The sequence below is a fragment of the Elaeis guineensis genome, chromosome 13, assembly GCF_000442705.2.
Source record: "Elaeis guineensis isolate ETL-2024a chromosome 13, EG11, whole genome shotgun sequence".
Classification (NCBI taxonomy): Eukaryota; Viridiplantae; Streptophyta; class Magnoliopsida; order Arecales; family Arecaceae; genus Elaeis; species Elaeis guineensis.
Genome location: NC_026005.2, coordinates 71,653,693 through 71,725,781, shown reverse-complemented (window position 1 = coordinate 71,725,781; position 72,089 = coordinate 71,653,693). Strand labels below are relative to the sequence as shown.

Below are 72,089 nucleotides of genomic sequence, written 5' to 3'. Positions count from 1 at the left end.
TTAGCAAGAAACAAAATTCGGTGGCACTGTCTACGGCTGAGGCCGAATACATTGCAGCCGGAAGTTGTTGTGCTCAAATCTTGTGGACTAAGCAACAACTCGAAGATTTTGGAATCAAACTTAATGAAACACCAATAAAATGTGATAATACAAGTGCCATAAATCTATCTAAAAATCCAATACAACACTCAAGATCTAAACATATTGAAATAAGACATCATTTCATAAGAGAACATGTTCAAAACAAAAATATAATTCTTGAATATGTTTGCACTGAAAATCAATTAGCCGATATCTTTACAAAGGCCCTTAGTGAGGATAGATTCTGTGAAATTAGGAGAAATCTAGGAGTTCTAGATCCATTTGTCTGAAATTTCTCAATTTTCAAAGAATAAATGTCAAAAACTCTTAGAGCTCAATTTTCAACATCTATCCTGGTCCCAAAAGCTCAGATTTATCACTCTAAAAACTTATCTTTGAGCAAAATTCCTACTCCCAAAATTTCGAATTTTTCTAGAATTTATTTGTATTTTTCCTGAATTTCTGAACTTCATGAGTCGACCCCCATGAGTCGACTCAATAGCAAACTTGTAAATCCCACCAACTTCCATCGGGTTCATTGTCTTTAAACGGGAAACCCTGTTCGTGAGACGACTCATCTTCTCATCATCTTTCTTCCGAAAGCCGTCCTCTCCAACTCTTCTTGCTCCAAATCCAAGGATCAATTCTGAGGCAATTCTCCCTTCTTCTCTCCACCAAAAATCGCCTCCTTGAAAAGGATTTTTCTGTACTTTCTCACAGTGATTGGCACGGGTGGAACGTGCCCTAGAACTTCACCGTTCATTCAAAATTCACTTCTTTTCTCCTCCAAAATCTCTCTTTATTCTCTTGTGATCCCTCCTCCACTGAATTCAAGTCTCCTTGTCTGCTACTTTATTGGATATGGCTCCAAAGATGAAACTTCCCCAAAGAAGGAAATCAATCCGAGAGCCTGAGGAAATTGTCCGAAAGAAAAGGCATGCTCAGTCTTCCAGTGTTCCCGATCCAGTTTCAGTACCTGCTCAAGGTCCCTCTCAATCCTCCATAAGCCCCAGTGTAAATCCTCTTTCTGATAGAAAAGTAGAAACCAAAAAAAATATAGATTTTCGGTTCTTTGAGAAAGAAGGCTTTACTTTTGCTACCAAGATCAAAAATCAAGGATGGAAACTTTATTGCTCTCTTAAGGAAGTCACCTATGTTGATCTAGTCAGAGAGTTCTACCAGAACCTAAATTATGGAAACAGGTCAGTGACTTCAACAGTCAAGGGGATTGATATATGCTTGGATTCTAGAATATTGGGAGATATACTTCAGTTGCCTAGTGAAGGATACTCATATATGGAACTCCCAATTAAAGAAGAAGGGATCAGAATTATCTTAGGAGAAGCTTTTTCAGGAAGTTTAAACAGATTGGAAGCAAAGCTACTGTCCATTGAGATGAGGGTCCTGCATCAGATTGTAACAAAACTATTCTTTCCTAGGAGTGGTAGACATGACTTACTATCTGGCAGAGATGTATGTGTCATGTTTCATATCATCACTCAGACCCCCCTAAACCTCCCTGCACTTATGATAGAGGCCATGAGAGAAACTTTGAATAGATCCAAGGCACACTTGCCTTATGGTATGGCCCTTACTAGAGTTTTTAGGAGGTTTGGAGTTAGCTGTGAGGGGGAGACACCTACCAAGCTCTCACATGTGGACACTTTCAACCAACACAGCCTGCACCGAATGGGAATTTCATAGACTGTTGGTGGTTGGATCAAGGGCTCTGAAGAAAGAGCTGAGGAGAGAGCTGAGGAAAGAGCTGAAGACAGAACTGAAGGCAGAGTAGAAGAAGAAGGTCCATCTTCTCCTGTACATGACTTCAGGGCAGCATCACCAGATACACAGTTCATTCCTGATACAGAGGCTGGCCCTTCGGAGTTTACTAGGATGCCCACACCAGTGTATCAGTCAGAGAGCAGAGCACCTCCATCAGAGTTCAGACTGGCTGACGATCAGATCGAGCATATTTCACAGCGTGTGGCTTCTTTGCTGTCTAGCCAGTGGAGTAGTACTTCTTTTGCACCTGGAGCTACTTCTTCTGATCAGACCATTACTCCCCACATCTCCACTGTATTTCAGATGATTTCAGATCAGTCCGTCAGGATACAACAGCTTGAGGATACAGTCTGGAGACTTACTGGCAGAGTTCTTGACTTGCAGGGGCAAGTCCTTGCATTGGCCCATCCCCAGCCACAGGAGTCTACTATTGAGGTCACAGACCTCACTGCAGAGGCTGGCAGGCTCAGAGGAGCACTAGAAGGTGGATATGAGCTACTGAGGAAAGAGATCCGAGGATCGAGTGAGCATGCTACCACCCAGTTCACTGCTCTACTTCAATCTGTTTCCAGAGCACTGAACGTACTTGATTCTATTAGACTCATGGTATCAGCCCTAGCATCTCAGCATTCTCAGCCACCCAGTTCATCTCGCCCTCCTACTCATGGCAGAGGCAGATGGGGTAGAGGACGCACTTCTGATCCATCATCTCCTCACCCTATATCTGATGACTCCGATCATTGACTTATCTAGGTCCTAGGTGTTAGTGTCTTGTTCTAGGATCTATACCTTGGGGCCATGTATTGACATTTAGCCGGTTGAATTTTATGTATTGAAACAATTATGATATTAATGGAATCATATTTTACCTATATTTCTACCTCTTTGTAATGATCATATTTTGGTTATATATTTTTTCTTGTTGAAATATTGTCTTCTCCTTGTTGTTGTTTGCTGTTGATAATTGCTATATTAAGGGGGAGCAAACATCTGTGAAAAACTCTAAAGAAGAAGAAATTAAAGAATATTTCAGAAAAAGAAAAGAAAGAGTTAACTATGTTTGATGATGTCAAAAAGAGGGAGAAATTAAACAAAAACAAAAATTAAAATTAGACAAAAAGCAAAATCCTAAATTATGAGAAAAAGGGGGAGAAATTAAACAAAAACAAAGATTGGAGAAATTAAAACAAATATTGGAGAAATTAAAACAAATATTGAAGAAATTAAACAAATATTGGAGAAATTAAACAAAAATAAATATTGGAGAAATTAAAATAAATATTGAAGAAATTAAACAAATATTGGAGAAATTAAACAAAAACAAGGATTGAAAGATTAAACAAAACTTTGAGAAATTTTGATATCAAAATTTGGTATCAGACAGAACTTAAATAAAAAGTCATCCATCAAAAGCAAAATCATGAGTACAATGCAAATAAGTTTTTTTTATATGCTCTGATATATTTCAAAATTCAAACTTGCTTTTGAAATTTTACTCACCTTGATACATCTTAAGAAATTTGTTTTACTCTGATACATCCTACAATTTCTTTTAACTTGCTCTGATACATGATAAAATTTAATCCGATACAGTGTGAAGGTTTCTCTGATAAATTATAACATTTGATCCGATAAAGTGTGAGAAAGTTTCTCTTATATATTATAACATTTGTTCTGATATAGTGTGAAATTTTCTCTGAAATTTGTTCTGATACAAATTTACTCTGACATTTGCTCTAATACAGTGTGAAATTTTCTCTGAAATTTGTTCTGATACAATGAGAAATTTACTCTGACATTTGCTCTAATACAGTGTGAAATTTTCTCTGATATATTATAAAATTTTCTTGCTCTGATACATTGTAAAATCTTTTCTGATATAATTATTTTTCTTACTCTGATACATAGAAAAAGTTATTTATCTTCTCTTGCTCTGATATATCTTGAACTCAAAATGATCTAATACCCTTTTCAAATCTTTAAGAAAATGGACAAACTATTTTTGCATTTATATTACATGCCAAAAGAATCATACTCTTTTCAAGCATATACACCTATAATGGATTCTTTTGAAATTAATGCATTAACATAAGTATTTTTGTTCAAATATTTTGTCATCATCAAAAAGGGGGAGGTTGTTGCTCCTAGATTGATTTTGATGATCACAAAGCAGATTGAAGGGATACAAATAATTTTAAAATGAAAAAGTCCTTATGCTCTTCAAGGGCAAAATCATAATTTCACTAAAATCCTGATTTGATAGTATCATTTGGTAGAATAAATGATTTGAAATCTATTGATGAAAATTTCATTGTGTTTGGACTTATATTTTTGAAGTTATGAAGGTTTGAAGTGCATGAGTCGACTCATGAGTCAACTCATGGCACTGTGAGCTGATTGGCACGCAAAAATTCTCCTTGGCACGCTAGTTTTCTGGCTTGGCACGACCTGTGAGTCGACTCATGAGTCGACCCACAAGGCATGAGTCGACTCATGAGTCGACCTCTGCTAATTTGAGCCAAGAATTTTCAGAAACGCATTCTCTGATTTTTGCAACAGAGGTCGACTCATGAGTCGACCCCTGAAGCATGAGTCGACTCATGAGTCGACCCCTGCGACGGAAATTGTCAGCAACGGCTATTTTTTTGCCCGTTTTAATTGCCATTTATGCTTCCTAAAAATCCTCTAACGGCTCTTTATCTACCTAAATTGTTTTCTCTTGCTTCTAATGCTACAAAATGCTTTAAATGGTGAAAGAAATTGCAGATTAAATAGCGGATCAAACGTGAAATCAAAAAAAGACGAAAAAGAAGAGAAAAAGAGAAAGAGAGAAGAATAGAAGAAAGGATCCGAAATTTGTAAGAAAAAGCCTGAGATCAACGAAAAATCCAAAGAGAAAAAGAGAGAGGATCCACAATATACCAGAGAGATTGTTAAAGAGAAAAGCAAGATCTTTCAAGGAGAGAATTCTTCACGCCTATTGTTTCAACCTTGATCTAGAGATTGTTCAAAGCTTTCAAGAGATCTTCAATCAACAATCAACCTCTTCTCAAGCATTCAAGCGTTCATCCACTTTGAGAAAATCTGAAAAAGGGGTTCTTCATTTGAGTAAAGCTTTTATTGTTATATTTGCTCATTTAAGGAGCTGTTATTGTATTAATCTGTGCTCTAAATTTTCTAACTCTTTGTGAGTTTTTGTTCTTGTGTTTGGAGGATTTCCAAAACAAGGAAAGGTTGATCCGAACCTGAAATAGGAGTGTTTTGGATTTACTTGTACCCGGAAAATAAGTGATCTAGCTTGGGATAGCTAGTGTCGGAGTTTCCGACGTCTTGTGTTCTAGCTTGGGATAGCTAGTGTCGGAGTTTCCGACGTTTTGTATTCGGGTTGAATACAAAGGATAGTGGATTAAAATTTCCAAGTGGGATCTTGGGGAGTGGATGTAGGTGCAAGGTTAGCACCGAACCACTATAAATCCTTGTGTTTGTGGTGTGCTTTATCGCTTTATCTTATTTCTTTATTATATCCTTGCAATACTGCTTTAGGTAATTAATATTGATTTAAAGCCATTGTTTTATTCTTCATAAGTTATCTGTTGGGCTTAAAATTTTTAGAAATCCAATTCACCCCCCCCTCTTGGGTTGCATAGCTGGGCAACAATCCTGTCGAACTTGATGAAAATGATGAGGATCCGATCACCTACATGGATGCAATGCAGAGATCTGACTCTGAGAAATGGCTAGAGGCCATGAAATCCGAAATGGAGTCCATGAAGGTCAACGATGTGTGGACATTGGTTGACCCACCCGAAGGAGTAAAACCCATAGGGTGTAAGTGGGTCTTCAAAAGGAAGAGGGGTGCAGACGGAAAGATGGAGACCTATAAAGCCCGTCTGGTTGCCAAGGGATATCGTCAACATTATGGTATAGACTATGACGAGATATTTTCTCCTGTGGCAATGCTCAAATCCATTCGGATCATGCTTGCGATAGCTGCCCATCTGGACTATGAAATCTGGCAGATGGATGTGAAGACAGCTTTCCTAAACGGAGAGCTGGATGAAGAGGTGTATATGATACAACCTGAAGTGTTCACATCCACAGATGAGTCTAAGGTGTGCAAGCTACAGAGGTCCATTTATGGACTTAAGCAGGCATCTCAGAGTTGGAACATACGTTTTGATAGGACGATCAAAACGTATGGCTTCGTTAAGAACGGAGAAGAGCCCTGCATTTATAAGTGGGCTAATGGTCCAGTAGTAGTATTTCTTGTATTGTATGTGGATGACATTCTCTTAATCGAGAATGATGTCCCTGCATTACAGGAAATAAAGATTTGGCTATCGTCACAGTTCTCCATGAAAGATCTGGGAGAAGCTTCTTACATCCTAGGGATGAGGATCTATAGGGATAGATCCAAAAAGTTGCTTGGCTTATCCCAGTCCACGTACATTGATACTATGCTGAAAAGGTTCAGCATGGAAAATTTCAAGAAAGGCTATCTACCGATAGGCCATGGAATTTCTCTCTCGAAGAGAGATTGTCCGACAACACCTCAAGAGAGAGAGCGTATGGGTAGGATTCCATATGCTTCGACAGTGGGATCTATCATGTACGCCATGACATGTACACGACCAGATGTGGCATACTCACTAGGGGTAGTGAGTAGATACCAATCTAATCCAGGAGAGAATCACTGAAAGGTTGTTAAAACCATCCTGAAGTATTTAAGAAATACTAAGGACCAGTGGCTTATATATGGTGAATCGGACTTGAGACTTATAGGGTTTACAGACTCTAGTTTCCAGTCTGATCGCGATGATAGCAAGAGTGTGTCAGGATTTATTTTTACCCTTAATGGTGGGGCTGTCTGCTGGAAGAGTTCCAAGCAGCACACTGTGGCTGATTCAGTATGCGAGGCGGAGTATATTGCTGCATCAGATGCTGTCAAAGAAGCGGTGTGGCTGAGGAAATTCATCACCGAGCTCGAAGTAGCACCCTCCCTTGTTGGTCCAGTTCTGCTCTACTGCGACAGCTCTGGAGCCATTGCTCAGGCGAAGGAACCAAAGGCACACCAGCGGACGAAGCATATTCTGTGCCGCTACCATCTCATCCGGAAGATCGTGGATCGAGGTGACGTCGACCTTCAGAAGATCGACGGAAAGGAGAACCTGGCCGACCCATTCACTAAAGCCATTGCGGTGAAGGAGTTCAACGACTACAAGTCGAAGATGGGTATTAGATACTGCATCGATAGGCTTTAGGCTAAGTGGGAGATTGTTGAGAATAGTGTCCCAAAGCCAATCGTCAGTCTGTTGACGGTTGTGCTCCTTTTTGTATTAGTACATGAATTATAAATAAATAAAAGTTATTTTGGTATTTTTTCATCACAAATATTTCATCTTCTAATGAACTCCTATGTTGTGGTGAAGTCCTTAGGACTATTTAGACTCGACAAAGGAGGATTTGTCGCTTAGTCCTTAAACATGTTCGCGATCAAATGATACGTTGTTACCAAGGATGATAACATTTATCGAGCATAGGTCGTTGTGTGCCATATGGGTTGGTTGTCCTCATAACCAAAGAGTGTGGAGACACTGGTATGGCATACAGGTGAGATGTAATGGTACATCTGCACTGAACGTGACCAACTCCGGAGCTATTTCTGCTGTCAAGATTTGCTCCGATGGGATATGGGTATAAATGTCCCTCCGATCTGAGACCGCCACAGTGACTTGCAAGCAACTCACTGCACTTAGGCACTGGACTACCTGAATTTCTAATTCAGTGACGGAAGGTTGCTGGGTGTAGTCAAGTACTTGACTTGTCGGTGCGTGTCTCAAGATGGGATTGACCACTCCAGTTTAGGAGCTGTGTACAGTCGTGTTTCAATTTAGCAAAACTTTGGCCAGGGTAGTCCTAGTGAGGAGTCACAGGACTAATTGAATTGAGCACGATTCGGATGATATCATCAGGGTTGACAGTTTAACCCTGAGTCGTCCTAAACACAGGGGTCAAAAGGGATGAATTATACGGTAACCATATTCATGTAGGTTCTGAATATTGCGATTGCGATTATTCGACCTATCCGGTCGTCGGGTACCATTGCTAGATGGTCACTTCGATTAGTACAGAAATTGGTTCCTGTGCTGCCGGCTTAGGTTCGAACCTGCGGGGTCACACATATTAGAGGTTCCTTTCTGATCTGATGGCTGATTATGAGTCTTATCTATCTGGGACTCTATGATTGAGAATTAGGATTCTCTAATCATGAGTTCCACACATTTTGGGTACCGGGGTCAAAATTTTGAATTTTAAATTTTGAATTTGAAATTTGAACTCTTTGATCAGGGTTTCATATCGATGGTCTCTGATGCCTGATTGCCCATCGAATTTGGACTCAATATTTATGAGAGATTTAATTAATGATTTAATCACTAATTAACTCAATTTGATTGAGTAATTATTTTTGGATCAAGTCCAATTGAATTGGATTCAGTTTGGATTGATCCGATTAGGTTAAATGTTGACCTAATCGCTAAGGTGGTTTAGTCTCTGATTTGATCAGGGATTAGGTTTAGTTAATTCCTGATTTGATTAGGATTTTACTGAGCCTAATTAAGCTTAATTATGTTAGGTTTAATCTGGTCTAATTGTGCTTAACCTATTTTAAATTAGGTTGGCTCAATTTGAATCAAACCACCTTGTTTTAAATTCCCTGCGACACCCAACTTCCTTGCATCCATTTGAATTCACGAGAAGAAACTTCTCATGAAATTTTTCTCACGCAAAACCCTTCCCCACGCCCTCATTTGTGCGCCATATGGATAGATAAAATAATTAGTTAGCCATTCAAATTCAAAGCATGTTTGAATTTGAATGGATAACTTATCACTTGCCCTTTCATCCTTATCCATTTTGTGCGCCACATTACTTACATGAGAAAAGGTTTCTCATGAAACATTTTTCACGCACAAAGAGCCACGCCCCTTCTCTTCTCACGTCCAAAAGGATAGGGATAAGTTGATTTTCGTTTGAATTCAAATTTGATTTGAATTCAAATGTGTAACCTCTTGTCTTTATCCTCTCACGCGGATAAGACACGTTTGATGTTGTTTTAAAAAGAGGAGAAAGGTGGGACGTGCATAGAAATTTTAGGAGAGAAACTTTGGGGCGTGAGGAAGGCTTCTGCATAAGGTGAAGGTCCAAAACCTTCTGAGAGAAAAAGAAAGAAAAGAGAGAAAATTGGGCGCAGGGTTTTTGGTGTGTACCCTAGGGTTTCTACCTAGGGTTCGGGAAGTTAGATTGGTGTGCCACGAGTGTCGTGAGTCCACCAAATTTCAGGAAGAGATCCATCAGCCTCTCAAGCAATTGTGCAGACGATCTGGAGCATCCAAGAAGTCGACACATATCGATCGAAGGAGTTCGATCAACATCTGCCATCAAAAGGATGAAATCACGAACTAGCATTCGTGAGGAGCTGATCAGATGGGAGCTTCGTGTGGACGATCCGCAGAGGCCAGATATTTGTGTGGCTATGACGTGATGATCAGAGCCTCCCGACGGTGATCAGATTGCGATGATCGACTACCCGCAAAAGGTGATGTGTTCTGAACACAGTACTGTAAAATGTTTACTGATTCAAATTTGAATTTCAAATTTAAATGCATGCTGTTGTATCATATTTAGATCCTAGTGTAGGGTTAATTAGTATTAATTAATGAGATTAATTAATAATTTCACTGTAAAATAATAATTTTGAAAAAAATTTAAAATTACCATTTTGCCCCTGCACTAAATTTTTGCTAAAATGAATCAACACCAATCGTCACCAATATTTCGGAACTTGTTCTCTCTATCTCCCGCAGTATCCAAATCCGTTCGTCCTCATCAGTCGTAGATAAAGCACGACGAGCATCCAACACAAGATTCGACCTAGAATCAGTCTACAAAATAAAAATAAAACAGTCAGTATACTGTAAAATATAAAATAAAAATATAACACAAATAACATAAAGTAATTTTTGTAATCTTACCAAAAGACACACAATAGAACTCTCGCCCTCGTATTCGAAAACTGCATACCGAGGCTGTCCAATGACTCGCACCGTAATGCTAAAAAATCAAGCCATGTAGTCATCGGTATATGAACGACCTCTCAAAATAGGATCACCATGAACAATGTGATCTTGACGTGCATCCCAAATATCGATGTACTCTGCATGTCTGATACGTCAGTCAATACGAGCTCTCCCTCATCGACCAATACGATGAAGTCTCTGGCTGGTATCAAACTGCTCTGGGATATCCTGAATCTGACCAAACTGCCGCAGGATATGATCGAAAAGATGCCACTCTACCATATCAAAATAAATAAGTGGCACCCTAGCAGTCCATATGTCGTGTCCAACTATACACATCTGCGGCAATATAGCCAATATCTCATCTGTATATGGCTCCCACAAAAATTGATAGAGTTAAAATAAAAAAAATTAATAAGCTAAAATTTTAATAGATTATGAATACTATAAAATAATATTTATAAAAAATTTAAAATTTATCCGTCTATATATATCAACTAATGTATCCAACTGGCACCTATAAACCCGTGCCACTCTCGTCGATACCTGATGAACATTGAATGCAACGTTCCATCTGTTTCACAATCTACTCATGTTAAATAAATTTTATCGAATTTAAAACAGTAAGTTTGAAATAAAAAAAATAATATTTTGACATCTATATCCCAATGGTCCGTCTAGTCTGAATGGAACATCAGGATCCTGCTGCTCTGATGGCATCTCGAGCAACTGTCGTCGTAATGGACTGATAGTCAGCATATGCTCCCATACCCAAATCTGCAAATTTCAAAAAAATCATACATGATATACCCAATGTAAAATATAATTGAATATTAAAAATAAAAATTTTTAATTCACATACATGTAATAATACAAGATAACCACCAATCTCGCTCTGATCAGCATAAGAACCCGAACACATAGCTCTGTATAGGTAAGATAGTACTGCACTGCCCCAACTGAGTCTACGAGCGAAGTCTAAATCTTCTAATAATGGCAAAAATATTAACTTCATCTTATTCGATGAAGTATCGGATAACAGGACACCACTTAACAACCGCAGCACCTGACCCCTAACATACTGCTGCACCATCTCCTCTGGTGCATCATCCGCAATATGAAAATATCGATAATGATCATCCAAACACTCAATCCTGAGTCATGAATTATCGAAAAAGTGTGCGTCGGGCTCAAACCCTAGCAATCGCAAGCACAAAGCCTGCCACTCTGGAATGGTAAGCATGGGATCAACTCCAGTAACTGGATCGCCATCAACTGGTAGTCCAGTAAGAATACTGACATCCTGTAAAGTGATGGTCGCCTCTCCAAATGGAAGATAAAATGTGTGTGTCTCTGGACGCCATCTCTCAAGCAAAGCAGTAATAAGACCAACGTCCATCTATATACGACCAATCCGATATACTCCATAAAATCTAAGATATCGTAAATAATCTAGCACTCTATGTGGGATGTCTTCTGTCCTCCAAAAGTCAGCATCGGATCGTCGTAGACAAAAGTGTCTGGGCTTCTGTAATAAAATATAATAATTAGATAATATATATGACTTTTCCAAAAAAAATTTAAATAGTAAATAGAATTGGAATGCTTACGCCGCCATCTAAAATAGTCTATGATCGATGGTACTCCTGCAATGTAAGAATACTGCAGTCTCGAGGATCGGGATACCGCGAATCGTAAGCCATAATACACTAATGAATCTAAAATAACGATATTATCACAGGTGTATTAAAAAATAAGATGCAATATATTTTAAGAGAAATATATTTTAAACACAATATTATCACACAATACAACTTAAACACAAAATTCAATTCATCTCAGGATATTAAACACGTATATTCAAATACAATCTCACAGAAATACATAAAATAATGATGAAAATAAGTCTTCGAAGCTTTTAATTTCTTCCACTGCTTGAAGTTGAAGTATGTTGAAGTATCCTAGGATAGCGACGGCGGTCATGATCCTGTTCCCTACAAATGCCACAGTGGTTCTTACTTCTTATTTGCCTATCATCCATCTCATTTCGTAGTCTTGTTGACTTTGATCTACCTTTCTGCTTGGGTCTCAAACGATGATGATCAGAAATATATTTGAACATACGTGTATGCATCCAATAATCTTCGTGTGGTAATGGATTAAAGTCACTGCTCCAAGCATTCATATATGCTGTAATTATATATGCATCATCCACAAAACTACTAAAATATACAGTAATTTCTTGACACACAGCTAAAACATGTGAACATGGATATTTGTACATGCTCCACTTTCCACAAGAATATTTTTTTTCAGCTAAAGTAACAGTATGAAAATTTTCTCCACCTCGTAATCCCGTGCTTGCTCTCCTCGTAAGCACTTCATATATACCTCTTTGAAGGTTGAATGCTGTTACTCGGTGTTGGTTAGCTTTAACTTGATCTTCAGCAATCTTAATTACGACATGAGGAGTAAAAAGATTATTTGGATTCTCCTCTACATATCTCAAAGCTTGGGCATGCCTCGTATTGAAGTATTTCACAAGACGATAAAATGTCATTTGAACACAAGCTATAATTGGCACATTTCAGCTCCTCGTAAAACACTGTTAAAAATCTCCGATAAATTTATAGTTAAGACACCATAATGTAGGCCATCATCATGTGCCAACGTCCACTTCTCCTTTTCTATCTCAGACAACCAGCTCTAAGTCTCTTCATTCACTGTTCTGATCCTATCCATGATAAAGTTGAACTTGCAAATTTGATGAGCGCTTCCTGTTTGCCATACTGCTCTTTTCAACTACACATTTTTAAAATGAGTGTTGAAATTATCGCAGATATGTCTTAAACAGTATCGATGATAGGCACGTGGTGGACTCCATCCAATAGACTCATCTGTAATGGCATTTAATATACCTGTCAGAAATTAAGCATATTCCATTTCTATCTTTAACGATATGTGTTCTGAGCTAGAAAAGAAATCAACTCCAACTTGCAGTCGTCTCCTCATCCACAATTGCATATGCTAATGGAAATATCCCATTCTCTGCATCAATTCCTGTTGCAATTAACATCTTACCTTAAACTTTCCATACAAATACGTGCCATCAATGCTGATTACAGGACGGCAGTGCGTAAAACCCTGTACCGAGATTTGCATAAGACGGCTCAGAAAATATAATTTAAAACTCGGATATTGGAATTCATAGTTTAAAAAAAATTTCATAAAATAACTGTACCGAGATTTGCATGTTGAAGTACAGCCATATAATAGGGTAATTTAGCATAAGATGGCTCCCATTCTCCATAAATATCAACCAATGCCTTCTGCTTTCCACACCATGCTTTCCTGTATGACACTGTATATTGAAATTGATTATTAACGGTTGCTACAATAGCTTCAACTTTAACACTAGGATCTTTCTCAATAATATGTCAGACTAGTGTGCTAATCATCCTTCCACTGACATGTTTGTGGTCTCGACTCAATCCCATAAACAAACAAGTGTGAGGACCCTCATATTTTGTGATTTGAAAATATCTATGTTTTTTCAACAATGCAACACGAAGCCTCCATTTACAATTTTGAACATTATCTGATGATGTGCATCGTACGGACCATAATGTCGAATGCGACTGAACTACATTGTATGTCCGATGCTTCATAATGTGATAAAGATCAACAGTTCTTCTTGCATAATCTTTACTCTCAAACATTAGACCTTTAGAAAATTCAGTCATCGAGGAGTCCCAAAATTGATTGTCAGAGTTCAATCTTCGACCAGCACTAACACAACCACCATCATCTAAATTTATATCGTTAAAATATTATGGAGGTTCGTGCAAATGAGGTTGAGGTTCTTCCACGTTAATATTAGCCTGAACATCTTCATCATCATTCTCATCTTCACCATCATCATCATTACTGCTACTGTCCTCATCCATCCAACAGTCTTCATCTCCACTTTCATCTGACTCAAAGCCTAGACTATCAGAATTTATTCAACCGACTACCCAGTCATCGTTTCCTATATGAGTGTCGTCTCCCGCACTTACCACTACTTCTAGCAAAGTAGAAGTCACCATAGCAGAAGACATAGGAGAAGTCACTATAGGACTCTGAATAATTGGACAACTAGGACCGATAGTAGTGGAATATTGTTCTGCAAAAATAGCCTCAACACTATCGGTTTGCACCATAGGAGTTACGAAAGGTGAGAAAGGCCCAACATTATTGTCCGCTTGAGTTAAAAGCCGACTATGGTATCCGAAACTTGGTACATCTTCTTTTCAATATATAATTCTAAAAATCGACATTCTAAATATTTCAAAGGAAAGGTCAGCATTTCTTCGATATCTTCATCGTCATCAATTGAAACTAAGATATATTTGCTCTGCATTAACTGTCCGACAGATTAGGAGATTTCCATTTCAATTTTATTTTATATTTTTCTTTGTCTACAGGAATACTGCTGTATAAATGATCCAATAATTCTTGACGTGATAATGATGAAGATACTCTAATCATCCGATTTGCAGGGTGACTGTACTGCACACTAGTTTCATCATTCTGTATCATGCCATCATAATACAATAGTACACGAACTCGAGTACTGGCCATTTTCTCAGAGAAACCTATGATAAAATCAAAATCAAAATATTTAGTATTACTAATTATTTTATCGTTTCAAAAGATTTACATGACATATGCATCATATCATCAACAAATAGGTACAGATAGATCCTATCACATTCAAAAATTATATTAATTCTATAGATTAATTACATTAATCAAACGATACGCAAAAAGGATCGAAAAAAATTTCGGCAGTATTTTTCTTAGTTCTCCCCACACGACTCAAAATGTGCGAGGAGAACTAAAGAAAAATACTGTCCGAAATTTTCTCGAACCCTCCGCATATCATTCGAATAATGTAATTATCTATAGAATTAAATACAATTCTCAAACTGTCCAAACTGGACAATTGACCAATGTATATATTTTACGGTACCCGTATAAAAATATATATTCAAATATATATTTTATACGATATCGTAGAATATTCTACATTGGTCAATTGACGGATCTACGTTTTCATGAAATGCAATATATTTTAAAAATTTTAAATTATGATCGAATCGAATTTTAAAATATATCTGAATCTAATGAGATAAAAATAAAAATAAAAATAATAAAATAATAAAATAAAAATAAAAAATAAAAAAATTGAAATAGACGGCCCACCGTGGGGGCCATTGCGAGGCCACCGTCGGGGGCCGTCGCACAGCGACCGTCGGAGCCCGATGGGGCCCGCCGCCATCGCGGCCCATCGCCTGGGACCTGCCGTATCCCATTGCCGGACCCGCCGCCGGGGAAGGGGAGGGTCGGGGCCCGCCATGGGGGCCGCTGCCATGCCTCGATGGGGCCCACCGCCCCAGCCCCCCTCGACGGGGCCCGCTGCCCCGGCCCCGCGGGGCCCGCCCGCGGCCCATCATCGGGGCCCGTCGTCGGGGCGCATGGGCCGCCGCTGGCCGTCTGTCGCCGGCGACCAAGGAAAAAGAGGGGTAGAGAGAGGAAGAGGGAAAGGAGGGGCCGGTAAGGGAAGGGGACTGTCGGGGCCCGTCGTGGGGGCCGCCGCCGGCCGTCTGTCGCCGGCGGCCAAGGAAAAAGAGGGAGAGAGAGAGAGCAAGAGAGAGAGAGGGAAGAGGGAGAGGAGGGGCCGGCCAAGGGAAGGGGCCCGTCGCGGGGGGCCGCCGCCGGGCAGCCACCGGCCGTCTGTCGCCGGCGGCCAAGGAAAAAGAGGGAGAGAGAGAGAGGAAGAGAGAGAGAGAGGAAGAGGGAGAGGAGGGGCCGGCCAAGGGAAGAGGACCATCGAGGCCCGCCGTCGAGGACTGCTGGGCCCGTCGCCGACCGTCAGTCGCCGGCGGCAAAGGAAAAGGGAGAGAGAGAGAAGAAGAGGGAGAGGAGGGGGCCGGCCAAGGGAAGGGAAGGGGAGGGCCGGGGCCCACCGCTAGGGCACGCGACCGGCCGTCGGGGCGCGCGGCCCGCCGCCGGCCCTCTGACGCCGGCGGCCAAAGAAAAGGAGGGAGAGAGAGAGGAAGAGAGAGAGGAAGAGGGAGAGGAGGGGCCGGCCAAGGGAAGGGGACCGCCGGGGCCGCTGCCGTCGCGCGTGGGCCACCGCCGGCCGTCTGTCACAGACGGCCAAGGAAAAAGAGGGAGAGAAAAAGGAAGAGGGAGAGAAGGGGGTCGGCCAGGGGAAGGGGAGGGCTGGGGCCCACCGTCAGGCGTGCGGCCCGCTGTGGGCGCACGGCCCGCCGCCGACCCTCTAACGCCGGCGACCAACGAAAAAGAAGGGGAGAGAGAGAGGAAGAGGGAGAGAGAGGTGGTAGCTCACCGCCACCGAGAGCTCGCCACCGTGCCACCGGAGAGACGTCGGAGAAGAGGGAGAAGGGAGAAGAGGGAGAAGAGGGCGAAGAAGGGGAGAAAACGCCATTCCCTTTGGTATTTTTTCTTTTTTTTTTCTTTTTTTTTTTTTTATTTTTTTAAATTTCTTTAATTATTTTTATGTAATTTTTTAATAAATTAAATTAATTAAAAATGGAAATAGTAATTTGAATGATAATTTTTTGTTTGAATTAAAGTTAATTTTTTTAATTTATAATTATAATTTTTATTTTTTTACCATTTTTTCCTCTTTTATTCACTTCTTTTATGGTTTTTTTTGGAATTGAATTTAAAATTTTTATAACTTCAAATTATAATTTTAATTTTCTCTCATTTTTATCTTTTTGACATTTTATTAGGTATTTTTTTCCTTTATTTAGATTATTTTTTAAATAATTAAATTTAAATTAATTTACTTATTTAAAATGATATTTTTTTATTTCAATTATAATTAAAATTTTTATTTCTTAAAATTTAAAATTATAAATTTTGCTTTTTCAATTAGAATTACAATTCTTATTTTTTTTCAATTCTATTTTTTTCCTTTTTTTTATGGTATTTTTTATTTTTTAATATATTTTTTCTTTTCTTCAGATAATTTTTTTAAAAAATAATTTGAAATGGACAACATAATTTGAAATGATATTTTTTATTTGAATTAAAGTTAAAATTCTTATTTTTTTAAATTTTAATTTATAAATTTCTTTTTTTTCACATTTTTTCCTTTTTTTCACTTTTTTATGGCATTTATTTTTTTATCAAAATTTAATTCAAATTAAAATTTAATTTTTTTAATTCAAATTTATAATTATATAATTTTTCTATTTTTTATTTTTTTCTATTTTTATAAATTTTTTTGGCTATTTTTTATTTATTTGGAATATTTTTTAAATAAATTAATTTGAAATTGAAAAAGTAATTTGAAATGATATTTTTTATTTTAATTAATTTAAAAAAATTTATTTCTTTTAAATTTCAAATTATAATTCTTATTTTTTTTTTATTTTTTTAAATTTTTGATTTTTTAATGACACTTTTTGTTTTTTAATTTTTTATTTTTTTGAACTTTTTTTTAAAAATTAATTTGAATTGGGGAAAGAATTTGAAATGATGTTTTTGAATTAAATTTAAAATTTTTATTTTTTTAAATTCAAATTTATAATTTTTATTTCTTTCGCATTTCTTTCTTCTTTTTTCTTTTTCTATGATATTTTTAAGTTTTTAAATTTTTAAGATTTTTGTTTAGATATTTTTTTAAAAAAATTAATTTGAAAAGAAAAAAATCATCTAAAATTATCTTTTTTATTTGAATTAAAAATTTAAATTTTTATATTTTAAATTTTATTCAAAATTAAAATTTTTATTTATTTATAAATTTAAAATTATAAAATTTATTTTTTTTTTATTTTTTTTAGTTTTTTTTTGGAGGAAAAATTAGAAAACACCATTTTGAATGGCGTTTTTAAAAATGCCATTCAAAATAGTGTTTTCTAATTTTTTTTTTTTCGGACGATGTCTATATGGAAATTGTGGGTGGCGTGGTCTGGATAAAACGCCATTCAAAATGATATTTTATCTCTTTTATATTAGATTCGTAAATAAGTTAGAATTTATATTATTTAAATAAATAATTTTTTTTTATATTATTTAGGAAAAGGACTCAAGTGGATTCCTTCCTGGAATCTTCTCTGTTTTATTCGCTAGGGTATAGGTGGCTCCACGACCAAACATGGTACAAAATGAAACTAGGTGAAAAAGTTGGACGACTGTACTTTGATAGTCGTGCAAAATATGATCTGAGCCTGGTATGCTTTTCGTACTTATCTATAGCACAAAAACTTTAAGGGAAGAGCAAAAAAAAAAAAAAGGGGCAAATCTAGACTTTTTAGAACAATACTAATGATTCTTAACATATCTGGTACATCCGACACATTTAGAAAAGAAAGAGTATTTTAGTAAAATAGAATGATTATTTCTTTCCTTTTTTGATTAATCATCCCTTTTAGGTGGTCTAATCCTCCCTCTTAATAAAAGAAAAGGTAAAACAGAAGAGTCCAATATTTTGCTTTGATAATTGTATAACATATGTTGCAGAAATATTTAGTTTCTTAATTAGCATATGCAATATATATATATATATATATAGAAGTCCTTTCACCTCTGTGGAAGGAAGCAAATCTAATTACATGCATGAGGGTTGACTGTGAAAGAGGGGGATAAAGAAAGTATATAGCTAATTGCTTGCTCATTTGAAGAAAGTAAAAAAGATTTTTAAGTGCTGAAATGGATTTTGGGCAATGATATTTGCAAATTAATATTTGACATCACTTTGCTCAAAAAATATATGGATAATATATGATGCAAGAAATTTATTTTTCTTTTAATTCTAATTTTTTAATTAGTATATACAGTATTTATTTGTTAAAACAGAACGTCTACATCATACCAAAAAAAACAAGACATCAACACTACGCTAATTCGGCGACGAGTTCAGAACCTTGGCAGGTTACGTGACGTCTTCGAGTGGAGAGTAATGGCCGGGCTTGCCGACTTTACGTGAAGTTCCCACTGTCCAGATTAGATAATGACGAATATAATTGTTTTAGAAGACACAGCAAAATATTGAAAAATACCTACCATCTAACGCCACCATCTACCAAGAGGAATCATTTTTTTAAATTTAAATCCCCAAGCACGAAAGAAAGAACGTCATACGTGTTAGTTTTTTCTGAGAAGAATCCAGGTTAAGACTGTTAGGGGTGAGAACTGAGAAAACAATTCTTTTTAGCATAAAACTAGCATAGTCGCCGGATGACATCCGGATCCATTGATTTTACAAATATAATAAAATAATTATCATAATAATAAATTTCAATATAAAATAAATTATAAATATAATAATTTAATTTATAATTTAATTAAAATAAATGGAAAAGATATTAGGTAATAAGTTTACCAATCATGTTTGCTATTTATGGTTAAATATGAATATAGGTTAATTCGGCTCTAGTGTACATTCAGGAAGAGCATTAGGTTGGATTCAGGATCAGTGATTGTTATGAACCATCACTAAGTTTATTGGAGGCAACTACACTTTATGGTGTCAAAAAAAAAAAAAAAAACTTTGTGTTCAAAAGGGGAAATTGCAAATCTTAAAAAAGGAGTTATCGAAGCACGTGAAATTCCACTCAAAAAAAAAAAGTATGTAAAATTAATCATGTGTAAATAAGTAATAAATTACATCTACTATAAAATATGGTGATAACGTAATATTTGACAACAAATACCAATATTATCATCAAATACTACTTGGACATTGGGTATCTAGAACAAATAGGAACTTCATAAATGAAGATGATTTTTAAACAGCAATAAAATAATCAAAATTGAAATAAAAATTCTGATAAAAGAAGAAAACTTTTTTAGATTGAATTGATTGGTTAAAGCAGATGAATTACAGCAGTAAATGCTTTTTAATACATATTAAACTGAAACTTGCTCAAGAAAATAAATTACAAAATCAGATTGAGCAAAATTAATTTATTCGATCACATACTTGTTAGAAGATTTCAATTCATAATGCACAAGCAAAAGTACGATTACTATGAATAAATGTTTTATTCATACATGAAGTATTGTGTGCTGAATGATATATTCAAGTAGGAGCACAAACTTAATAGCGCAATATCAAATATGTAACTTACTTTCTTCTTGATGAGTTCACATTGTGTTCTCTTGCCAGATTATTGTAAGTGTTTTATTCACACATGAAGTATTGTGTGCTGAATAATATATTCAAGTAGGAGCACAAACTTGAGAGCGCAATATCAAATATTTACCTTACTTTCTTCTTAATGAGTTCACATTGTGTTTTCTTGTTAGATGTAGGAGCCCCTGATATCATAATCTTCAAAGACTCTGGTTTTGCAATAGCTACAACCTAAAATTTGAAAACATACCCATACACTGAGTCAAGAACTAATAGGAAAAGATCAAATAACAGTGAGAGAGAAACTAATGTTAAAAAGACTGCCTTTCTTCTTTTCCCAAAGTATTAGCCCCCTTATCAATTCAAAGACGACCTTTCTCCTTTTTTTCACCAAAGTACTCATCTAGATGGGGGGAAAAAAAAAGATCACAAGGAGGGCAAAAAAATATAATTTTTAGTTGGAATCATGCTCAGAGAAACCCAAGCACCTGCAGACAAAATTCTAATTTCAAGAAACCCACAATATTTTTCATTAAAGAAAACAATAAAATTTTTAAAATTAAAACTGATATAGCTATTCTAAAGAAGAAACTCCAATCAAATCTAAAGAATGGAAGCAGAAACATCAGAATCTAGAACACTAATCAGGCCTGATAGGGTGGCGGTTGATGGCTTCCACCACAATTAAATGGGTAAATGGTGATGATAGCTGATTTCAAGACAGACATATGATTCAAATTGCTAGGTTGAGTTAGGTTATCTATATAATATACTCAAGATGGGTTCAGAATTAATTTTTAATATGTTTGATAAATAGATTGGATTTGGATCATTAAATTTTTGAATGACGGTTACGTGAGTTCAATCTGACCCACCCCAATTCCCAAAAAAAAAATAAAATAAAAAGTTTTGAATGTCACGGGAGGATAAAGATATAAACAATAAGGACTCGTTTGGTTCGTGGGAAGTACTTTTCTTCCGAAGAAGTAACTTCTTGAAAGATAACTTCTCAAGAAATTATTTTCTGAAAATAGGATTTTGATATGTTTGGTTGACCATGAGAAGATAACTTATTATAAAATAGCTTATATTTGGATGAGCATCTATTTTATTGAAAAAATTATGTAAAATATCTAGTATACCCTTAGTAGATATAAAACCATACATTTTTACTTATAAACTTTATATAAATATGAATATTATATTTATATTAATATTAATATAATATTAATATATTATAATATAATATTAGTCTATAATAATTTATTGTGTTAATATAATACTAATATATTAATATTATATTAATATAATATGAATATTTTAATATAATAAATTTATTAATATTAATAAAAAGTATTATATTAATAAAAATATTAAAATAATATTAAAATAAAATAAATATTAATATTATATTTATATAAATATTAAGATAATATTAATATTATATTATATTATTATTTAGTACTTCATTCTAACCATCCATTGATATTTTACTAAATTTTAGTTATGAATCTTAAAAAGATATTTTAGGAAAGAAAAAAGTACCATCATTTTTCATATTAAGTGCCAAAGCTCGTCTTTTCCGTAACTTTCTACTTTTTATTTTTCATAAAATATGAAAAATAACTTCTCATAATTTTTTTTTAATTTTAATTAAATAATTTTTTTTTTATTTTTCAGAAAATATCGCTTCCTCCCTATTTTTCGTCAACCAAATGGGACTAAAAATGAATGTTCAACGGTCAAGTATCCGCTGGCTGATCCGTCAATCACGGCATCCAGAAATCCTGACATCCCTTCCTCCGTCCTGATCGTGCTACCTTCTTTTCCTTTTGCCTTGCTCTTCTCCCAATATTGAATCCCCCTCCCCTTCTCCAATAAAGTATTTGGGGTGCAATCCCGATCACGTTTCATAAAAGCATTGGATCGAAAAAAAACTAATCCGAGAAGCTCACCAGGGAGCCGGTGCCATATGATATGGACTCTTTACACCTGGGTGAGTAAAACTTCATCATAAAAGGATAAAAAGTGCCACTATGGAGGCGTCTCAACCGTCGCTTTCGTTCCCACCTTCTCTTCTTCTTCCCCTCTCTCTCTCCGTGTTATTTGCTTTTCGTCTTTCTTCTGCCAATCACCTGACCTCTGCCAACCACCTCCCGCAGCTGTTCGTCGAGGCCAGGAGCTCGCCGCTGCGGGAGGGGGAGGGGGAGGGGGAGGAGGAGGAGGAGGCGGCGCCGCCCACGGAGGAGCGGTGGACGCGGATTTTTTCATGGATTTAATCTCTTTGTTTGTTTGCGTGATTTTTATTCCTGATTTTTTTGTTTGCGGATTTAATCAGATGGGGAGGCTTTCGTCCTCGAGAGCGGGCGAGCGGGAAGCTTAGGCGAGCGTTGCGGGGGTTCTCCAAGCGTTGCTCCACACGCCACCGCTTCGAAAATAATGTTGGGTATTAGAATAGTCACACGTGCCACGTTGGGAGATGACTCCACAATCTTACGTGACAACACGAAAGCTCACGTCTAAAATCCATTGATCATTTTATTATTATATAGATCGCCAGGTAGCATATGGACGCACGCAATATGCATTTTATATCCGAAGAAATAAAAAAATACAACAATTTGGTACAAAAAAATAATAATAACAATAATAATAATAATATAAATAACTGAAATTAGAAATGAAAATAGAGCACCATAATAAGACATAAGAATTAGAATAAGGATAAGGGTAAGGATAAAGATAAGAAAAGCCACATAAGAAAAAAAAATAGAATAAAAATAAAAAATATAAAAAATTTGAAATATAGAATTTATTGATCGGAAAAAAAAAAGAATAAGCGCAAACAATTTCCTAAAGGTGGTGCGATGCACAGAGTTACATTTTTTTAAAGAAAATGATGTATTTATTTTTTTCTATTACAGATGCATTTATTCTTAAAAAAAAATAAATTTAGTTCTATAGATCAAAATATGGAACTATAATTTTTATAAAGAAATAAAAAACTATAAAATAAAAATGCAATTAGAACATAAGAATTTAAAAATAAGATGCAGAGGAAACATAAAGTTTAAATGCAAAATAGGAATAGAAAACTAAAAGCTAACAAACATAAAGGAATAAAATACATAATAAATATTTAAAAAGTAAAAAACAGATAACAATACATATACTAACTTGTGATGTAAATCAAACTTATGAAACAGAATTTTAAAATAAAAAATAAAACATGTAATGGAATGCAAATCAATCATTTTTAAATAAAAAGAACCATATATGCTTTCGTGTTATGTGATGAGTTAATTGATGAGCAAGAATAACTAACAGAACAATAGGAGATTAGATTTATATTAAAAAAGAGAGAAGAAAATAAGAGAAAAATGATTCCATCTCATCTTTGCTGCTTTCAATTTTAGGATGCATTTGGTTCGCAATCGAAATTGAAATCAAAATCAGAATTAGAATGGATTGAAATAAGAATCAAAATGATTATATTCTCCAATACATTTTTGATTTATTGCTAATATCAAAATAACTTTTGAATATTAAAAAAAATAAATTGAAGTTTGAGAGATTAAGATATTTTTATTCCTCTCTAAAATCAGAATAGAAATGAAACTCATCCCCAACCAAATAATTGGAACGAAAACTCATTCCCATCCTATAGGCCAACTCCTTCCAACCAAACATATCCCTAAAACTTTAGGACAAATTTGATACTTATGACTATATTGGACCATCAAATGATATACCTGTTGGATTTGTGCCCTAGAAATTAATTGTTGTGTGACACATTTGTATTTCCAGGGCCTAAATTTGTACTTGTAATACTTTCATTATAAGTAAAGGGCTTTTTCTTTCCAATCATGCTTATGTGTCCATGATTTGTCCTACAAATTAATAAAGATGATTTTTGTATATTCTTAAAGAGTTAAAAATTTGAGACATATATTAATTAGTGGTTAATTTCTAAATGCTCCTGATCAAGGGATCATTACGGAGGACAGTGATCAATCCATTTGAGATCGGTGCACGATTCACCTCTCTTGTGAGTAGATGAGTCTTGGGTCTGCAATGTAGAGACACAGGGGTGAAGGTGCAGGTGGTTGTTAGAGAACAACTTGCACTGAACGTGACCAATACGAGAACCACATGGATGTCTACTCACTCGTTAGTGGTCTTCTCAATGCTGCAGTGGTATGAGTAGTCCTTTGACCTGCGGTGATATTGGCTATTCGCAGCGAGGCTACTGAGTTTGACTGCACGTTTTCTTGGTCCCTAGCCATTCGGATCTTTGTTGTGTATGTTGGCTTCAGTAGGTTCAGATTTGATGTTTAGAGTAGGATGACCTGGATGAAATTTATCGACCTTGGTAGAAAAGGAGAAGTCCTATGTGATTTGCGAGATTGAGTTCAGAAAGACTTTGGCCAAAGCAAGTATGAATACCGAAAAAAAGAGAGTTTTCATGGGATTCATAAATGAATTCGAGTCGAGCCAATCTTACATAAGACTGACGATGGGGTTTGACAAGTTCTCCATGACCTTCGTCAAGTCGGGACTCACGATAGAAGGACTAAATCATACGATAACTGCACTAGGGTTCGTATTTTTATTCTACTGAGTCGCCACTACATACTACTAGGTGTCACTGGTGGATTGTGAGACTCATCGGGTTCATCTTGATGATCGATGGCCCTCGAAGGGTAGAATTGAAAATATTCCAATCCATCGAAAAGATTTCGATGATATTATGATAGAGATCACAATATATCTCACTACCAGATAGAATGGAACCTATGGGGTTACACATTAAAGGATTTAATCTCGAATTTGTCAATTAGGCTTATGAAGTTCCAATTGGGTTAAAATTTATTTGAAACTCTATTAGATTTATGAGAATCATGCTAGCACATGGTTAAACCTAATTCTTCTCGGGACTTTGATTTGATCAAATTCGTAGCTTTGAACCTAACCTAAATTCATTTGGATTTAATTGGCTCTTATTTATAAGTCTAAGAGGATTTAATTAAGTCAATTAGTTGGCATAATTATCCTAACATTATCTCTTCCATATCTCCTAATTATCTCTAAGTATGCATGTGGAATAGATGAAAAAATGGGTACATAATTTTTTTTTTGAAAATTATTGAGCGCCATATCCTAGAGGGGCCCACCCCCTCTTATGTGTCATGACGTGAAGGAGAGAGGGTGGGGTCTATGCCCCATCTCTTATGGCTGGAGATCCCTTTGTGGGGCGTCAAAAGTTGGCATCCCAACCACCTGACATGTATTCCATGGATGGCTATTGTACATGCTTAAAAAGGCTGATTAATTATCTTTTATATCTGATTTTATTTGACATAAATCATATTTAAAAGGTAGAGGATTCTTATGAGATAAGGATCTACCTTTGTAAGATGACAGAGTTCCTAATATGTGTCAGGCTTATGTCTATTTAAAGGGAGGTCTCTAGGGTTTCTTAGTATTGATTTTTCATCAAAAAAATCTTCTCTCTCTCCATCTCCATGCCTCCTTTCTCTCATATTCTTCCTTTTCATGTCCAAAGGTTGGGTGTTCTCTCTTTCACATGCCTAGAAGGAGTTCTGGTGACTTAGAGATTAAGGATCGAGGAGAAGAAGAAGAACGCTACAGATCAAGGAGTTGATCTCTCAGTTAAGATCAAAAGAGTTGATCAGAGTCCTCAAGGTCAAGGTTCTTCTTGAGAAGAAGAATATTCTACGAGAAGAAAAATTCGAGATTGATCCCGGTAGATACCCGTAGAGGCCGGACACGTGTCGGCTCTATCTTCAACGAATCCGAGATATCTGAAGCGGTAAATTTTTACCCACGCAAAGGTAATGAGATATGATCTCATATTTTTTTTAAATTTTAGATTAATTATATATGCTTTCTTCTGAGCTTGAGTAGGTTTAGATCTGGTATCTTGCATGTGGGGTTAAAGGGTTTAATCCGATTTATTTTTCACTGCGTGTTTTTAAAATTTTAAAATCTACACATGCTGCCTATCCTGTTTTCTATCAGTGGTATCAGAGCTAGATTTTTTGAAAACACATATGATCTAGTTTTTAGGTTAGATCTGAAAATTTTAATGATTTAAAATTAATTTTGTGCTGATATAAGGTTGTCCTGTTATAGGGTTTATCCCCTATACTATAAAGATTGTCCTAGCATGAGATTAATTGGTTTTGAAAATTATTTTTGAAATAATTAAATTAAATTTTTTAGATCTAAAAATTAACATATATGATATATTTATTTTTGATTTAGATCTAAAATTAGAATGATTAAAAGTTCACATCAAACTGGTATAAGGTTGTCCTGATATAGGATTTACCCCCTATATTGTAAAGATTGTCCTAGTTTGATGTGAATCAATTTTTAAAAAATACTTTCAAAATAATTTAATTATTATTTTAGATCTAATTTTATACATATTTGATATATGTGAATTTAATTTTAGATCTAAAATTAATATATTTATGATGCATATTTAGTTTAAATCTGAAACTACATATATTCGATATATGAAACTAGGTTTAGATCTAAAACAGTTTCAAGATCATAAGCCATTAATAGCATGTAATGAAATATAATCTAAAATTATTTTTAGATCTAAAATTAAGTTGTTGTATGTGGGTATGGGTTGAACAAATTAGGTCTAAATGATCAAATATAATTATGGTCTAATTGATTAGATCAGGCTAAATTTTTTTTTTCGATTTTGACAGTTGATTGAACCTAATCGATAGATGATTAGGATTAGATCAAAGGGGTTCAAAGTCGATTTTAGTTGTAGTTAGTCGCATCGATTCATATTTTGATGTGAGTTGATTGACTCAAGGCCAAAATTTGGCTCAATGGCTCGGGTCCGTTTCAATAGGTTAATCTAATCGATTCTAATCGACCAATTTAGTGTCTAAGGTAAGTATTTAGATGGTTTTATTTAATTGGTTCCGTTGTCTAACCTGATCAATTTTGATTGGTGTCTAAGAAAAGCAACGGGGGAACCCCCACGCATCTTAACTTATCTGGCCATATTGGAGATTTAGTTTGTATTAGGTTACTTGTTGACTCGAGTTCACCCATGCCAGCTAGGCTGGTTAGACATATTGATATGCTAATCTAATTTAATCAGTCGGATGTCAGATCTACTGATTTAGAAGAGACCTAAACCCAAATTTTCTCATTAAATATTAAGTTTAGAGGTCTTTCATCATTGTAAAGATGCGGGTGTCTTCCTGACGTTGATCGTTCTCGACTGGTTACAGTAGTTTGATTGTATCGAAAAGGTACAACCACTCTATTGACATGTGATATCTCGGGTAGAGATGGGGTTGGACCCAAAAATTATTAGGTGAGGGTCCCAATGACGGCTTTGCACCCACTGGTGAACGATGGATTTGACTTAACTAAAGAATGTATCAATAACTGTTAGGTAAGGCCACAAGATTTAGAGACATAGTCCGCTGCATCTTGCTTAGTGAAGCAATGGATAAAGTGTTGTCCACTCATCGATCTATACTCACCAATAACTGTTAGGTGAGGTGTGTATAGATTAATGAGACTACAGTACCCACTTGAAACTGATCGCGTATAGGTTTTCATTTTTCCACCTGAAGAGTGTGGGAGATTCGAAGAAATAGTAAAATTTTTTGTTTATTTTTAAATTTTAAAATAAATAATATTATAAGTATAAAATCTAATTAAAAACTATTCTCTCTGTAGATAATCATATCGAGTTCAAACCCTTTAGCCCGAATTCTCGATACAAATAGGTTGATCGGCACCAATTACAAAGACTGGCTCCGAAATTTGAGAATCATTCTCAATTCAAAAAGTTTACCCATGTCCTCGATCAGAAAGCACTTGAGTTACCTATTCGCCCATCTGCTGATCAACGAGCTACACTTGAGAAGTGGATGGATGAGATAATAAAGCAAAGTGCTACATCTTAGCATCCATGTCCAATGATCTTCAGCAACAGCACGAAGACATGAGGACTGCCAAAGAAATACTAGTTCATCTGTAAGAGTTGTATGGTGAATAGAGTCACACAGCTCGTTTTGAAGTCTCCGAAGATTTTTCAGAGTAAAGATACGTGATGGGCAGACGTCAGTGATCATTGTTTGACAATGATCAAGGACATAGAGGAGCTTCAGAAGCTCGGTATGAACATGGACAAGAAACTGCAGGTGGATCTGATCCTCCAGTCTCTTTCTGACTCATATGGACAGTTCATTATGAACTACCATATAAATAAGATTGATGCTACTTTGCGAGAGTTATTGAATATGCTGGTGACTATAGAGGGCACCTTGAAAAATTCAAAGGGCACAATTCTGCTGTGGAGCGGGCTTCCTCCAAAAGAAATCTTCTTTCAAGAAGAAGAAAAAGCCTGCAAAGAAGCAAAAGAACGTGACCAAGCCCAAGAAACATGTTCTGAAGAAGGCTGATGATAAAGAAAAATATTTTCATTGCAAAGTCGAAGGTCACTGAGGAAGGAACTGTCCGACCTACCTGGCAACTATCAAGAATAGGAAGAAGGATGGGCCTTCTGAAAGTATCTGAGTTGCTTATTATAGAAACTAACCTAACGATTTTTTCTTCTTCTAGTTGGGTTCTTGATTCTGATTCAAGTGCTCATTTATGCACTTCAATGCAGGATCTTGAAGAAGTTAAGGGGCTGAGGGAAGGCGAGATCACTCTCCAAGTCAATAATGGAGCAAGGGTTACTGCTGTGACCATTGGAACCTATCTTCTGCGATTACCGTTAGGATTTAGTTTATTTTTGAAAGACTGTTACTTTGTACCTATAGCCAGTAAAAATTTGATTTCTATTTCTGTGCTGGCACAGGATAATTAAATTTCTATTTCAATAAAGACAAGTGTTCTATTTATTTTGAAAATAAACTTGTGGCATGTGCTTTCTTGATTGATGATTTTTACCATTTGCATACCAATGTAAGTGTAAATATTAACGAGCAAATTATGAATACCATAGGGTCTAAGAGATCTAGAGATAGAATTAGTCAAAAGTATCTGTGACACCTTAGGCTAGGCCATATTAGAGAGGACAGACTCAACAAACTGGAGAAAAATGGTCTTCTTGGATCATTAACTTTCGAGTTTATCCAGTCTGTGAATCATATTTTCAAAAAAAAATGACCAAACTACCTTTCGTGGGAAAAAGAAAAGGATCACTGAGATATTAGCCCTGGTACACACTGACGTGTGTGATCCATTTGATGTAGAAGCCAGAGATGCTATATCTACTTCATAACCTTTACCGATGATTATTCAAGGTATGGTTTTGTATATCTGATGCACCAAAAGTCTGAAGCCTTTGAAAAGTTCATAGAATTCAGACATGAAGTAAAAAAATAGATCGAAAAATCCATAAAGGTTCTTCGATCAAATCGAGGAGGGAATACCTTAGTGAAAAATTTCGGACCTACTCAAGAAAAATGGCATAGTCTCATAATGGACACCTCCAGAGACACCTTAACTCAATAGATATCAGAGAGGAGAAATCGAACCCTATTAGATATGGTTCGATCCATGATGAGCTTCACAGATCTTTCTGACTTTCTTTGGGGACATGCTTTGCTGTCTGCGATTCATCTCTTGAATCGGATTCCTCTAAATCTGTTCCTACCACACCATATGAGTTATGACATAGTAAGAAACTAACTTTGGGTATCTCAAGATTTGAGGATGTCCAGCCCATGTCAAGAGACAGCAGCAGAGAAGTTAGAGGCAGATCTTTAGAGCTCATTTTATAGGGTATCCTAAGAAAATCATTGGATACTACTTCTATATTCCTGAGGATCAAATGTGATTGTGAGCTGTCATGCCGTATTGCTGGAAAAAGAGTTTATCCAAGATGGAGGCAGTGGGAGGAAGATTGAGCTCGAAGAGAAAGTCTCTGAAAGCATCGAGTCTGAGAATCTGAACCCAGTAACGAGCCAGTGATGTGACATCTCCTCCACCTCGTATGTCAAGTAGGGTCTCCCATCCTACTGAAAGATACTTAAGTATTCTTACAGAGAATTTAGAGAAAATTCCTTTTGGGAGATAGGGACATTAGGAATGATCCCAAAGCCTACGATGAGGTAATATTAGATGTAGACTCTGAGAAATGGATGGAAGCAATGAAGTCAGAAGTTGACTCCATGCATTCCAACCAGGTTTGGTCCTTAGTAGATCTACCTAAGGTATTGTACCTATTGGGTGTAAATGAATTTACAAAAGGAAGATTAGGTCGGATGGTAAGGTAGAGACCGATAAGGCAAGACTAGTTGCGAAAGGTTATAGTCAATGTGAAGGTATCGACTATCATGAAATCTTTTCTCCTGTAGCCATGCTGAAATCCATCCATACTCTACTTGCTATAGCAACATTCATGATTATAAAATTTGGCAGATGGATGTGAAAACTACTTTTCTAAATGGATATCTTGAAGAAGATATTTATATGGAGCAGTCTTTGGGTTTCATGTCCAGTGATAGTGATCACAAGGTCTGCAAGCTGCAAAGGTCCATATATGGACTCAAACAAGCATCTCGAAGTTGGAACACTCACTTCAATGATGTGATCAAAATATTTGATTTCATAAAAAATGAAGAGCCATGTGTGTATAAAAAGATAAATGGGAGCGCTGTCACATTCCTCGTATTGTACGTGGATGACATCCTCCTAATTGAAAATGATATTCTCATGCTGACATCGATCAAAATATGGTTATCAAAAGAGTTCGTCATGAAAGATCTAGGAGAAGCTTCATACATTTTTGGTATAAAAGTCTATAGAGATAGATCTAAAAGAATGATAGGACTCTCACAGCATATATACATAGAGGAGGTGCTGAAGAATTCAGCATAAAAAACTTCAAGAGGGTCTTTTGCCCCTTAGACATGGCATTCATCTCTCCAAGAAGATGTGTCTAGACACACATGAGGAGATCCAGCGCATGAGCAAGATTCTTTATACTTCGGCAATAAGGAGCCTCATGTATACCATGTTATGTATACGTTCTGATATAGCACTTTCGTGAGTGTTACGAGCAGATATCAGACAAATCCAGGTGAAGAACACTGGATTACTGTTAAAAATATCCTTAAGTACTTGAGAAAGAGTAAAGATTTAATATTGATCTTTGGTAGAGGATTGGAGTTGAAAGTTGAGGGATACATCGATTCAGACTTTATGACTGATGTCGATGATAGAAAGTCTACATCGGGGTGTATCTTCTTGCATAATGGTGGTACGATTAGCTGAAAGAGTTTCAAGCAGCCAATCATTGCAGATTTGTCCATGGAAGCGAGTACATCGCCGTCTCTGAAGCTGCCAAGGAAGTCTTTTAGTTCAAGAAGTTCATTGCAGAGCTGTATGTGATGCCATCAGATGCTATTGCACTGCATTATGATAAAACAGTACCATAGCCTTGCTAAGGAGCCGAAGTCTCACCAAAAGTTCAAACACATAAAGCGACAATTTCACATTATACGCGAATATCTCGAAAAGAAGTTCGTCGAGGTGTAGAGAGTTGACTCTGGGCTAAATATAGCGGATTCGCTAACCAAGCCTCTCAGCCAACAGAAGATCGAAGCTCACCTTGAGAAGATGGGTCTAAGGTATATGGCCAATTAGCTTAAGATCAAGTGAAGTTTGTTGGATTTATGTCCTAGAAGTCAATTGGCTGACACATTATGTATTTTCAGGATCTAAATTTATACTTGTAATACTTTGATTATAAATAAAAGATTTTTTCTTTCTAGTCATGCTTATGTGTCCATGATTTGTCTTAAAATTAACAAAGATGCTTTTTGTATTTTCTTAAAGAGTTAAGAATTTGAGACATACATTAATTAGTGGTTAATTTTTAAATGCTCTGATCAAGGGATCATCACGAAGGATAATGATCAATCTATTTGAGCTCGATGCATGATTCATCTCTCGTGTGGGCAAATGAATCTTAGATCTGCAGTGTAGAGACACTGGGATGAAGGTGCAGATGGTTGTTAGATAACAACTTCCACTGAGCGTGACCAACACGAGAACCATATGGATGTTTACTCACTCATCAGTGATCTTCTCAATGCTGCAGTGGTATGAGTGATCCTTTGACCTACAGTGATATTGGCTATTTGCAGTGAGGTTACTGAGTTTGACTGCATATTTTTTTGATCCCTAGTCATTTGGATCCTTACTGTGTATATTGGCTTCAGTAAGTTTAGGTTCGCTGTTTGGAGTAGGATGCACCTAGATAAAATTTATCGACCTTGATAGAAAAGAAGAAGTCCTATGTGATTTGTGAGATTGAGTTTAAAAGTCTTTGACCAAAGCAAATATGAATACTGAAAAAGAGTTTCCATGGGATTCACAAATGAACTCGAATCGAGCAATCTTACATAAGACTGATGATGGAGTTTGACGAGTTCTTCATGACCTCCGTCAAGTCGGGACTCACGATAGAAGGACTAAATCATACGATAACTGTACCTAGGGATTCGTATTTTCATTCTACTGGATCGTCAATACATACTGCTAGGTTTCACTGATGGATTGTGAGACTCATCGGGTATCATCTTGATAATCGATGACCTCGAAAGGTAGAATTAAAAATATTTCAATCTATCGAAAAGAGTTTCAATGATATTGTGATAGAGATCACAATATATCTCACTACCAGATAGAATGAAACTTATAGGATTACACATTAAAGGATTTAATCTCGAATTTGCCAATTGGACTTATGAAGTTCCAATTGGGTCAAGTTTATTTGAAACTCTATTAGATTTATGAGAATAATACTAGCACATGGTTAAATCTAATTCTTCTCAAACTTTGATTTGATCAAGTCCATAGCCTTGAACCTAACCTAAATTTATTTGAATTTAATTGGACTCTTAATTATAAGTCCAAGAGGATTTAATTAAGTCAATTAATTAGCATAAGTATCCTAACATTATCTCTTTCATATCTCCTAATATCTCTAAGTATGCATATGGAATAGATGAAAGAATGGGTGCGTAATTTTTTTTTTTGAAAATTATTGAGCACCATATCCTAGAGGGGCCCACCCCCTCTTATGTGTCATGGCATGAAGGAGAGAAGGTGGGGTCCATGCCCCATCTCTTATGACTGGAGATTCCTTTGTGGGGCACCAAGAGTTAGCATCCCAACCACCTGACATGTAATCCATGGATGGCTATTGTACATGCTTAAAAAGACTGATTAATTATCTTTTATATCTGATTTTATTTGACATAAATTATATTTAAAAGGTAGAGGATTCTTATGAGATAAGGATCTACCTTTTTAAGATAACAGGGTTCCTAATATGTGTTAGCGCTTATGTCTATTTAAAGGGAGGTCTCTAGATTTCTTAGTATTGATTTTTCATCAAGAAAATCTTTCCTCTCTCCATCTCTACCCCTCCTCTCTCTCATATTCTTCCTTTCCATACCCAAAGGTTGGGTGTTCTCTCTTCCACATGCTTAGAAGGAGTTCTGGTAACTTAGAGATTAAGGATCAAGGAGGAGAAGAAGAAGGCTGCAGATCTAGGAGTTGATCTCTCAATTAAGATCAAAAGAGTTGATCAGAGTCCTCAAGGCTAAGATTTTTCTTGAGAAAAAAAATTTCTACGAGAAAAAAAAGTTCGAGATTGATCCCGATGGATATCCGTAGAGGTCGGACACGTGTGCGGCTCCATCTTCTACGAATCCGAGATCATCTGAAGCGGTGAATTTCTATCCGTGCAAAGATAATGAGATATGATTTTATATTTTTCTTAAATTTTAGATTAATTATATGTGCTTTCTTCTGGACTTGGGTAGGTTTAGATCTGATATCTTGCATGTGGGGTTAAAGGATTTAACCCGATTTATTTTTCACTATGTGTTTTCAAAATTTTAAAATCTACACATGCTGCCTATCCTGTTTTCTATCAATACCAACATCGAAGCCACCCCAAACTCCTCTTTATCTCAGTTTGCTTGATCCCTTGTTCTACCAACTCATCGCTCACCCGCAATAATCGGACTAAGAGCTCACTCTTTCTTGCTTTGCTCCTTTCCTTCCCATTGTCAAGCAGTCCTTATTTTACAAGGACCTCGAAGTGTAAAATTAAGGTCGGAGTCTTAGTGATCGGGTTGGTAGATAAAGTCTGACCGACAACCATCCGACAGAGGGAGAGCAGGAGAAGCAAGTGTTACCGAAGGTGGTGAAGCAGTGGAGATTGAGGAGGAACCAGAAGATCTCAAAAGGGTGCTAATAATATCCATTACCATGAGCCGAGAGTACATACTAAAATGGGTCAGGCCAGTTCTCCAATCACAGTAGTTCATGAATAGCTCGATGACCATGATTAGATGGACACCACAAGAACATTATCCTATTTTACTATGTGGATCTTATCGAATTACAACCACTGTACCAATCACTATGTTGCACAGGATCCGATACCATGCGATCAATAGGAAGAAAGAAGAAATAAAATATGAAACATAATATAAATACATGGATCGACCTCAAACTTATCTTCACAGGGCATGTAAGCTTCACTATGAGAGAATAAAACACAATCAATACAAGAGAAACTCTCCACTCAATCTTTGTACAAGAATCTCTCAATAAGAAGTCTCAAAACCCTCATAAAGCTCTCTGAATTTTTTTTTGAAGTTTTTTGTATCTCCAAGATGTCACCAGCTCTGCAACACAACAAACGGCTCATCAATCGGAACTATATAGGCTCCAGAATCTCAAAAACATGTTTCAGTAGAAATATAGAGTCCCAAACAAATCTAAAACCATCCGTGGCCATCCGATCGTAACCGACTCGCACCAGAGCCATCTGATCGTACACATCAGGGCCACCAATTATCTGATCAAATTTGAAATCATCCTCAACCATCCGATCGTGATTGGTTATGATCTAGACCATCGAATCATGCAAAAACACCTCCGGACCACACGTGAACCGCGTGTTCGATCCACGCGGCCCCATAGACCCCCCAGCATCCTACGGTCCATGGTGGACCATGCAAGGGCATTGGGCCTGAGCGCCCATGTGCGTGCCCCCGCACGCACCCATGCTGGGCCCGCCTGCGTGTTGGGCTGTGCGTGCCTGTGCGCACACGCATCTCCACCTGGCCGGGCCCGCCGCTGCCTTGTGCATCGTGCCGCCTTCTTCGATCTTCTTTCGCACGTATTTTCGCCGTCTGGACTTTGTTTGGGTTGTTCTTGAGCTCGTTGGACTCCGTTCGTCATCTTGGACCTCGCTATGGACTCAATATGGACTGAATCTTGAGGTGTCAAATCTCAATAATCTCTACTTCGATTTGATATTCGACCTCCACCTATCTTTGAGAGCCTGTGATCCATCTCACCCCCACACTCTGGGGCATTCCTGCTATCTCATGGATGGGCAAATATGGGAGTCGAGTCAGATCACTCGATCCCATCTCCATCATGGGCTATGTCCACTCTGACCAAAGATCTGCTCGAGGAAGTCTCCTGTGGTAATAGAAACTTCACTCTGCGACATCGCCTCTCATCCTCCCAAATCTCCTATCTTGTGCCTGATCCATCTCCACCTGGAGCTCTACCTCACTCTAGACTCCTTCTAGCTCCTGAAGCTCCACCTCACACTGGGCTCCTCGTCATGTAGTAATATCCTCTCGTCCTTTCTTTCTCTCCAAAATAATTCTATCACCGTGCAACACTTTCAGGATCCTCCACCAGCTACCGTCGTATAGCCTCTCGAATCCAGTCTGCTCAGTGAGATAAGATTTCGTCTGAAATCGGATATGTATCAGATCTCTCCAAATCTTCTCACTGCACCATCATGTGTCCTCCATCTGACCGTCTCGATGCCTCTGATCACACAGCTTGATCCATCCGATAGATAAACAGTGCCCTCACTACTCTTCAGAAAATCAAACTACTCTCTGTAATATACATGATAGGTGCATGCAGAATCTAAAATCTACTGCTAGAAAGAAGTAGATACCTCGTCAGATATCTCTAGGATATCATCTTCTGACTCGCTACTGACCGTTGTTGTAGTAGCCCTCGTCCGATCTCTGAATTGAGAGCAATCTCTGATTAGATGTCCAAACTCGTCACATCGATAACATCTGATTTTGCTCAAATCTCTCATCCTATACTTGGATCGCTCTCGTCGCGATCTTCTATCGCTCGGTCTGTCGCCTTCTGCTCCTCTAGAAACCACCAAAGCTGAGCTGCCATCACTTGAGCTTGAACTGGGTTCTTCTTCTTGAGAACCTCATTCTGGAGAATCACTGCGGTAACCTCGTCCATTTTGATGGTGCTCTTCCCTACTAGAAGAGCAGTCATCAAAGACTCATATGAAGGGGGAAGCGATGCTAGCAAGACCAGTGCTTTGGTCTTCTCCTCAACTTTCTCGCCAACGCGAGGAGGTCGGTGAGGATCTTCTGGAAGTGGCTGAGATGCTCCTGCACGGTCTATCCCTCCGTCATCTGTAGTTGGTAGAACTGCCTCCAAAGGAAGAGGATATTGGTGAGAGACTTTGCCATGTACAACTCCTCGAGTTTCGACCACAGCACCGTCAGGAAAGTCTCGCCAAGCACATGGATCACTACCTCATTCGTTAGGTATAAACGGATTGTACTCACCGCTTCTATCTGAAGCCGCCTCTAATCCTGCACCTTATGGTAGTTGATTTCTCTTCGCACAAGAGAGCATCTATCAATCCTTGCTGGATGAGCACATCTTTCACCCTTGCCTGCCACAAGGAGAAATTACTTTTTTCATCAAATCTGTTGATCTCCACCTTGATTGTGCTTGTCTTCTCTATCTTCTATCTCGATCACCACCACCGCAATCTATACTCTGATACCAATTGTTGCGCAGGATCCGGTACCACGCGGTGCAGCGGAAAGAAAGAAGAAACAAAACAAGAAACACAATACAAATATGTGGATCGACCTCAAGCCTACCTTCATGGGGTGTGCAAGCTTCACTATGAGAGAATAAAATATAATTGATACAAGAGAAACTCACTACTCAACCCTTATACAAGAGTCTCTCGATAAGAAGCTCCAAAATCCTCACAAAAGCTCTTTGAAATCTCTCTTGAAGCCTTTCTGTACCTCCAAGATAGCTCTCCAACACAATAAACGGCTCGTCAATCGGAGCTATATAGGCTCCAAAATCTCAAAAAATATTGTTTCAATAGGAATACAAAGTCCCAAACAAATCTAGAACCATCCGTGACCGTTCGATCATGACCAGCTCGCACCAGAGCCATCCGATCACGTACATCAGGGCCACCGATCGTTTGATCAAATTTGAAATCATCCTCAGTCGTCCGATCATGACTGACTACAATCTGGACTGTCGGATCACGCAAAAATGCTCCTAGATCGTGCGTGGACCGCATGTTCGATCCACGCAGCCTCGTGGACCGCCCAGCACCCCACGGTCCATGGTGGATCGTGCAGGGCACTGGGCCAGGGTGTCTGCATGCGCACGTCTCCGCTGGACCCAACTGTGCCGCCGCCGCCGGCCCACCGTCGCCTTGTGCACTGTGTCACTTTTTCCGATCTTCTTTTGCACATATCTTCGTCGTCTGGACTCTATTTAGGCTGTTGTTGAGCTCGTTGGACTCCGTTTATCATCCTGAATCTCGTTGTGGGCTCAATATGGATCGAATTTCGAGACATCAAATCTCAATACACTAATAGTTATGATTGAAGAACTAGTCTTATCCAATCAAGAGGAACCAGAGAGGATACAATTCTTACCAAGATGAACAGATGCGAGCTCTTTGGTGGTCGGTTTAGAAGGCTTATCTAACTCTTTGAGTTTTAAGATTCGACGTTGCGATTGTGAAAGAGCCAAAAGACCATGAAATAGGCTTTTATAAACGCAACTTGATTTGAAGTTCTCTCTCAAAACAACCAACCAACGAACAAAAACAAACGTAGAAGTCTTCATCAATTTTACATGAATAACAAAGTACAAGTGAGCAACCTTTTTTTTTTAAAAAAAAAGAAGTCTAGGTAGGAGCAGCACTTTCATGCCTAAAAGCTAGCCAAATCTCTCTCTTTTTTATAATTTTTGGTAAGAAAAAAAAAAAAAAAAAAAGAGATATGATGGAGTGGTCATGGTGATAGCGGCGGGTGGTAGTGGGGGTGTTTTGCGGGGGATGATGATGCAGGCTAAGCTTGGATGGAGGAACAGCATAGGGGAATGAGAGGATTGTGAGGTCAAAACCTATTTCTAGTGTTTTTTTCTATTCATTAATATGTATAGGAATATGAAATTCTAGAGTAAAATTTCCATAGAATATTGGCATGATGCATCACTGGATTAGTAGAAAATTTTCATTTCCTAGAATTATTTCTCTGGAATACCCAAATAGGGCTTAGTAGCGCAATTATGCTATATTAAAAAAAAAAAAAAAAGCTTATATGTGCATGAATTAAATAAGATCACAATCGTCCATCAAAATCCCATTTTATCTCTCATAGAAAATATCAATATCAACATCCTACCGTCTACGTCGGTTTGAAGAGTATTGATCAATCTATAGAGAGACATCAATCTACATACAAAAAATAAAAAAAAAATCCATCGGATTGGATCCGATTGAACTAGTCTCCGATGGCCAAATCAAAAATTATTTTGAAATAATAATAATGAAGAGAAAATATAAGAGAAGATCAAAGTAGAGTATCATCCTATATATTCTTGTCAACTTGATTATAGTTTGCCTTCATCTCAGCCTTCTCAAGTTGGTCTTTTTACCTCAACATTCACTCTCACTTAAGCCTCGGCTCAAGCCTTCACTTCGGTCTCAATTTTCACCTCAAACATTAACTTTCACTTCGGCTTGATCTTTATCTTGTCTCGATCTTTACATCGACCTAAGTCTTTACTTGAGCTTTGGTCTTCACCTTGGCCTAAGTATTTACTTTGGCCGAAGTCTTTACTTCAGCCTCAGTTTTCACTTTGGGCTTAGCCTTTACTTCAGCTTTGGCTTTCACTTTGTTTTGGTCTTCACCTCAATCTTGATCTTTACCTTGCTGGCTTTTACTTCAGCTTGATCTTTATCTCAGCTTTTAGAAGTTTGGCCTTTGAAAATTTTCCCTTTGAGTGCCTCCCCTTTTGAGATCTCTTGACAGCATGGTCCATTATGATTTAGAAGCAGAAAACAAAGGATTGCCAATTTTTTTCTTTATATATATTCAGCTAAGAATTCAAATATGTCGTAACCTCGTTCTTTATCTACATCTTCTCAATGGTAGAGTTGTATCACTCAAAATTCAATTTGTTTCAAATTATTTGCGGCATGTCCATCAGTGATAAGCGAGTCAATTTTATGCCACATCAGAATACTCTTGCATCGGACCATGACCCATTTGCAAGTTCCAGCTCCAATGTCACAAGCTTGCTATTCATCAAACACAGGGTACAGTATTACAAGCTTTGCCTTCCCATCGTGCTTCTAGGTCAACTTACCATGCTAGCATCATGAATTAAAATCCTTACAAAGCTATAAAGAGTACATAAGAGAGAGTCTGAGGGAATGGAAATATATTGTTTATATTTTATTAAGAGCCTTTTGATTAGGGATAATCTGACATGAAAAAATAATTTTCATGTGAGATTATCATATTTAATATGAAAAAAAAAAAAAATCGTAAAAAAATTGATGAACCTTATATTTATTTTTCAAAGAATAAGATAAAATAAATACCATGAGGGATTGATATTTGATAAATTTCTGAATGACGGTAATACATACTTGATAAAAATATTTTCAATAAACTGCATATGTAATTATCGAATTTTTCTAATATTTTTTAAATTTATTTAATAAAAAAATTTTATAAAAAAATTAAAATAAAGATGATATCATGTAAACGTTTATGTGATTATAGTCATTATATAAAAATTAATTGGAGATGATAATACTATCTTAATATTAAAAAATTATTTTATATTTAAAAATATATTTATAAATTTGATCATATTCCAATGTAGATTTATCTTTAATAAAACATAATAATTTTTTTAATATTATTTTTTAAAATATTTTTTCATCAATCAAATATAATAAAAAATATTTTTTTATAATTATTTATATAAATAAATAATTTTTAAAAATTATTAAATTATTATGTAATCCGACGTACCCGACCATTAGTGTTTTGGCCAAATGAGGCCACCCCTTTTATTTCAAGCATCGTTGTACGCAACGAAGGGCCATGATTACGCCCAGGCAACATAAATCTAATTGTTAGGATCGTGGATCACTATCTATAACCTCCTCATCAGTTCAATTCGGACGTACGTCCCATAATTTCAGCTCACAGCGTTCCTTTTGGCACATGTACTTGAAGAGAGAAATGCGTACCAAATGTTTGATAAAATGCACACTCCGCCACACCTAAACTAAAGTTTCCAACAACCTCATTTGTTCATCAAATTCAAATAAGAAAACCAGCAGCACCTCTCAATTACGCAGGGAACAAGAGATGTGGAGAAGACTCCCACTCCTTTTTCCCGCTCCAAAGCTCTTCTCCTCTTCTTCCTCTCCCGAGATCCCAACCCTCTACTCCTTCCTCCAGCCCTCAATCTTCGCCCTCCGGAAGACCAATCCCAACCCCCCTCCCCCTTCCCCTTCACCTCCTCCCCAAACCCCAAATCCCCAAACCCTAACTCCCGACGCCTCCGCCCTCGAATCCGATCTCCAGTCCTCCCTCCAATCCGGCCACACCGACCGCGCATGGAGCTCCTTCAAGGCCCTCACCTCCCGCTCCCTCCTTCCCAACCCTTCCATCGCCAACTCCCTCCTCGCCCACCTCTCCTCCCTCGCCGACCGCCACAACCTAAAGCGCGCCTTCGCGTCCGCCGTCTTCCTCCTTGAGAGGAACCCCCAGTCCCTTTCCTTTGACACTCTTGAGGCCGTCTTCCGCGCCATGGACTCCGCCGCCACCCCCGCCCCTGCCGTCGCCCTCGTCAGAACCATGTTCAAAAACCGATTTTTTCCGCCATTTTCTATCTGGGGGCAGTCCCTGATCCAGCTAACGAGAAGAAATGGTGGATTCGCTGCGTTCTTGCGGATTTTTGAAGAAAATTGCCGCCTGGCCCTCGATGAGAAGATAGAATCGATGAAGCCCGACATCAGTGCCTGTAATGCAGTCCTGGATGGGTGCTGCCGTGATCTGGGATCGGTTTCTGATGCTGAGAGGGTTCTCGAGACGATGTCGGCTTTGGGCTTGTCGCCGGACTTGCAGAGTTTTGGGTCGCTGGCTTACTTGTATGCATGGAAGGGCCTTGAAAGCAGGATCGCCGAGCTGGATAAATTGATGGATGCGTTGGATTTTTGAACAAGATGGTGTTTTTCAAGAATTTGGTAAGTGGGTTCATGAAATCCAGCAATTTTGAATCGGTTTCTTTAGTTATTCTACGTGCTTTGAAGGAAAGGAATGATAATAATTCAAACTTTCTTGATGAAGAAACTTATGTGGAGGTTGTGAAGGGTTTTGTTGATAATGGGAGGATCAAAGATTTGGCTGCTTTGATCATTGAAGCACAGGAATTGGAATCATCTCAGCAGTTGGTTGGAGTAGATAGCTCGGTTGGTTTCGGTATTATCAATGCCTCTGTTGGACTAGGACTGTTGAATAAGGCACACAACATTCTCGATGAAATGAATGCTCGGGGAGCTTCAGTGGGGCTTGGTGTGTACTCCTCGATCTTGAAAGCTTACTGCAAAGAGCAAAGAACAGCAGAGGCAGCTCAATTGGTGACAGAGATTAGTTCTTCTGGGCTCCAATTGGATGCTAGCAGCTATGATGCTCTCATTGATGCCTCCATGTCAGCTCAAGATTTCCAGTCGGCATTCTCTCTTTTCAGGGACATGAGGGAGGCGAGGCTGCCTGAACTGAAAACAAGCTATCTCGCGATAATGACAGGCTTGATGGAGAACCATCGGCCTGAGCTCATGGCTGCCTTCTTGGACTCTCTGGTCGAGGACCCAAGAATTGAGATTGCAACGCATGATTGGAATTCCATAATTCATGCCTTCTGTAAGGTTGGGCGGTTTGAGGATGCTCGGAGGACCTACCGAAGAATGTTATTCCTGAGGTTTGAGCCCAATAACCAGACATACCTCTCGCTTATCAATGGATATGTCTCAGCAGAGAAATACTTTAGTGTGTTGATACTTTGGACAGAAGTGAGGAGAAAAGGAGTTATAAAGTTGGATCATGACTTGGTGGATGCATTCTTGTATGCTCTGGTTAAGGGTGGATTCTTTGACGCCGCAATGCAGGTGGTGGAGAAGGCACAGGAGCTGAAGATATTTGTGGATAAGTGGAGGCATAAGCAGGCCTTCATGGAGAAACACAAGAAGTTGAAGGTGGCAAAGCTTAGGAAGAGGAACTTTAGGAAGATGGAAGCGTTGATTGCATTTAAGAATTGGGCTGGTCTTAATGCTTAAAAGTGAATTGTCTGGGATTGCCGCAGATTGAAGCGTGATACAAATTGGCGCTGGTTCTGATGTTCTTCAGGCCCTTTCAAAACTGATTTACTTCTGCAATTCCTGAGGACAGTTGCATCAATTCCCTGTTGATCACGGTGGGATGGCGTTGAACATCTAGGACATGGGGGTCACTGTTTGCTATTTATTATGTCCCTGTAGGCTAAACAGCAGAAAACTCGGTATCTGGGATCATGAAGTTGAGATATATTAAGAGGTCATGTGGTGCAGGATTGTCTTTGGTAAAAGATCATTGATTAGTTCTTTCAGAATTGATGTCGCAGTTGATGGAGATTCTTTTGTGTTTTGATACTCCAACGTGATTCAAATCATGGTCAGGACTATCTCGATATGCTAACCTCTTTGAACATATACCACTATAAGATTACTCAAGAAAAGTTGGCTATATATCTTATTAGCTCGCCAGAACTATTTATTGCAGCTCTAGCTTGTTTGAAAGACAAAAATGCCATGATCCAGGATGAGTTTGTTCAACCCAGTGTAGCAGAACAGCTTTATAGCTAATTTTGTAGATAAAGATGGAATGGACGATTTTGACCGTCCGGTCCTGATGGTTAGTGCTTCTCGGATTTTTTATGGGCAGTATACACCATTGTGGTTGGTGTAGTTCCATATCAACTGTAAACAGGTCAGATGCATGAATGCTTTTCTCTACAATTTAATACAGTTTGACAATGGATTCTATTGGTTTATTTTCCAAGTAGGAAGAAGCAGATATAAAAGTGTTCTTCATTTGCAATGATCTGTTCTTCAATGTCTCTGCTATGTATGTTGGCTGTTCTATTAATTTGGGAAAGATGGGAGGAGGATTTTGGAGGAATTGCCATGTTCCTGGTCTGGCTGGATCAGTTAAGCAGTTCAGTGATTCTGGGATCACTGTTATGCCACTTGGTTTTGCATCGAAACGGTACTCTTGGAAGACTGCATCTGCATCCATGTCTTTAGGAAAGGAAAAGGTAGGGAGTTGTCATTACTCATTCCATGAAGTGCTGTTTGTGGATCAGCTAATAGATGCTTATGCTCAACCTTTTTATGAATAGCTCTTAGGATCTCAACGTTTTTGGCATAAGGTTTGACGTGCTTCAAGTCCTGCTGAAGAATGGATAATTGTTTGCATCACCTGTGAAATGAAAGGAGAAAAGAAGTCACCTTGTAGTCCTCTTGTCACAGAATCTGTTGAACCATTTGGAGAGGATGTAACAACAGAAAGCAATGCAGCAACCATCCAGGATGCCATGCTACTTGTCAAGTCCCAGAATGCTGTTATCCTTCACTAATCTTTCCCCTTCTTCAACCTTGTTTTTTTATTCTCCCTGCTTATCCTAACTTTTTGCTGGCTTCTTGCTATTGCCATGTATTTCCTTCATTTTCCTAATGAAGCAGGTGGGACTTGTCTCCTCCCTTTTGTACAAAAGAAGAGGAAGAAAAAGCTGTAGTCTATACAATATTGTTCTTAAGTTGACTTGCACAGGGAAACAAGTTTGAGCTTTTAATTTATCTCATGTCCCTGAATATATTGAGTGTCTCAACTAGGTTTTCAATAGAGTTTGGGAAATTACCCATAGAGATCGTTTCATGACAATTTCTTAATGGATGGGTTACAAGCAAGACCTACATCTGGGAAATATTATCAGAACTAATAAGAAGCAAATTCAGTCTTATTAGACTCTAATACTCTAGCTAAATCAATTTACTGGATTTCTAAAAGGATATTCCTGCAACATGACAAGTAATTCTGGCTGCAGTATGGTAAAGGTCAGTCTGAGAACAACTCTATGACCTTTTTCTGAGGGTATTTCTTGTGCACGAAACCTTTGCAGTATGGTAAAGGTCAAACTGACATGTCTGCCTGCTGATTGCTACCACAGGATGGGGCCAAACTTGCTGGTAAGAGATCTGTTATTGGAAGTTAACAAAATAAATAATACATTGTAACTATGGTTTATGGGGCTTGTATGTCTTAACCGGTTACCAGTCTCCATCAGAATTGGCATGAAGACATGAACAAAGATTATACAGAAACCAAGAATGAAGCAGACCAAACAAGCTAAGTTCAATTTATACAACAAATTATTATCTATGTAGCTCCTTTCTGTTTAGTTTCATCAACACTGTGTACAGATCTTCAATCCTTTTGCCTAAGTCACACCAAAACCACCACAGGTATAGAACAAAAAAGGACATCAGAGAGGTAAATGATGCCTAATCACAGTAGTCAAGAACATGGATGGCCCACTACTTTGAAAGTCCAAATAACTAATCAAGTTGAGGAAAGGCTTAAAGTATTCTCTATGTGTAGACCAGCTTAGCTATTGCTAGATCTGTACGGGCTCTTTTCTTGCTTGCCATTCAAATAACTAGTAAGCATTTTCTGATCCATTATCATGTTAGGCACCTGCATCAGAATGTTGTGTTATCTTGATTTTTAATTAACATAAGATGAAAACTAAACAAGTTCAGAGCTTTCATTACTTTGTCTCCAAAGTATATCTTTGAATTATTTGCAATGGCTTCAATGTATTTGAGCTGAAGATATTCAGGTGTGAGTTTCAGTTTGTTGGCTTCAGCTTCTTTCATCACTCTGGAAAGCATGTAAACAATACTTTCATTTTGTAATAATGTTCAGCATACATAATTTTAGTCAGGAAAAGGGAAATATTTGACCAACCTGTAAAAATTGGCATCTGTTTGGCTCTTCTCACGTGCAACGTACATTTCATTCTCAATCTCCTGCTGCCTCTTAACACTCTCCTTTTCCATTAGCTTCTGCTCCATGAGAATCCTGCTGACCTGAGCATTCTTCTCTGCTTCTGACAAAGCTATCTTCTTTTGGGTCTCTGCTTCCTTCTCTGCCACCTTCTGTTTCTCTATGGCGATTAAAGCCTAGAAGGTATGAACAATTTGATGATAAAAAATAATCAAGCAAAGTGTCAAGTGTCAAAAAAGTACATCGACTTGTTGATCAGTATCTAGATAATGTCATAAGCATGATTTCAAAAGCAGCAATAGGACCCCAATATCGCCGGGGGCGTTGGGCACCAAAAAGGCACTCTGAACAAAGCAAGGCAATAATTAAGAAAAATTTAAAAAAGCATATCAGAGAAAAATATTTTGTGAATTTAAAAACAACCGAGCATTATAAGATAGTTATTCAGTTTCCAAAATTAAAAAAACCAATTGCCTTGTACATTTGATATCATGTTTGAAGCTCTCAAAACATCACATGGAAGTATCACTTTCTATATCATGTTTTTAAACAAAAGTCAGCAAAAATAAACCACTAGACATCCTTTAGTAGCTTCATAATTCAAACATTTTAGCAAACTACTACTGCGAAAAACATGTTTGAAATTTCACAAAAAGCAAATCATTGAACATCCTCCAGTAGCCCTTTTATTTATAAGAACTCCAATAGCCCAAAATAAGCCTCAAAATAAAGCTAACACGGCTCTAGAAGAATGTGAAGGGATACAAAGAATACTGCTGGCAATTGGAGAGGCACTTGTCTGAATGTCACTCGCTTTGTTCCAAGTGCTCACCTACGCATCACCTTAGTAAACTAGCCTTGCCTGGGGATTGTTGAGGTGCTCAGGGGCTTCCTGACCTCGCTTGAGCACCTAGGCAAGCACTTGGAGCACCTTTGACAGCACTGGTCACAAGTAACATACTCTAGGTCTCCCAAAAAATAGAAAGCATAAGCATGAAACTGATCACTCTGAAGAATGGTTGGACAAGCGGACACTGAAGATGAAGAAAGAATGGGAACTGAATACTGAGAAGGATGCACCACCTGGATTCAGTAGAGCATAAATCAAAGACTCAAAAAATAAGGAACGTTTTAGCCTTGGAGTGAAACAAGTTGTTATAACAAAGAGTTAAAGAGGAGCTTCAAAGTGGAAAATGTTGGCTATTGGTTGAACAGAATCTTGAAACATTTCATTTATTCCATCAAAAGAATAATATATCAAAAGGATGATGCCCTGGCATGCTACTAAAAATATCACTTCCAAAGGCCTGAGGTTACACAAAAAACTGCATGGCTAAGTCATAAGGTCTTAGTCATTTAGTTTGGCAAAAGTCTCCAATCTCATCTTCAAATTGGATTCTGCAACATGCCACAAGCTGATTTCAGTATCATGGCTTCTAAAAACTGTAATATTTCTTTCTTTCCGGTTGCTCTAAACTCTTTCTTCGCCATCTTCTCTCATCTAAAAGCTGTTGGAATTCAGAAACTTGATGCTGCAACATGCCTCCGTACAGCACAATAGAGCATCCAGCACCCTTTGATTGATAGCAGATATTACAGATAATTTGCCCTGGCCATGTCAGGTATGAAAGAAACTACCTTAGTGCGTTCCTCTTCCATAAGTTCAAAATTTCGCTTAATGCTCAGGGGGATATTTGGCTTTGTAACACGAACACCTATGATTTCAATCCCTGGAGCATAACGTGTGCAATCCCTCTGTATGGCTTCTTTCATTTTTTCATCAATCTGAAACATTGTCATCATAGTTAGGAAAAGGATTGCAAACTCCACAGCAGTCAACGAATAACACCTTTCTTTATGGTGGGACAGAAATAGGTGATGGGTTTCAAAACCCAATTTCAGAATTATGCACTAACCTGATCGAACATGTCAATATAAACTTGCTGCATAGTATGAACACTGCAAAACTGATTGATCTCATGATGAATCTTATCATAGATCCATGTTTTATCATAATTCACACCATATTCGAGCAGAGTTTCATACACATACTCTTTACGAAGGCGATTGACAACCTAGCATAAAAGTGATTAAATTAGAAGCAACAAGAAGAACTATACCACATCACAGAGGCAAAACAGGATGAAGTTCTTGCATTAATGGTTCCAACAAATCAAGAGCAAGGATATTGCTTTTGTACCTCTATCTTATCAAAGCTGATCATGACACCACCTTTCGTACCACATGGAATATCTCTTACCTGATTGGGGATAAAATGCAAAATGCATAGAGTTTCAATATATCCTTGATTAGAAAATATCAGACATGATTATTTAATAAGAGTTTAGTTTTACATGAAAATATCTCAATCTGACAGTATCAGGCAGAATGCAAGAATTTAACAAGAGAGAAATACGTATATGGTCCTAGACTTAAGAAGAAATGCAGTCAGCAAGTATGAGTATTTCCCCTCACTCTTCTTTTCTTGTTTGAAATGTAGAGAGAAGCATAACATCAAAGTTGAAATTAAGGCCATCCTTTGCCTATGCAGGATCATGCTTCCAGTCAAATCAAAGGGAGCTTAGGGGCATTAAGCCAGTTACCTGGTCCGTCTGAAGCGTAACTTGTATGGGCTCAAAATGGGTAATCAACGGTAACTTCAAATGAAAACCTAGCATAGAGAAAGCATTTCAAGAAAGCTATAGGATCTGCAAGTGCAAAATTGGAAGTTCATTATCACAGGCATACCTGGATTAGTAATAGTTTTCAAAAGAGCACCACCCCTCCAATATACACCAACATGGCCTTCAGGAACTTGATGCAAGATGGAAAAGCTGGAGCTTGTTGTCGAGATTAAGGATAGAAGCGTCACCTATAAAGTTTTCCCATAATAATCAGACTATCAAAAAGCACATGGATTTTAACTTTATCGAGTATATATTATCAGCGAGCTATGTCATAGCCTTAAATATCAAAAACATATGGTATTAAGATGGCAGCTGCATGTTTACATGTGATGCTGACCATCTCACTTTCCTTCCAAGTAAACTCTTCTTTTAGTAAATAAAATCTCTTCATCATATGATTGAGAAGGATAAAAAAGTGTGTATGATGGAAAGCATACTAGAGAAATATACTCACAGCAATCAAAATTGATGGGATTAAGGATAATTAGCAAATAATTATTCCTGGTGATTGACTGCAAGCACGCTTGTGCCTATAATTAGTGACAATCTCAATGCATATTGCTCTGAAAATTCTTCAAATTTTGGTATTCAACCTCATCCTAGCACAATCTCAAAGCATATTCCTCTGAAAACTCTCCACCCCAGACAAATGACCTTGACATCGATTTTGAGTCAAAGCATCATGACAGAAGCTATAATGAAATATAACACAGAGTTGATGGGAGAGGTTTGCACATACCACAAAAGTTAGCTAAATGTCCTTTCAATTCTCATGCATTTTAAAGTGAGGAAAGGCAATCTAAGCAGTGAAATTGTACCCACCTAAAAATTCAATCACACCATGTGAAATTAAAAAATTGTCGATATTTCTCTTTGACATGCACAAAAACAGAAGGAAAAGCTTCTTCTCTGTGTAAATTTCATCTATCCACCCTATGTATATAATGACCTTCTCCATAAATCTAATTTTAATTGGCAATGTTGACCCCAACTATATGGAAATAACTTCATGGGTCAAAATACAACTTTCTAAGATTTGAGAAAGTTGCAGAGCTACTTACAACTTAACATCCACCTCAATAGATTTTTTGGTTGAATCACTCCCATAACAATTTTGGGTAGAAGTGGGTCAACCATGAAATTTAAAAGGCCAACTATATGTGTAAGGAGATACATACAACTTAGATTATCCAATTTAAGCTCTTGCAATTCCAAGGAAGCCAACCCCTTCAAACACCCCCCCGCCTCACCTCCCCCCCACCCCCCCAACCCCCCCCCCCCCCCCCCCCCAACAAAAAAAAAAAAGAAAAGAAAAAAAGATTCTCTACACTTCGTTAATGCTTGAACAAAGAAGGAACGAAGCAAATCAAATAAAGGCAATCACACCCATCTTTCAGGCACAAGTTACCAGCCAAAGAGCCAAATAATAACACATTCCCCATCTTGGAAGTGTGGTTGGACCCATGCTATCTGTCCTAGAGCATTATTTCCCTGTGAAGAGCGTGATAACAGTAATAATATATCAACAAATATGACCAATATTGAAATTTGATATTCTATTAATCTCGGATACAGTACCTTTAAACGTTACCAAGAAAATCGTATAACTTTATGAAGATTAGGGTGATGGATGCTTCTATTGGTACCAGCAAACCATTGAAAATTAGTGCTGATTTGAGGAAAGTGGGATAATTTGGGTACCAAAAAGTCTCCAATGCATTAATTGGAATTTTTTATTACATTAAATAAAAAAAGAATTTCTATCTTCGTTCTTCTCCCCAAGTAATTCCTATAAAAGATGTCAACTTGCTACAAGAAGTCCAGGTAGAAGATCGGCCCCCAGCGGGATGATTGATTTGAATCAAGCCCTAAAATAATAATATCTCTCTCGTTCTATACTTGTTCTTACCATGATCAAAGCGACGGAGAAGAGCACCATAACCACGACGGAGAAGAGATCGCCTCCGGAAGAAGAAGGCGGCGAGGATCGCATGCTTTGCTGCCGTTGCGGTTGCTGAGGTGAATCCATGGCGATTCAAACCCTAACCCTAATTTCGACCAGTGTTCCTTCCTTCTCCACTCCACTGACGGAGAGAGAAGAGAACGTTAAGGGAAGTCAGCAAGGAATAACCGAGCGTATCCATTCTGCGGGCGCCGCATCAACAGGACGATGCGGAGAGGTCCGAGTCAACGGCTTAAGTACGCTGTGGAGAGGGTTGTAATCTGACCATCTTGAGTGGTTGACGCGTGGATGACCGGACGGTAAGGAGGTTCCATTGGAGATATTTTTTTATTCATAGAACAGCTAGATGTTGGAGTATCCTCTGACAAAAATATAAAATAAAATTATATGAACACTCCTCAAATTTACTCAATTTCATTTACATCTTCTCAAATTTAAAACATCTTAATTAGATTCTTCAAATTATTGAAGTGTATCAATGTACTCCTTTCATCTATCTAATGCTATCATGTGACTCTCACATAATGTCCTATTTTTTCGAAATGATAAAATTATCTTTGACTTCAATTCTTAATCGAGTGTTAGCTAACACACCAATTTTTCCTTACATTGTCTTCACGTGACCCATTATTTTGGATGACCTAAATATAGAGGGGAGGAAAACGAACGAGTTTGCGGTCCATACTGAAGAGATTTTCAATCAAGCCAGCTATGGGTAGAGAAAGTTGAGTCACCATTTATTTCGTGGGTGGAGAAGAAGAAATTCGTGGAAAAAAGGGAAGCTTACCGATGGAGAAAGGGGCGATGTAGGGTTCCAATCGAGCTCTTCCGATTACACCTCCTCCTGAAGTATCAATTTTTACCATTATGGAACCAAGTCACCACTAAGGACCTCTTGGACCACCATAAATTCTGGCTGGCGTTTCTTTGGATGCGGGATGTATGAGATACAGCAGTCATTTTCAAAAATTTTCTATCACAATGTCCAATCTTTATGTTTAATTTCAAATTGTTTGTCAGATAAATGGGGGTTGTAGGTACTTCCGTTGGCATAATCTCCCTTCGAATGCCAGGGACAAGGATATTATTAATAGGTTTTTACAACGGAATAAAAAGCTTGAGGGCCAAATGCAAAGCTACAAAAGAAAGGCCACCTGGGCTATTTGGTGTATGCTAGCATGCTAGATTGCTATGCTTTTTTATGTAATCGGTTCTCCATTTTAAATATACTGATTGTTCTTGGTTGAATGTCCCAATTTTGTTCTAGAAGTCCTGTACTTTGTTTTTAGGACATTTCGGATAGGTTGTTATATTTTGCAATCTTTTATGAAATGAAAAGTTTTCTCTAAGTTGTTAGCAGTAATGGTTATTATAATTATTACATTATTAACGGTATAGCATACTTACAAGTTGAACGTGTAATATATCAAAGGATTTAAGAATCATGTTCTAAATTCATAACTAGTTGCATAGTTAAGGATTCTCTACTATTTTCGATACATATATTCATTTTCTGAAGTTAGAATATCATAAAGTAATAGTTTGAATTAGTTTAAGAATCTACAAGTACCTCCCTTAAACTTCTCTGAGACTCGCAATCTTTCCCCTATTATATTAAAAAGTTTCGATGAACATCCTTAATATTTTACTGATATTATGATTATACCTTCTATACTATCAAAGTGTTGAATATATACCAACTATTTTTTTAAAAAAATGAATAGAGGCATATTATCTAATACAGTTTCGAGGTATCTGTAAGAACTTTTTTAATCACACGCATCAAAATATCATAATTTTTAATAAAATTTCATAGAAAATATATCACAAGTATTTAAAGTATTATGTGTTAAAATTTGATGCTTCGAGATTCGATCCATACTGAGCCCACAACGAAGTCCAAGATAACAAACGGAGTCCAACGAGTTCAAGATCAGTCCAAACGGAGTCCAGATGGAGAAGATACACATGAAAGAATGTGGCACGATCTACGGAGCAGTGGAGGCTGACGGAGGCTGCAGCGGAGTGAGCACGCACCGCGGAACACGGGCTGGCCGTAAGTGCGTGGCCCAGTGCACGGACGTGCGGGCGCACGCGGGCACGGTCCAGGCCCATGTGGGCATGCGCAAACACGGCTCGAGCAGATTTCTCACGCGGTCCACATGCGATGTGTGGACTAACGGTCCATGGTGACCACTGTGGATTGATCGGACATTTTTCGCCCAATTTTGCACAGTCCATGGTGGACCAATACACTTTTGGAGGTGTTTCTCGCTGTCTTTGGGGATTTTCATGAATCGAGGCACCATCCGATGGTCCAAATGGGTTGCGGTCAAGATCCATTGGTTTAAGGAGCTATTTGGATCTTGTTTGAGCTCTTTACCGAGTGGGACTCAGATCTGAGATTTTTAAATAGACCTGTGGCAACAGAGAGCTGAGTGTTGGAATTGGTGGCTCGGTAGAGACTTGTATGCGTAAAATAGAGAGGGAGTTCAACAGCAGTAGCAGACCCTGAAGCTAAGCACCAACAGAGAGCAGAAGCAAAGGCTTTAGACAGACTATCTGACAGCGGATGGCGATCATCTCAAAGGTTCGGGAGGTCTTCCTAGAAAGAAAATTTTTGTAAGGAAGAGCTTCTTGCTGAGAGAGAGATTGGATGTATGATAGTTGAAAGTGTGATCTCCTCTTGTAATTTTCTCTTTTTCATAATGAAGTTTGCATGCCCCATGAAGGCGAGCCTTTTGACTGATCCATGTATTTGAGTGTGTTTCTATTTTGTTTCTTCTTTTTTCCTGCTGTAATGCATGATATCGAAATGATCCTGTAGTGGTGGTGTCCTAGCCAGACATCCCCAACAAGTGGTGTCAGAGCCAAATGGTATCAAGGCACAGGTTACGGTGGTGGTGATCAAGATTGAAGATGAAAAAGATAAGCTCAATCAAGGTCCAAATCAATAGGTTTGACGAGAAGAGCAATTTCTCGTTGTGGTAAGCAAGGGTAAAGGATATGCTTATCCAATACGGGTTGATCGATACTCTCTTATACAAGAAGAAGTCGGATACCATGGAGAAGATGACCTGAGAGTGGCTACAGATACAAACGGTAAGTACCATCTGCATGTACCTGATGGATGAGATGGTAATACATGTACTTGACGAGATTTTTTTGATGGTGCTACGGTCGAAGCTCGAGGAGTTGTACATGACGAAGTCTCTCACCAATACTCTCTTCCTCTAGAGGCAGTTCTACCAACTGTAGATGGGTGAGGGACAGAGTATGCAAGAGCATCTCAGTCACTTTCAGAAGATCCTCACCGATCTCCTCAGCACTGACGAGAAAGTTAAGAAGAAGACTAGGGTACTGATCTTGCTAGCGTCGCTTTCTCCTTCGTATGAGTTCTTGGTGACTTTTTTCTAGTAGAAAGAGCATCATCAAGATGGATGAGGTCACCACAGTGATTCTCTAGAATGAAGTTCTCAGGCAAGAGAATCTGACTTTGAGCTTAGGCGACAGTTCAGCTTTGGCAGTTTCTAAAGGAGTAAAAGGCGGCAGATGGAGCGGCAGGAGATTGCGAGATGGATGATCCAAGTTCAGGACGAGAGACTTGAGTAAGATCGAATATTATCGATGTGACGAGTTGGGGTATCTAGCCAAAGATTGTCCTCAACTCAAGGATCAAACGAGGGCTACTGTAGAGACGGTCAGTAGCGAGTCGAGGATGATGTCCTAGAGATATTTATCGAGATATCTATTTCTTTTCAATAGCGAATTTTAAATTCTGCATACATCTATCATGTATATTACACTATCGGATGGATTGAGCTGTGCGATCAGAGGCATCGGGATGGTCAGCTGGAGGACACATGATGGTGCAGTGAGGAGATTGAGAGAGATCCGATACATATTCGATTTTAGATGAAATCTTATCTCACTGAGTAGATTGGATTCGATCGGCTACAGGTGGGTAGCTGATGGAGGAATTCTGATGGTTTTACGTGGCGATAAGATTATTCTGGAGGGAAAAAAGAGGACGAGATGACATGACTATCTGATGGGAAGCCCAGTGCAAGGTGGAGCTTCAGGAGTCAGGAGGAACGTAGAGCAAAATGGAGCTCCAAGTGGAGATAGATCGGGCATGAGATGCGAGACTCATAAGGATGAGAGACGATATCGCAAGATGAGATTCCTATTGTCGCAGGAGGATACCCCAAACAGGTCTCAGATCAGGAGGAACACAGCATACGATGAAGATGGGATCAAGCGGTCTGACTCGGCTCCCATGTTTGTCCATCCATGATCAATAAGCGATTGTCCCAGGGTATGGGGGCGAAGAGATCTAGAAGCTCTCAGAGTTAGAAGGAGACCGAATGTTGAGTCGAGATAAAGATTGTTAGGATTTGATACCTCGAGATTCGATCTACACTGAGTCTACAGTGAGGTCCAGGACGATGAATGGAGTCTAATGAGCTCAAGATCAGTCCAAATAAATTCAGATGGAGAAGATACGTGCGAAAGAAGATGGCACGATCCATGAAATGGCAGAGGCCGGCAGAGGCTGCGGTGGAGCGAGTAGTGCGGCAGTGTGTGGGCTGGCGGGAAGCTTGCAGCCCAACGTGCGGACGCATGCAGGCGCAGCCCAAGCCCAGGTGGGTGCGTATAGGTGTAGCCCATGCAGATTTCTCACGTTGTCCACACACGATACGTGGACTAGCGGTCCATGGCGACCACTGGGGACCGACTGTGCATTTCTCGTCCGATTTCATGCGATCCATGATGTATCGACGCATTTTCAGAGGTGTTTCTCATAGTCTTTGGGGACTTTTATGGATCGGGGCACCATCTAATGGTCCGAATGGGTTGTGGTCAAGATCCATTGGTTCAGGGAGCTGTTTGGATCCTGTTTGAGCTCTATTTGAGCTCTTTACCAATTGAGACTCGAATCTGAGGTCTTTAAACAGACCTATGGCAATAAAGAGTTGGGTGTTGGAATTGGTGGCTCGGCAAAGACCTATGTGCATAGAACAGAGAGGGAGTTCAACAGCAGCAGCAAACTCTAAAGCTAGATGCTGATAAAGAGCAAAAGCAGGGCTTTATTCAGACTATCAGACAGTGGATAGTGATTATTTCAGGGTTTAGGGGGCTTCCTAGAGAGAGAACTTTTGTGAGGGAGAACTTCTTATTGAGAGAGAGATTGGGTGTACGAGGGTTGAGGGTATGATCTCCTATTGTAATTTTTTTTTATAGTGAAGTTTGCATGTCCCGTGAAGACGAGCTTTTTGACTGATTCACATATTTGATTGTGTTTCTGTTTTGTTTTTTCTTTCTTTCTGCTGTGATGTGTGATATCAAAAAGAACTTGTAGTGATGGTATCCTAGCTAAACATCCCCAACATCATGATGTATCACAATATATCACAAGTATTCAAAATGTATCAAAATATATCAAAATGTATCAAATTATTTCATAATATTTCATAAAACAAGACAAAGTATCAGTGCATGGACAAAACAACCCAAATACACCCAAGTGGATTCAAAAATATATACAATATATAATGAAGTCCTGATACATCCAAAGTAGCTTTGATACAACCAAAATGGCCCTGATACATCAAAAATGGCCTTGATACATGTCATGGTTAAGATGAATGGAGAGCTACTGTCTATGACAAATAATCTGCTACTGGCTAGGAGAGAGCTGGCTATGAGAAAGAATGAGTAGGTTGAGATGTAGTAGCTCCTAACTAGGAGGACAGAGGCTGGGAGGGAGCTGGCTACAAGGAAGTAGCTCCTAGCTATGAGGACAGAGGCTGGGAGGGAGCTGGCTGGGACTTGAAGGATGTTGCCACTGAAGTTGTTGTCTTCTTCCTTCTACCACTATCTTTAGCCTATAAAAAAAATATAAAAAAATAAGTAAATATTTGTTAATTTCAATATTGAATATAAACATACCTGTGATCTCTTTCTTTTCTTACTAATTTGGCTCCCAGTTTGACTAGATGCAGTGGTATCTTGTTTCTTCTTTGTCTTGTCCTTCTTAGGGCCTTTGCAAGTCCTAGAGTTATGGTCTCACTGTTGGTAATTCTTGCATTTTAAGGATGTACCCCTTCTTCTGTATCTACTAGAATCTTTTGGCTCATCCTCTTCTTTTCTTCTTACCTTCTTCGATCTACTTGGAGGAGCCCTTAGGCGAGGAGGGGGAGACAATAGATTATTCTGTCCTTGGCCAAAATTTCATGCTTGATATCGGCTCAATGATATATTCATAGGCCAATGCCCATGTTGCTTTAGTATATCATGCACTAACAAAATGTTCTGCTTCCTTTCTAACATATATAATAGCTACTGTAGCATGACAGCATGGGATGTTAGTTAAATCTTATACCCTACATCCACATATACTGTCTTCTAAATCAACAACAAATCTATCATTATGATATTCAACATCAAATCTGTGGCATCCTCCCCATATGCAGTGGCAGTCCATAGCCTTTGATTTTGCTTTCTCCAATTTTCTTTAAATCTTAGGACATAATGATCCTATAATTTTCTGTAAGCATTCTCTTTTGGATTGAAACAGTTGCATGAATAGCCTCCGAATAGTCTCCGATAAGATGATGATAGGTATGTCTCGAGCATTAATGATATACTTATTGAATGACTCGCATAGATTGTTCAAGAGCATGCTAGACTTGTTTCTAGTACTGAAAGCATGTCTCGACCATAGCTCCGGTGGATGTTGTCGGAACCAATGCCATATTGTCTCATCGAATTATCGCAGCTCCTCCATGGCAGCCACAAAGTTTGGAAGTGTGTTTGTCCTGGCACACTTCCAAAGGGCATCTCTATAGTTTTTGCCCTTAAACCCAGTGATTTTAAAATTGGCGTGCAAGTGTCATACGCAAAATTATGATCAGCAGTAGAAATAACACTTCGAAAGGTCTCCACAAGACCCTATAAAAGAATTGAAAAAAATTTATGTACAAAATCAAGTGTATTAAGACAATTGAACAAGTTTTTTAATAAGACAAATAAATCTTCTGTCTGTCAGACATAAAGGTCCATCCATACTTTTTTAATGGAACAATATCTTGTAGTAAGCAAGTTAAAAATCAACTCCAGCTATTTTTCATCTCAGCCTCTATAACAGCCCATGCAATAGAAAATATATTTTCATTTTCATCCTTCCCCACTGCAATTAGGAGCTGTCCTCCAAAAGAGCCCTTCAAGTGGCAACCATCCAAATCAATGATAGATCTGCAACCTTTGATGAAGCCCTGCTTGCATGCTACAAGACCATAGTATAATTTTAAAAATGGGCTACCTACTCTTATTGGGCCTACTAACATCCAATAACATCATGCTCATAGGATTAGTTTGTCTGATTATCAGACAATATTCCATAAATGACCATACTGCTCCCTGTGGCTGCTCTGAATAATCTCTAATGCTCTGTTTTTGGCCCTATAGCACTGTGCCTTTGAAACAAAAACCTTCACATCCCTCCTAACTTACTCTTGAAAGCTCTTGACACTTCATTTTGTATCACTTCTAATCTCATCAAGATACTTTTCTACTAGAAAGGTGGATGTAACATTGTGATTCTCAAATTACCACCCACAGTTATGTACGGGTTGGAATATTTTTATTTGATAAGTGAGCTCCCTCTGTATAGAAGAAGCATGAATCCTCCACCCACATGCGAGCTTGCATACAGCAGTTACTCGACTGACCTCGTTCTTCTTGTACGCATAATTAAAACCCTCCTGTATGCTATAAAGCTGTAACACCTTCCTAAACTATGCGGCATTCTTAAAAGTCATTGTAACTAAAAGTTTAATATTCCTCTTAACATCTGTGGGTTCATTGAATTTAGAATATTCAGAATCTCGAATACCAGCATCTGAATCACTGTCATTGCTCAAGCTGCAGAGATGGGAGCTACTACTACTATCTGATTCCTACCAGTAGGCTGCTCCTCTCCAAAAAAATCAGCTCCCTCATGAGATGGAGAATAATGTACCTAAGATCTCAACTCCTCCTCAAGTAGATCTCTATCTACACAATCATCGAAAGGGTCATCGTCATTGTCATCCGAATCACTTAGCTGAATAAGTGATTCATCATTGCTGCTTTCACTAGCAACTGTAGGCTTTGATGTGGCAGCTTTAATCCATTTCAATTTCTCATCAAATTTAAATCTAGAGCCACCTACCCTTTTCATTGCCAATCTCTTTACCCAGCATCTTGGTGTTGATGCAGTTGTATCTTTTTTAGGGTCATCTTCTCTCCTATGACTAGGATACACACTAACGAGCTCTGTTTGCCTGTTTCAAATGAAGAAATATCACCTACATCTGCTTGGTGCTCAACATATATCTTAATCATGTTGACAACTCACATTGAACCCACCATCCCCAATATGTCGACATCACACCTTAATTCTCTCAAGCCATTTTGTAATGTCTGTCCTGGCATTAGATAATAAAAGTGGATGCAATTTGTGTACCTTAACTGGCTCATCATGTCCTCTATCTCTGTGATACTAAATTTGTCTTTATCATAATTATCAAAGTATCGACTACTGCCCTGACTGTAATGCTAGGTTGGTGTTGGATTTATGTCCTAGAAGTCAATTGTTGGTTGACACATTATGTAATTTCATGATCTAAACTTGTAATCTTTTTATTATCAATAAAAAACTTTTTCTTTCCAATCATGTTTATGTGTCCATGATTTATCTTAGAAATTAACAAAGATAATTTTTGTATATTCTTAAAGAGTTAAGAATTTGAGACATACATTAGTTAGTGGTTAATTTCTAAATGCTCCTGATCAAAGGATCGTCACGGAGGACAGTGATCAATCTATTTGAGATCAGTGTATGGTTCACCTCTCTTGTGGATAAATGAGTTTCGGATCTACGATGTAGAGATATTGGAGTGAAGGTATGAATGGTTGTTAGAAAATAATTTACACTAAGCGTAACCAACATGAGAACCACATGGATGTCTACTCACTTGTTAGTGATCTTCTCGATGCTGCAGTAGTGTGAGTGGTCCTTTAACCTGCGGTGCCATTGGCTATTCGCAATGAAACTAGCTATTGGGTTTGACTGCACGTTCTGTTGGTTCCTAGTCATTCAAATCTTTGCTATGTATGTTGGCTTCAGTAGGTTCAGATTCACTGTTTGGAGTAGGATGCACCTAGATGGAATCTATCGATCTTGATAGAAAAGATGAAGTTCTATGCGATTTACGAGACTGAGTTTAGAAAGTCTTTGATCAAAATAAGTGTGAATATTGAAAAAAAATTTCATGAGATTCACAAATCAACTCAAGTCGAGTCAATCTTACATATGACTGACGATGGGATCTGACGAGTTCTCCATGACCTCCGTCAAGTCGGGACTCATGATAGAAGGACTGAATCATACGATAACTGTACCTAAAGATTCATACTTTTATTCTACTGTATTGTCACTACATACTGCTAGGTGTCACTGATGGATTGTGAGACTCATCGAGCATCATCTTGATGATTGATGGCCCTCAAAGGATAGAATTAAAAATATCTCAATCCATTGAAAAGAGTTTCGATGATATTATGATGGAGATCACAATATATCTCATACTAGATAGAATGAAACCTATGGGATCACACATTAAGAGATTTAATCTCGAATTTATCAATTGGACTTATGAAGTTTCAGTTGGATTAGAGTTTATTGAAATTCTATTAGGTTTATGAGAACCATACTAACACAGTTAAATCTAATTCTTCTCAAAATTTTGATTTGATCAAGTCCATAGCCTTGAACCTAATCTAAATCTATTTAGATTTAATTGGACTCTTAATTATGAGCCCAAGAAGATTTGATTAAGTCAATTAGTTGGTATAATTATCCTAACATTGTCCTTTCTTTATCTCCTAATTATCTCTAAATGAGCATGTGGAATAGATGAAAGATTGGGTGGTGCCTTCCTTCTCTTTTGGTAAGAATTGAGTGCCAAATCTTAGAGGGGCCCACCCCCTCTTATGTGGCATGGCATGGAGGGAGAGAGGTGGGGCCACACCCCATTAATATTTGGATAGAAACCCTATTGTGGGGCGTCAAGAGTTGGCGTCCCAACTACCTGATATATATTTCTAGGGCATCTTTTGTATATGCTTAAAAGGGCTGATCATATACCATTGATATCTGATTTTAATTGAAATAAATTAGATTAAAAAGATAAAAAATTCTTATGAGATAAAGATCTACCTTTTTAAGATAATTGGATTCCTATTATGTGCCAGGATAGTGCCTACATAAAGGGTATATTTCTAGAATTTTTAGATAATTAATTTTTGATGAAAAATCTCTCTCTCTCTCTCTCTCTCCCTTCTCCATGCCTCCTCTCCTCCCTCTCTTATTTTCCACACCCAAAAGTTGGGCGTCCCCTTTTTCTATATGCCAAGAGGTGCTGCTTTATCTTCAAGAGTGAAGATCGAGGAGAAGAAGAAGAAGGCTGCTGATCAAGGAGTTGATCGTATTGTCCAGATCAAGGTGTTGATCAAAGTGCTCAAAGCTAAGATTTTTTTGAGAAGAAAAGACTTTTACGAAGAAAAATCAGTTCGAGATTGATCTCAGTGGATATCCATAGAGATCGGATACATGTGCGGCTCGAGCGTCTACGAATCCATGATCATCAGAAGCGGTGAATATCTACTCGCACCAAGATAATGAGATCTGATCTCATATTTATTTTTAAATTTTAGATTATATATTTTTTTTTCTTCTGAACTTGGATAGGATTAGATTTGATCTCTTGCTTGTGGGGTTAAAGGGTTTAATCCATTTTATTTTTTACTGCGTATTTCAAAAATTTTAAAATTTACACATGCTGTCTATCCATTTTTTAACAGTGTATCAGAGCCACAGATTTTTTAAAATATATATGATTTAGTTTTTAGATTAGATTTAAAAATTTTAATAATTTAAAATTAATTTTATACTGATATAAAGTTGTCCTTATATAGGATTTATCTTCTATATTGCAAAGATTGTCCTAGCACAAGATTGATTGATTTTAAAAATTATTTTCAAAAAAATTAAATTAAATTTTTTAGATCTAAAAATTAACATATATGATATATTTAATTTTATATTTAGATCTAAAATTAAAATGATTAAAAGTTTATATCAAACTGATATAAGGTTATCCTGATATAGGGTTTGCTCCCTATATTGTAAAGGTTGTCCTAATTTGATGTGAATAAATTTTTAAAAAAATATTTTTAAAATATTTTAATCATTATTTTAGATATGATTTTATATATATTTGATATATGTAAATTTAATTTTAGATTTAAAATTTAATGTATATGTTATGTAATTTAATTTAGATCTGAAACTATATATATTTGATATATGAAATTAGATTTAGATCTAAAACAGTTTCAAGATCATAAGCCACTAATTGCATGCAATAAAATATAATCTAAAATTTATTTTTAGATCTAAAATTATGTTGTTGCATGTGGGTATGAGTTGAACAAATTAGGTTCAATGATCAAACTACAATTAGGATCTAATTGATTAGATCAGGTTAGAATCTATTTTCGATTTTGAGCAGTTGATTGAACCTAATCGATGGATGATTAGGATTAGATCAAAGGGGCTCAAAGTCGAGTTTAAATGTAGCTGGTCACATCGATTTATATTTTGATATGAGTTGATTGACTCAAGATCGAATTTGGCTTAGTGGTTTGGGTCCGTTTTAATAAATTAACCTAATCGATTCTAATCGATCAATTTGGTGTATAAGGTAAGTATTTAGATAGTGGTTATTTAATTAATTCCGTTATCCGATCTGACTAATTCTGATTGATGTCTAAAGAAAGTAATGGGGGGATCCCCATGCATCTTAACTTACCTGATCATCTTGGGAGATTCAGTTGTGTTCGGTTACTTGTTGACTCGAGTTCACCCATGCCAACTAGGATGGTTAGATATATTGATATACTGACTTAATTTAATCAGTCGGATGTCAGATCTGCTGATTTAGAAGAGATCTAAACTCAAATCTTCTCATTAAATATTAAGTCTAGAGGTCTTCCATCATTGTAGAGATGCGGGTGCCTTTCTGGTATTGATCGTTCTCGACTAGTTACAGTGGTTCGATTGCATCAGGAAGGTACAACCACCCTATTGACATTTGATATCCCGAGGTAGAGATAGGGTTGGGCCCAATAACTGTTAGGTGAGGATCCCAATAATGGCTTTGCATCCGCTGGTGAATGATGGGTCTGACTTAACGAAGAAATGTGTCAATAACTGTTAGGTGATGTCACAGGACTTAGAGACAATACCCACTGCATCTTGCTTAATGAAGCAATAAATAAAGTATTGTCCATTCATTAGTCTGTACTCACCAATAACTATTAGGTGAGGTATGTATAAATTAATGAGACCGCAGTATCTACTTAAAATCGATCACGTATCGATTTTCATTTCTCCACCCGAGGAGTGTGGGAGATTTGAAAAAATAGTGAGAGATTTGTTTATTTTTAAAATCTCTAGAACAAATAATCTTATAAGTATAAAATTTAACTAGAAACTACTCTCTCTTCAAATAACAATATTGAGTTCAAACCGCTTAGCCTAAATCTTCGATACAAATAGGTTGGCCGGCATCAATTACAAAGATTGGCTTCGAAATCTGAGAGTTGTTCTCAATTTCAAAAAACTCACACATGTCCTAGGCTAGGAAGCGCCTGTGTTACTTGCTCGCCCATCCACTGATCAACGAGCTGTACTTGAGAAATGGATGGATGAATATAATAAGACAAAGAGCTATATCTTAGCACCCATGTCCAGTGATCTTCAGCAACAGTATGAAGATATAAGGATTGCCAGAGAAATGCTGGTTTACTTGCAAGAGTTGTATGGTGAACAGAGTCGCACAGCTCACTTTGAGATCTCTCGAAGACTTTTCAGAGCGAAGATGCGTGATGGACAGTCTGTCAATGATCATTGTCTGACAATGATCAAAAACAGAGAGGAGCTTCAGAAGCTCGAAATGAGCATGGATAAGGACCTGCAGGTGGATCTGATCCTCCAATCTCTTCCTGATTCATATGATAGTTCATCATGAACTACCATATGAATAAGATCGATGCTACTTTATCTGAGTTATTAAATATGTTGGTGACTGCATAGGGCACCTTGAAGAGTTCAAGGGGCATAGTTCTAGTTGTGGAGCGGGCTTTCTCCAAAAGAAAGTCTTCTTTTAAGAAGAAAAAATTCGCGAAGAAGTAGAAGAACAAAGTCAAGCCCAAAAAATATATTCCTAGAAAGATCGATGATAAAGAAAAATATTTTCATTGCAATATCGAAGGCCACTGGAGGAGGAACTGCCCGGTCTACCTGACGATTGTCAAGAGCAGAAAATAGGATGAGCCTTCTGAAGGTACATCTGAATTACTCGTTATTGAAACTAATCTAATGATTTTCTCTTCTTCTAGTTGGATTCTAGATTCTGATTTAAGTGCTCATTTGTGCACTTCAATGCAGGATCTTGAAGAAGTTAGGAGGCTGAGGAAAGGCGAGATCACTCTCCAGATCGGCAATAGAGCAAGGGTTGCTGCTGTGGCCATCGGAATCTTTCCTCTGCGACTATCGTTAGGACTTAGTTTGCTTTTAAAAGACTGTTATTATGTACTTGTAGTCAGTAAAAATTTAATTTCTATATCTGTGCTGACACAGGATAACTATAATTTTTATTTTAATAAAGATATGTGTTCAATTTATTTCGAAAATAAAATTATTGCATGTGCTTTCTTAATTGACGATCTTTACCATTTGCATACAGATGCGAGTATAAATATTAACGAGCAAATAGTGAATATCATAGGGTCTAAGAGACCTAGAGATAGGATTAGCCAAAAGTATCTGTGACATCTTAGACTAGGCCATATTAGAGAGGATAGACTCAACAAACTGAAAAAAGATGGTCTTCTCAGATCATTGACTTCTGAGTCTTATCCAGTTTGTGAACTGTATCTTCAAAAAAAAAATAGTCAAGCCGCCCTTTGTGGAACAAGGGGAAAGGGTCACTGAGATATTAGCCTTGGTACACACTGACGTATACGGTCCATTTGATATACAAGCCAGAGGTGGCTATGTCTACTTCATAACTTTTACTGATGATTATTTATGGTATGGGTTTGTGTATTTAATGCACCAAAAGTCTGAAGCCTTTGAAAAGTTCATAGAGTTCAGATATGAAGTAGAAAAATAGTTCAAAAAATCTATAAAGATTCTTCGATCAGATCGAGGAGAAAAATACTTTAGTAAAAGTTTCAAACCTATCTCAAAGATAATAGCATAGTCTCACAGTGGACACCTCAAGAGACACCTCAGCTCAAAGGGGTATCCGAAAGGATGAATCGAATCCTATTAGATATGGTCCGATCCTTGATGAGCTTCACAGACCTTCTTGATTTTTTTTAGGGACATACATTGCTTTCTACGATTCATCTCTTGAATCGAGTTTTCTCTAAATCCGTTTCTACCACACCATATGAGTTATGGCATGGTAAGAAGCCAACACTTGGGTACCTCAAGATTTGAAGATGTCCGGCCCATGTCAAGCGACAGCAGATGAACAAGTTAGAGGCTAGATCTTTTAGGACTCGATTTATAGGGTATCTTAAAGAAACTATGGGATACTACTTCTATCTTCCTGAGGATCACAATATGATTGTGAGCCACCATGCCGTCTTCTTGAAAAAAGAGTTTATCCAAGATAGAGACAGTGGAAGGAAGATTGAGCTCGAAGAGAGAGTCTTTGAAGAGCATCAAGTCCAAGAACCTGAATCCAGTACTGAGCCAATAGATGTAATACCTCTTCCACCTCGTAAATCAAGTAGGATCTCCCATTCTCCTGAAAGGTACTTAGATATTCTTACAGAGAATTTAGAGGAAGCATTTCTTGTGAGAGATAGGGACATTAGGAATGATCCTAAAATCTATGATGAGGCAATGTTAGATGTAGACTCTGAGAAATGGATGAAAGCGATAAAGTCAAAAATTGACTCAATGCATTTCAACCAGGTTTGATCCTTAATAGATCCATCTAAAAGTAATGACCTATTAGGTGTAAATAGATTTACAAAAAAAAAGATTGAGTCGGATGGTAAGGTAGAGACCTATAAGGTAAGGCTAGTTATGAAAGGTTGTAGTCAATACGAAGGCATTGACTATCATGAAATCTTTTCGTTCGTAGCCATACTGAAATCCATCCGTACTCTGCTTGCTATAGCAGTATTTCATGATTATGAAATTTGACAGATGGATGTGAAAACTATCTTCCTAAATAGATATTTTGAGAAAGATATCTATGTGGAGCAGTCTCTGAGTTTCACATCCAGTGATAGTGATCACAAGATCAGTAAGCTGCAAAGATTCATTTATGAACTTAAGCGAGTGTTTCAACTCTTGGAACACTCACTTCAATGATGTGATCAAAATGTTTGATTTCATCAAAAATGAGGAGGAGCCGTGTGTATACAAAAAGATCAGTAGGAGTGCTGTCATATTTCTCGTATTGTACGTGGATGATATCCTCCTAATTGAGAATGATATTTCTATGCTGACGTCGGTCAAAGTATGGTTGTCGAAAGAGTTCACCATGAAAGATCTAGGAGAAATTTCCTACATTCTTAGTATAAAGGTCTATAGGGATAGATCTAAGAAAATGATAAAACTCTCACAGCATATGTACATAGAGGAGGTACTGAAGAGGTTCAGCATAGAAAACTCCAAGAGGGGTCCCTCCAAATTGAGAATGATATTCCTATACTGATATCGATCAAAGTATGGTTGTCGAAAGAGTTCACCATGGAAGATCTAGGAGAAGCTTCCTACATTCTTGGTATAAAGGTCTATAGGGATAGATCTAAAAGAATGATAAGACTCTCACAACATATGTACATAGAGGAGGTGCTGAAGAGGTTTAGTATAGAAAATTCCAAGAGGGATCTTTTGCCTCTTAGACATGACATTCATCTTTCCAAGAAGATGTATCCTGACACACCTGAAGAGATCCAATGCATGAGCAAAATTCTTTATGCTTCGATAATAGGGAGCCTCATGTATGCCATGTTATGTACATGCCCTGATATAACACTTGCCATGAGTGTCACAAGTAGATATCAGGCGAATCTAGGTGAAAAATACTGGATTGCTGTTAAAAATATCCTTAAGTACTTGAGAAAGACTAAGAATTTGATATTGGTCCTTGGTAGAGGATCAGAGCTAAAAGTTGAGGGATACATCGACTCAGATTTTATGACTAATGTCGATGATAGAAAATCTACATCATGGTGTATCTTCTTATGTGATGGTGGTGCGGTTAGCTAGAAGAGTTTCAAGTAGTCGATCATTGCAGATTCAACCATGAAAGTCGAGTACATCACCGTCTCTGAAGCTGTTAAGAAAGTCTTTTGATTCAAAAAATTCATTGCGGAGCTGGCTGTGATGCCATCAGATGTCATTGCACTGCACTGCGATAATAACGACGTTATAACCCTCGCTAAGGAGCCCAGATCTCACCAAAAGTCTAAGCACATAGAACGGCGATTTTACATCATATGCGAATATCTCAAAAAAAAATTCATCGAGGTGCAGAGAGTCGACTCCGCACTAAACGTGGCAAACCCGCTGACCAAGCCTCTCAACCAGCAGAAGATCGAAACTCACCTTGAGAAGATGGGTCTTAGGTATATGGCCAATTGACTTTTGGTTAAGTGAGAGTTTGTTGAATTTGTGTCCTAAAAGTCAATTGTTGGCTGACACATTATGTAATTTCAGGGTCTAAACTTGTACTTGTAATCTTTTTATTATCAATAAAGGGCTTTTTCTTTTCAATCATGTTTATGTGTCCATAATTTATCTTAAAAATTAACAAAGATGATTTTTGTATATTCTTAAAGAGCTAAGAATTTGAGACATACATTAGTTAGTAGTTAATTTCTAAATACTCCCGATCAAAGAATCATCACGGAGGATAGTGATCAATTCATTTAAGATCGATGCACAATTCACCTCCCTTGTGGACAGATGAGTCTCGATTCTGCAATGTAGAGACACTGAGATGAAGGTATAGATGGTTCTTAGAGAATAACTTACACCGAGCGTGATCAATACGAGAACTACATGGATGTCTACTCACTTATTAGTGATCTTTTCGATGCTGCAGTAGTGTGAGTGGTTTTTTGACCTGTGGTGCCATTGGCTATTCACAGTAAGGCTACTGGATTTGACTGCATGTTTTCTTGATTCCTAGCCATTCGGATCCTTGTTGTGTATGTTGGCTTCAGTAGGTTCAAATTCGCTGTTTGGAGTAGGATGCACCTAGATGGAATCTATCGACCTTGATAGAAAGAAAAAAATCTTATGCGATTTGCAAGACTGAGTTCAAAAAATCTTTGACCGAAACAAGTGTGAATACTGAAAAAAAAATTTCATGAGATTCACAAATGAACTCAAGTCGAGCTAATCTTACATATGACTGACGATGAGGTCTGACGAGTTCTCCATGACCTCCGTCAAGTTAGAACTCAAGATAGAAGGACTGAATCATACGACAACTACACTTAGGGATTCAAACTTTCATTCTACTGGGTTGCCATTACATATTGTTAGGTGTCACTGATAGATTATGAGACTCATCAAACATCGTTTTGATGATCGATGGCCCTCGAAGGATAGAATTGAAAATATTTCAATCTATCGAAAAGAGTTTCGATGATATTGTGATGGAGGTCATAATATATCTCACGATCAGATAGAATGGAACCTATGGGGTCACATATTAACAGATTTAATCTCAAATTTGCTAATTGAATTTATGAAGTTTTAATTGGATTAGGATTTATTAAAATCCTATTAGGTTTATGAGAACCATGCTAGCACACGGTTAAACCTAATTCTTCTCAGAACTTTGATTTGATCAAGTCTATAGTCTTAAACCTAACCTAAATTCATTTGGATTTAATTATACTCTTAATTATGAGCCCAAGAGGATTTGATTAAGTCAATTAGTTGGCATAATTATCCTAACATTATCTCTTCTTAATCTCCTAATTATCTCTAAGTGAGCATGTGGAATAGATGAAAAATTGGGTGGCACCTTCCTTCTCTTTTGGCAGAAATTGGGTGCCAAATCCTAAAGGAGCCTGCCCCCTCTTATGTGGCATGGCGTGGAGGAGAGAGAGGTGGGGCTATGCCCCATGCTTATTTGGATAGAAACCCTATTGTGGGGTGCCAAGAGTTGGCGCCTCAACTACCTGACATATATTTCTAGGGCATATCTTGTACATGCTTAAAGGGGCTGATCATATACCATTTATATTTAATTTTAATTGAAATAAATCAAATTTAAAGGATAGAAGATTCTGATGAGATAAGGATCTATTTTTTTAAGATAATTGAGTTCCTATTATGTGTCAGGATAGTGCCTATATAAAGGGTATGTCTCTAGGATTTCTAGATAATTAATTTTTGATGAAAAATCTCTTTCTTTCCCTTCCCCATGCCTCCTCTCCTCCCTCTCTTCTCTTCCACACCCAAAAGTTGGGCATCTTCTTTTTCCATATGCCAAGAAGTGCTACTTTATCTTCAAGAGTGAAGATCGAGGAGAAGAAGAAGAAGGCTGCTGATCAAGAAGTTGATCGTGCAGTCCAAATCAAGGTGTTGATCAAAGTACTCAAGGCTAAGATTCTTATTGGAAAGAAGAGTCTTCTACGAAGAGAAATTAGTTCGAGATTGATTCTGATGGATACCGTAGAGGCCGGACACATGTGCGGCTCGAGCGTCTACCAATCCATGATCATCAGAAGCGGTGAATATCTATCTACACCAAGATAATGAGATCTGATCTCATATTTATTTCTAAATTTTTGATTGTATATATGTATTTTCTCCTGGATTTTGGTAGGATTAGATTTGATCTCTTACATTCGTGGTTAAAGGATTTAACCCATTTTATTTTTCGCTGCGTATTTTAAAAGTTTTGAAATTTACACATGCTGCCTATCCGATTTTCTAATAGTTGGATGGTATTTGAAAGATCTATGATAGTAGATTTGTACGGCAAATAAGTCAAAGCCTCTTCCTGCACAACGAACAAGAGACACAGAACATGAAAAAATATAGGAGCACAGTATATACAGATTATGTAATGCTTTCAAACCAAGGCTTAAATTATGCTTTAGCATAACTTGAAGCCAAATCAAGGCTTAAATTGAGTATCAATGAACAAGAGACATAGGACATTAAAAAATACTGCTTGGCTAAACTGAAACATTTCTGAAAAGGAAATGACATTTGACTATGGAAGGCTTCCCATGGATCCCATTTGTCATGCTTACACATATCAAAAATAGGACCACAAAATATGCAAGGATAGAGGGACCACAAAAATCATAGAAACAAATTCTAAAAGTATCGATTTACGACCATAAAACTCTAAAACTATCGATTTACGACCATAAAACTCTAAAACTATCGATCGACCACTAAAGAGACATACATCAATAGAATAATCACCATAATCATGATTTTATATGAAAAATAATTTGTTAAAAGATACATTATTGACAAAAGAAGACGTAGGACTCATCCATGGACAGAAATAAGGTATTCAAGAGGCTGTCATGCTCGTGCACGAGGGATGAGACACTGCTCGACTGAAATGGAGAGTGGGATAGAGATCATCGTCGGAATCTCACTAGAGTATAATCGTCAGAAGCAAGGGATGCTAAACAACGAATGTTGAAATAGGGAGGGTCTGCATCATAACTGATCTTGAAGAGAGGGATGGGCAATTTTTATCTTTTCGAAGGGTAACATAACGGCGTTATCACTCAAATATACAGAAGGGGCACATTGATACACTTTGATAATTTGGAGGGTTTAATTGAGATGTTTTAAACTTGAGGGGGTGTAAGTGAAATTGAGGTAAACTTGAGGGGGTGTCTGTGTAATTTTTTCAAAAAATAATTCACTGCACCATTTTATATTTTTATTCCATTGCATTACTATTTTTTTTTTAAAAAAAGAAGGGAGGTATTAACCATCTAGCTTTTATTGAATGAGAATAAGGAAATACAAGGAAATAAGAATGGCAAATAAGATACACTGGAGTTTTACTCATGGTTGTAACCTTGGAACTTTAGTATGTATGCTATGAGTTTCGGAGTGTAACGAAGCCAAGCATCGGGCCTGATTTGATTAAGCTTGGTCTTGTTTAACTTGGTTAGATATTAATTTAAGTTTATATTCAAATAAATTTGAACATGAGTCTAATTGATCAGTTTGAAAATTCTAAATTGAGCTAGAAATCAAATTAAGATTGAATAAAACCCTGTTTAATTTAAGCTTCCAAGCTTGATTCAAATTTAAGATTATATTTCTTGAATTCGCAACTTAAACAAGCATTCCAGCTTGAAATGATTCCAATGCCATAGATCATTAGATCTAAAGCTAACGGTTGCATCTAAACTTCAACATATAACATACATTTTTTAAGCTCGAACAAGCTAAACCTAATCAAGGTGGCTTTATTTGTGGCTCGATTTGAAATTAATTTCGAATCAAGGTCACTAGTTTAAGTCGGGTCTGTTTAACTTCAAATTGAGTCTAAAATCAGCTTTTTCTAAGTTGAGCTTAAATTGATCAAGTCACTTGCCACCCATAAATACTCCTTGCCATGTAAGACAAAGGGTGGAAGTTCAAATTTGATAGGTATCAATCCTCAATTGAAGAGTGAGTTATGTCATGTTTATGGAGGAAATACTTCTAGATGTGCAAGAGGAAAAATGTGAAAGAGGATGGGTGAGGATTACTTTATTTTTCATTCTTTTTTAAAATCATAAAGCGATTCAACAATAGAGTCTCAATGGCTCTCATTGAGCAATAATCAATAGAAACAATTTGAATCTAGATCTCTTTCAAGGGTAAGCCTTTAGGAGAGAGGCACTAATCGAGCTAACCGTTGTTGATGGTATATTTCTCTTCTTGCTGCAGAGGTTGAGTTAGTGAGATCGAGACATATTATAAGAAAAATATGATATAATAAGAGGCTAAGTCCATCATTTCTGATCCCATGCTGGAGTGGGAAGAGTAAGAAATTTTTCAATATATGATGAGAATCATGGGATATTTATACACATGTACAAATGGATGTTTATTATAATAGAAGTTCTAAATAGATTTAGCTCGGAAAATGAGGACAAAACCAATCCCACAAAAGTACCTAAAATGACCTAAAATGAACTTGGCATGGAGGGATTTAGAGGGTAAAAAGAAGGAGAGCAATTTCTCTGAAATAGAGATGGTAATGGGATTAGGTCAAACAAGATATAGGTCAGATTGGATACAACATATATCAAAAATCTATCAATTCGAACCCGACGTGTTCGTTAAATGGATTAAAAATCCAAATCTGTACCTAACCATTATATTAAATAAATAATCTAATCTGATTATAAATTTATCCTGATGTGTTTGATGCATCGATGATTTCTATCTACATGTGCTTGTAAATTTACCCTTGATCATCAGAGTGCAAGTGGCCTCAAGATCAAGGGTTTTGCATGTCAACTTCTTGGCTTAAAAGAATTATAAAATGGTTCTATGCGGTAAACAGGTCGTGCATTGATGAATGCTGCTACTGATGGGAATCGGTGCACATTCAGATTTTCTTTTATAATTGAGGCTTCAAGTTACTATTATTCACGTGACCCAAATGATTTTTTGCAGCTAAATATTACCGATGAGGATGGTCCTTTAATATCGCCATGCTTCCAATAGGAAAGACTTGGATTTTTTTTCGCTCATACTACTGTTATCCTACAAACCAGCTTTTAAAATTGGGACTGCACTATCAAAATATACATGCTCAAATGCCATTGTACTATAGCTATATACGGTTCAGATTTTTTGTCTTTTTCACGCTATAGGCTTTCAGCAGTTGTCTTCTCCAATTATTTGCCACTGATATATAT

General features: G+C 37.5%; 2 protein-coding genes across 2 annotated transcripts; one reads left to right on the top strand and one right to left on the bottom strand.

Moving 5' to 3' along the window:
- Nucleotides 1-40,487: 40,487 nt before the first annotated feature.
- On the top strand, nt 40,488-42,780 carry LOC105056104 (pentatricopeptide repeat-containing protein At1g69290). Its single transcript, XM_010938186.4, is given in 2 exon segments — nt 40,488-41,487; nt 41,490-42,780. Coding segments are annotated over 2 exon segments (1,968 nt in total). The 5' UTR covers nt 40,488-40,646; the 3' UTR covers nt 42,617-42,780.
- Nucleotides 42,781-44,705: 1,925 nt separating this feature from the next.
- Nucleotides 44,706-50,237, bottom strand: LOC105056105 (uncharacterized). Its single transcript, XM_010938187.4, has 9 exons — nt 49,980-50,237; nt 48,132-48,255; nt 47,987-48,054; nt 47,584-47,643; nt 47,300-47,458; nt 47,022-47,168; nt 45,345-45,559; nt 45,149-45,257; nt 44,706-45,071 (listed from the first exon to the last, which is right to left on the bottom strand). Exons 1-9 carry the CDS (start codon nt 50,097-50,099, stop codon nt 44,982-44,984), a joined length of 1,092 nt encoding a protein of 363 aa, XP_010936489.2. The 5' UTR covers nt 50,100-50,237; the 3' UTR covers nt 44,706-44,981.
- Nucleotides 50,238-72,089: the final 21,852 nt, after the last annotated feature.

Coding starts and splice junctions, on each gene's coding strand:
- LOC105056105 (XM_010938187.4), bottom strand. CDS start 50,099: ATGGATTCACCTCAGCAACCGCAACGGCAGCAAAGCATGCGATCCTCG. Junction 47,169..47,299: donor ATATTGACATGTTCGATCAG/GTTAGTGCATAA, acceptor ACAATGTTTCAG/ATTGATGAAAAAATGAAAGA. Junction 45,072..45,148: donor AGATATACTTTGGAGACAAA/GTAATGAAAGCT, acceptor ATTCTGATGCAG/GTGCCTAACATGATAATGGA.